Below are 72,089 nucleotides of genomic sequence, written 5' to 3'. Positions count from 1 at the left end.
AATGGCATGACCTTGTAGCAGAATGTACCCCAAGGTGTGACAAAAGTTGTTTTCGCCTTATCCTCCGGAGCCATTTTTATCTGGTTGTATCCTGAAAAACCATCCATAAAGGAATATGTCGAACTACGGGCAGCGTTGTCCACTAAAACATCTATGTGTGGTAGAGGAAAATCATCCTTGGGGCTAGCTTTATTCAAATTCCGAAAATCCACGCACACTCTAATCTTCCCCTCTTTCTTAGGCACCACGACAATGTTAGATACCCATTGTGGATACCTAACTACTTCTAGAAAGCCAGCATCCCATTGCTTCTCGAGTTCTGTCTTGACCTTCATCCAGACATCCGGGTGGGCCCTCCTCAGCTTCTGTTTGACTGGCTTACAACCTTCCTCCAACGGTATCTTGTGTATTACAATATTTGTATCCAAACCAGGCATATCTTCATAGGACCAAGCAAAGACATCTGAATATTCTTGTAATAGGGCGATCATTTTTATCCTTTGTTCAGAAGTAATTAGGGTACCTATTTTTAACTCCTTCTTGAACTGATCACTGCCTACATTGATGGTTTCGAGTTCCTCTGCAGCAGGTTTCCAAGTCTGTTCCTGTTGTTCTACTAGCTTGGTGAATTCACTGATATTGCTTTCATCCAACTCTTCCTCTTCCATAGCTATCACATGTTCGTTCAAGTTTGGCCATTTATTCTTGATGCTAAATGTATGTGATGTTGTAGGAGATCCGCTTTCAGGATTCCTGAAAGCGGGAAGTGTTTGGTGTAAATGCATAAGAAAAGAAGGCAATTTGTGAAAAGTGCATGATCTCATAATTTATTTGAAGAAAAGGTAGGCTCCATGACAAACACGAAATCTAGCTGACAATCGAGCCTTGATTGTCGACTAGAGAAAAAAAAACAAAACAAAGCAATGACAAAAGCATGTTAAGACAACCAAAGTGGGTTTACATTTTAAAAACTACTGGAGCTTCGTGGATCACCCAGTTTTGAAACTTCTCGTCCGGAGCCAACTTGCGCACAAAGGTCTTGGCGGAAACGTCTTCTATGGTGTAGACCGTTAGTTGTGGGAGTGCTTCATCTCCCTTTCTTGCTACTGCCTTCTTGTTATCTCCTTCCACCTTGTTTTCTCCCAAGGTATTTATGCTCATGTTTGACAGCTCTTGATCAAGGCTTTCAGCTTCTCTATCATGTTGCATTATGTATGCAGCTTTTGGGAATGACACGCTAAGAGGAGGGATTTCTAGCTTTTCTTCCTCAGGCTCTCTTCCTTTAATTCTAGCCATCCTTCTTGCCCTTCTTCGACCAGCAGCCCACCGATAATCCTCTTGGCTGGGTTGATACCCTAACCCAAATCTTTGAGCAGTATTTTTCATCATTGTCGGACTAACCCCTTCTGGTATCCCGATAATGAGGTTATACTGAAATGGGATCCCGCGGTCCAAAAAGCATAGACTTGCCATCCTTGCTGCTTCTGAGATCCTTGGCCTTCTTAGCACTGTGTTCTCCGGCACCCAGTCAGTGTTCACAATCTCAAAGGCATGGATATTGTTATCCTTGCAATCATCTGCTTCGATAAAAGGCACAGCCACATTCTTTATCATGGATACTGTCTCCTCGGCCTTGACAGTTACCAACATCCCGTTCATGGTATACTTCAGGCATTGGTGCAATGACGAAGCTACTGCCCCTGCTGCGTGAATCCAAGGTCTTCCTAACAACATACTATAGGAAGGGTGGATATCCATAACCTGAAGTGTTACTAGGAACAATTGTGGTCCCACATATAGCTCCACTTCTAAAGTCCCAATTATTGGCCTAGGCGAGCCATCATACGCTCTAGCCATCATAGTACTTGGCTTTATATGGGATTCATCGATCGGCATTTCTTCCAGAATGTGCTTTGGCAACACGTTAAGGGCCGAGCCATTATCAATGAGTACTTTTCCTATGAGGCAGTCCTTGCACCTAACCGTAATGTATAAGGGCTTGTTATGTCCGGTTCCTTCAGCATCAAGTTCATCAGCCGTGAAGTAGAGGTAGTTAGTTGCATGGATCCTCCCTACTAGATGTTCCATGGTTTTATGCTCAATGTCTTGGGGTACATATGCCTCATTCAATACCTTTTGCAAGGCGTTTCGATGCGGCTCAGAGCTGAGTATTAAGGACATCAAGGAGATCCTAGCTGGAGTCTTCTTTAGTTGATCTACGATGCAATATTCGCTGTGCTTGATCAACTTCAGGAATTCATTCGACTCCTCTTCCGTTACCGGCTTATTAACTTCTAGTGTCTTGTCCAGATCTACCACTTCTTTGCCCTTTGCCTTCCTCAAATCTTCAGGCGTAAAGCAACGACCACTCCTGGTCAAACCACTTATCTCAGTCTGGAACAAAGGAAGAGGGGCTCGAACGTTGGAGGTATAACCATAATTATAAGGCATGGCATTGTGATTCCCTTTGGTGTAGGATGGTTTAACCAAGATTAGCCTTGGGGGCCCACTAGCCGTTTGTTGGATCCTGCATACTCTTGTCATCTCATCTTGACCTTCCATCATGCTTACCTCACCCCTACTCTCCATGGGTTCAATTCTCAATTGCCCCATTTTTAACATTTTGGCAATCTTTTCACGAAACTCGATGCAATCTTCAATATGGTGTCCATCTCTTCCATGGAACTCACAATAATCACCTCCTGCCGGATGGCTTCCCACATTCGCCTCTAGAAATCCTGATCGTACTAACATGTCGTACATCTTTTCCATAGACACCTTCAACATCTTGCATTGATTTCCCACCTCTATCATGCCTATTCCACTACTGCTTGAGGCATGTTTAGGCAACGGGTTTGAATTAATATTGGGCTTGTCTTCAAAGGATACCCATCCTATCTTAATAAGCTCCAACAATCTTTTCTTGAAAGCGTAACATGTTTCAATCCCATGCCCGGGATTACCCGCATGATACTCACAAGTCAACTCGGGCTTGTACCAAATTGGGAATGGTGGTTGTAATGGTAGTGTAGGGATAGGAGCGATGTGCCCAATGCTCAATAGTTTGGCGTACATGTCCTTCAAAGGCATGGGTAGTGGTGGTAGTTGTTCTGAAGGGTATCTTATATAGGGTCTTTGGTAGTGATTTTGGTTGTTTGACTGGTTATTTGTTCGATTGGGGGAAAAAGGTTGGTTAAAGTTCATGTGTGAGAATTGAGAGGTAGGTACTTGTGGATTGTGGGAATCTACTTTCTTGCCCCTATACCCGCCTTCCAAGTGGTTAATATCACCTTCCCTCTTTCTTCCAATAAAACCCTTCTTTTCTACTGGCATTGCTATTCGCCCAGCTTTAATCCCTTGTTCTATCCTCTCAGCTATGCGTACCGCATCATAAAAATGTTGAGAGGAGCTACCCATTAGGTGCTCATAATAAGGTGCCTTGAAGGTATTGGCAAACAAGCTCACCATTTCTGTTTCTATCAAAGGGGGTTGGACATGCATGGCCTCATCCCTCCATCTTTGCGCATAAGCCCTTACCGACTCCTGGCTCCTTTTCTCCATTGCCATTAGACTTGTTCGATCAGGAGCGATTTCCATGTTGAACTTGTACTGTTTGAGGAAAGCCTCCACCAAGTCTCTCCAGCTTTTGATCTTGACACTATCCAACCTCATGTACCAACTCAATGCGGACCCTGAGAGACTATCCTGAAAGAAATAGATTAGCAGCTTATCATCGCGGATCACTTCTGCCATTTTATTGCAGTAGGAACGAAGGTGGGTGTTTGGACATTCCAAACCAGTGTACTTAATGAACTCTGGTATCCTGAAATCTTTTGGTACCACGATGTTTGGTACCAGACACACTTCAGCTGCTCGCATAGGGTCAAACCAATCATTACCCTCAACTGCCCTTAATCTTTCTTCCAAAGCAAATAACTTATTCTGGTCCATCAGACTGGGAGACCTATTATCTGGGGTTCCTTCCGCTGTTAAGTCAACAGTGACTTGAGCATGAGTTGGTAGAATAGGAGTAACAGGTACAAACTGCTGCCCATTGGCCGAGTTTGCCCCCTGATTTTGAGATGTTTGAGGAATGTGAACTGCTGGTATTCCTTCAAGCTGTTGTGCTGATGTTCCCTCCCCATTCTTAGCTCTTAGAAGTTGCTCCAGTAAGTTGGTTAGCCGAGAAACTTCATTCTTTACGGACTCCAACTCGGTCTGATAATGTGACTCTAAGTGAGCTCTCTCTTCGTTCTCCATTCTTGCTCGAGACCGGGTGTTGTGGATTTTGGATGTGGGACCTATGTTTCACGGTCTGGAATGTATGGAGAAATGTAAATGAATGTATGATAAAGAAACAATGTATGAATGCATATGAATTTTTTTCAAAAAAACGATCGATGGCCAACATTCCTCTTGTATAATGGGCATGGACTCTTTTTGTCGCATTCCTTATCAGGAGTAATTTCTGCTATAGCTGCTGCTTTGGTAGGCTTATATTTTTTTACAAAAGATGGGTCAAAGCCCCTTTTCATTAATATTGGCTAATACATCTCTTAAAAAGATGGTACAAAATAACAAAGAAAAAAAACATCAATCTTCCTCTTCATTCATATCTCTAGCCAGTGGTAGAAAAGCGAGACCTCGATTCTCAATTTTCTCTAAGAAGGTGTCCGTCTCAGCCAAGCTTCGTCGATAACGAAAAATGTCCCTTCCTACCCTTCGAGCATTGGCTCTAATAATCCGTGCGTGAATGGCAGCTTCATCCATTTGCTCATCTACTTTGGCCATCTTCTCTATAAGCAACATGTTGTTACGATTCAAGGTATGGTTGTTGGTGTCGATCTGTTCTTTATGTTTTTCTGAAACTTCCAACTTTTTGGTCAACTGCTTCACCTTTTCTCGTTCTTTGTCAAACTTCATCTTCAGCGTTCTAATTTCAATTTTCTTAGCTGCCAAATCTGCCTTCAAAACCTCCTCTTCATTCCCCTTTCTTCCGAACTCTTGTAATTCAGCTAGGTGACTCTCTCTCATCACGTATTTCTTGTTTAACTCATCATACTTCTCAATTCGGTCCAACAACTCTGCTTGAACATGCAAGAATTTGTCCTCAACATTCTCTTGATATCCGTTGAAGTCGGCTTTCAATGCTTCCAATTCAGAGCTACTTTGCATCCAATCTAAAATCAGTTTTCCTTTTTCTTTCTCAGATTCTTCTATTACAGCCTTTCTTTTGCTCAATTGCAACTCCAACACCCCTATTTTCGCATCTCTGGATTCGAGCTGTTCGTTTAGAAACACTCTGCTTTTATCTCCTTCCATCATCATCCTTTCTAATGCTGCTTTATCTCCCTTGCTCTTTCCCAATTCTATTTGGAGCCTTTCTAATTGCTCCATAAGGTCTTCCTCATTACTGACCTTTTTTCTTTTCAATGTCCCTTCTTCAATTCGTGAAGACCCATCTTCTGGACATGGCTTTTTCGGGGCGGCAATCGGGGTCAAATTCCTCCACCTTTCATATCCTTCACTTGAGCTCGGGTCTCTCAAACTTTCTGACTCCTTTTGAATCATAGTCAAATGGCACCAATCTTGTTTGATGGTTTCAAGAACTTCTCTCGCGGATTGATCCTTGAAAAACCCACAAAATTCAGCAAGTCCCACAGTTCTTGGGATGTGTTGTATGCCACCTAACTGTCTTATTACCAGAGCCGGAGCGTAGCTGACATAACCTGTGATCCCAATTAAAGGTACCCAACATTTTTGTCCACAACTTACTATGACATCAACTGATTTAACCCAAGGGGCCTTCCAACTAAAGCTGCTACTAGGTAACTCTTGCAGTTTTTTCATCCAACCTTGATCACCCAGGATTCCCCATTCTTCTTCCTCCACTATCTTCAAGGGTTTTTGGTTAAACCACCAAAAATTATTAAAGATCGGCTTCTTGGTTTCAACATGGCTCACCATCCAGATGTATAATAACTGAGTACAACATCTTACTGCGCCTTTCCCTGTCTTTCTAAAATGGTTGAGGGTCAGCAAAGTCTCAGCTAATATGGCAGTTGTAGGGTTGACATGAGTATTTTCATATTCCACGAATGCAGCAGCAGCTTCTAGACTTATAACCCCTTTTAAGCTTGGAAACAACACAAGACCATAGATCCCCAGAGCGATTAACCTGTCTCTTTCCAGCACTGAGTCGTATTGTTCTTTTTTCCTTTCTAATTCAACTTCCAAAAATTTCCACTTTAAACCGCTGCCATTCTTCTCTAAAAATCTGCTCATATGTGGAATCTTCAATAATTTCGACAATTCAGGAATCACCTTGTCATTTCTCAAAGGAAAGTAAACCCGGTGTAGGTGTTTGGGAAACTCCATCAACATTCCATACTCCTCTATAGTGGGACATAAATCCACATTTCCAAAGGAAAAACATCTGTAATCGGGATCCCAAAAATTAATCAAGGCTTTGATTGCTGGGTTCAATACTTCTATCCTTGCAATTTCTAACAATCGCCCATACTTCCCAAAAAATGCTGCCTCATCAATGTTCTGACTATGGCCTAATATTTTCTTCATCTCATATGCTATGCAATTCAGATCTTTGACTACTGGAAGCTTCCTTGCATCATATCTAGAGCAGTTTCCTTCTGATAGTTGTGACAATTCAGAATTCTGCCCATATTCCACAGTAGAAAATTTGGTAATGATGGCCATCTTTTCGTTTCAAAAGACCTGAAAACCAAATGCTTTATGGTTTAGATGGTTTTATGCAAAATGCATTTTGTGGAGCATACACCCTATAGTCAGTTCTAAATTTTTTTTGTGCTTTGACGAGGGTAGGTTGGCTATTCAGTCTCTAAAAAGGGTCTCTTGCTGTCCCAGTGATTGCCCTCGTGGAGGCAATATGGGGGCTTGTAGGCAATGAGATGGCACATGTACCAACCATTACCAGTCTAAGCACTCAGCGAAGAGTTGGGGTTTACACAAACTTAAACCTTGACTAAAAGTCGTAAGGTAAGCTGCTAGTCCCCCACTTAACTTAAAGTTTGTGTGTGCTCTCAATAATCAAAATATGTGATGCATGTGACAGTTCTATACAAATGCATGAAACAGTTCTATACAAATGTATGAACAATATTGCGTAAAAATATTTAAAGCATATAAGCAAATAACCAAAGGAAAGGTAAATTAACAATAACGCATGAAGACACAAATAAATCAGACAAAAAAAAAAAAAAAAAAAAAACAAAGCTTAGTCCACTTTGTCCCCAGTGGAGTCGCCATTCTGTCGCGGGGTGCGCGACGTCGCGGCGATCGTCCACCCTCATGGTGTGTATGGGGGGATATATCTGGTAAATATGGAGAGACAAGGAGTTCTTTGTCTCTTAGCAATAAAAATAGTGTGGGAGTCGCCACCTAGTATTTTGGTCACTAGGAACCCTAACTGGTCTCAGAGATCGGGCACGGGGACTGGTTGCGTAAAGGGAAGGTATTAGCACCCCAAATACGCCCTACCTAAGGTAAGCTGCTTTGTTTGTTTGTCTGATAAAATTAAGGTCTCGTTGTGTTTCCTAGTTGTTGGTCCGTCTATGGTTCAAGAAAAGTCCTCCTTAATAAGGAGGTCCTTATCTTATCGGGTAAAACCTAACCGTTCTAAAAAATCTATGTAAAAACCATATTTTTAATATCAGGAAAAACATTTTATGTATAAATTCGTAATCCCGAATACTAAAGAAAACAAAAAGAATTTTTTAGAATTTTTGAAATATTGGCCTAGTTCTCATGGCTTGAATAAACTGGTTATTAAAGCCAAAATGCATGCTAATACATATATCGTTTTGAAATTTTCTTTGTTGTATAAAAAATATGATGTTGTAATATTTATATATATATATTGGAGAGACTAGGCCGTATTTTAAAACAAAAAAAAAATTAATTATGTATATTTTTTTTGATGTTTTGACGCAAATCGGGTATTTTAATACTGGGTTGGTATTCTTACGGTATAAAAAATATAACCAAATATTAATCCACTTTGATAAAAAAATGCAGAAAAATCAACAATATTTTTAAAAAATATTTAGGAAATTTTTGAAAGCAAAAAAAACATTTTTATTTTGAAAATCTTTGATGTTTTGACGAAAACCGGGTATTTTAAAACCGAATTTGTATTTCTATAACATAAAAATACAAACCAAAATTGATCAAAATACAATAATAAAATTACATAAAAATCACATATTTTCTGAAATAATTTTTGAAGAATTTTGGTAAAAAAATTTTTATATATATATATCTATATATAAATAATCTAAAACAAAATAATATATAATATATATAATATTAAATGGGCTGGGCTGGTCCGGCCCAACCAACTGGGTTGGGCCGGACTCAGCCTTAAAATGGATTGGGCCGATTTCGGCCCAAAATGGATTGGGCCGATCTCGGCCCGCACAATTATCCTCTTCTGGGCCAGGCCCGGCCCAGAAGAGATGGCTGGGCCAGGATCCGCCTGGCCCAGCAGCCTAAACCGGGCGGGGGGAATTAATTTCCCCCCACCCCTGCATGCAGAACGCTATTCGTTCTGCATGCAGAGAAGGAAAAAAAAACTATAGATATAGGGGAAGAAAGGTTACCTGGCGGGGCTGTGGCGGAGCGTTGCTGGTCTGTCGGCTTCGCTGGCGGTGCTGCGGCGGAGGCCGGTGGCGGTGTCGTGGCTCACGGACGGCGGCTCCAGGCAGCAGCGGCGGTGCTCTGTTTTTCGGTATTTTCCAGTGACCCTCCCCGGTTTGGTTTCCCTCAAGTTTTCAACTCTTCCTTTGCTCTTTCAATGTTTCGGTCTTTTTTCTTTCTTCCCTTCCCTCTCTTCTCTCGGTCTGTTTTCTTTTTTTTTTTCTCTCTTTTTTTTTCGCCTCTCTTGGTCCTCTCTCTCGGTCTTCCCTTTCTCTCCTCTGTTTTTTCGTTTTTTCTCCCTCCTTCCTCTCCTCTTCTCCCTCTTTCGGGTCCTTTTTATAGAGCCAAAGCCATGGCCTTTTTTACAGCTCACATGGGGGGGGCAGCCGGCTGGTCGGCCATGGACGCGGCTGCCGAGGTTCGGCGGGTGGTGCGCGGTGGGTGGTCGGCCATTGTGCCCGGTCGGTGGGCTCCAGGCGAGAGAGAGTGGCCGGCAAAATTCAAACAAAAGGCATCCCTTTTTCCTTTTCTTCCCCGCTGCATGTTCGGGGGGGAAAGAAGGAAGATGAACAGTGTCGTTCAAAACGACACCGTTCTGCCCCTTTCCTTTTTTTTTTTTTTTTTTTTTTTTTTTTTTTTTTTTTTTTTTTGAATGGATGAAACGGCGTCGTTTTGGATAAAACGCGCCGTTTCATTTAAAACCTGCAAAACGCCAAAACGCGCCAAAGTCCAAATCAGCCCTCAATCATCTTTTGTCCCTTCAATTGCATCCCTGCCGAATTTCGGTCTTCACCCCCATAGTTGACCGCGTTTTTCACTTTGGTCCTTGGTCTCTGAATTATGCAATTGAGCCCTCAATTGATCAAATAACTTCCAATTTCTTCAATTAGGCCCCTGAATCAATTAATTCCAGCCCCTATACTTACGCGCCTTCTTCAATTTGGTCCCTGGTTTCGGATTTCTTCAATTAAGTCCCTAATTGGCCCTTAAACTTCAATATTTATGCAATTAAGCCCCTGATTTGACTTAATAAATTCCTAAAAAATATATTTTGGCCCCATAACTTAAATTTCTTTCAATTAAAGCCCAAATTGACTTAAAAATCAATTTTTCTTGCAATCAAATCCCCTATAAATTCATTTAAAAATCCAATTAAATCCAAAAACATCCAAATTTGGGCTTTTCTCCTCCAATCCAAATTTTCCTTCTCCACAGGGCTCTCCTCCTTCAATAATATACTGTCAAAAATTCAATCTTCATATTTTTAACCTCATTGAACAATTTTCCGATAATTTTCTGAGCGCTTCTGCCTCCTGTTATTTTTTCTTAACCTCCTTTGGCTATATATATATATATATTTATATATATATATTTTATGGGGGACCCAAAAATGGGTTACAACATCCCATTCGCCTTCTATTCCTGTTATGACTACTGATGACATTCCCATGCTCTTAGTAGGTGTTGGTTCTATTATCATACATCTCTTAGATTGACTCTCCCTAATGTTTTTTTTATTCCAAAACTTAGATTGAATATTGTTTTTGTTAGTCAGTTATGTGATTCTAGTGATTATTTAGTCATTTTTTCCTTTTTTTTGTTATATTCAGGATCTGCAATCTTAAAAGCTGATTGGGACAAGCCGTAGGGAGAAGGGACTATATATTTTGGATGAGTTAAAAGCGTCAGTTGTTGTTGGTGTTGCTGCTACTACTACTACAACTGTTGATTTGTTTTTTCTTTTTTTTCATTTGATTCTATCATTTTCTAGTTTTTATTTATGATATTCTTGTCTAGGTCATATTTTGTCTTTCGTTCAAGATTTTTGGCATCCACATGAGCTTTAGAAAATTTACAAACTTGTGATATTTTTTATTATAATGGATGTAAACTAGCAAAATTTTCTGCTTTACCTTTTAATCGAAATATTTATGTTTCTTTTTTCCTATTTAATTTGATTTATTTTGATATATGGGGACTTTCTCCTATTACCATAAAACAAAGATCTTGATATTATGTCTCATTTATTGATGATCATACTCGTTGTTGTTGGGTTTTTTTAATGAAACATCGATTTGAATTCTTTAAGATATATATAACCTTTCGAGCTTTTGTCAAATCTCAATATTATGTTGTTATCAAATGTTTTAGGTGTGCTTTAGAAGAGGAATACACTTCTAATAAATTTTATGAGTTGCTTGCCTTAGATGGAACCATTCACAAAACTTCATCTATAGATACTCCTAAGAAAAATAGAGTTGCTGAAAGAAAACATAGGCACATTGTCGAAACTGCTCATTCTCTCTTGTTATTTGCTTTTTTTCCTAGTGAGTCTTGGGGCGGAGCTGTTCTTAATGTTATAAGTTTGATTAATACAATTGTATCTTTTTATATTTCAAGTTTTTCTCCTTTCAAAAAGTTGTATAGGCATGCCTTGATTATTCCTCCTTTAGAGTCTTTGGTTGTATTGTTTCGTTCTTTGTCCATAAATAGAACACAATAAGTTGTGCTCTTGATCTGCTATTTTTGTATTTTTTGGTTATGATGAAGGTAAAAAAGGGTATTGTTTTTTTAATCCAATATCTCAGAAACTTTATGTGTCTTGTCATGTTGTCTTTCTCGAGCATATACCTTTCTTTTTTATTTCATCCACTACTAATAGCTTGACTAGATATGATCTTATTCATATAGATTTTTTTCCAAGGATTTTGGTAGTTTATCATCTCAGGTTCCTAGTACCTCAAATATTCCTCCTCATGTTCGACCAATTCATATTGATCATTCTGTAGGTATATATACTTTATTCTCCGACACACCTTAAGCTCTATTCTCCTCTAATGTCCCTCAAGATTTGTCTAAGATTGTGGATCCACCTCTAAGTCAATCCATATGTATTTGTACGTCTACAAAGTTACAAGATTTTTTTTATTCTTGTTATTCTTCATCATTTACTTCTTTTTTAGCTTTTATTCATTGTCTCCCTGAGCTCTCTTTTTATAAAGAGGCAATTCTTGATTCTCTTTGACATCAAGCTATGAATGAGGAACTTTCTGCTTTGTATAAGATAGATACTTGAGATTTAGTTCCTCTACGTCCTGGTAAGAGTGTTGTTGGTTGGCGTTGGGTGTATAAGATCAAGACTAATTCTGATGGGTCTATTAAGAGATACAAAGCTAGGTTAGTTGTAAAAGGATTCTCTCAATAGTATGGTATAGATTATGAGGAGACATTTGCTCTTGTTGCAAAAATGACTACTGTTTCAGTTCATTAGTGGTATATCTCTCAACTTGATGTTAAAAATATCTTTTTGAATGGAGATATTTAAGAAGAAGTTTATATGACACCCTCTTCTAGGGTTTCACATAACTTTGAGTATGTTTGTAAGCTCATGAAAGCGTTATATGGTCTCAAACAAGCACCTCGTGCTTGGTTTGAGAAATTTTCTGTTATGATCTCTTCTCTTGGATTTGTTTCTAATAGTCATGATTCTGCTCTCTTTGTTAAGTGCACTAATACAAGTCGTATCATTCTATCTCTATATATTGATTACATGACTAGTGATGATTTGATGATATTTCAGTTTTGAGGACAACATTAGCTAGATAGTTTGAAATAAAGGATTTTGGTTATCTACGATATTTTCTGGGTATTGAGGTAGCCTACTTACCTAAATGTTACCTTCTTTCTCAGTTGAAATATGTTGCAGATATTCTTGAGCGCGCTAGACTTACTGATAATAAGATTGTAGATATTTTTATTGAGATTAACGCGAGGTATTCTTCTTCTAATGATTTATCTTTGTCATATCCTACTTTATACCATACTATTGATTAGAGTTTGATACATTTCACTATTACTCATCCAGATATTGCATATGTTGTTCATATTATTAGCCAGTTTGTTGTTTCTTCTACTACTGTTCATTGGGTAGCTATTCTTCGTGTTATATGCTATCTTCGAGTATAGTCTTTTAGAGTCTTTTACTTCCATCCACCTCTTCTTTAAAGCTGCGTGCATACTCTCATGCTGATCATGGTAGTGATCCCACACATTACAAGTCTACTACTGGTTTCTATATCTTTTTAAGTGATTTTGTTATTTATTAGAAGAGCGAGAACCAATTTATTGTTTCTCAATCTTCAACTGAAATAGAATATCGTGCTATGACATCTACTATGAAAGAAATTGTTTGGTTATATTGGTTAATTGCGGATATGAGAGTCTCTCTTTCTCATTTTACTCCTATGTATTATGACAACCAGAGTTCTATTCAAATTGCTCACAACTTACTTTTTTATGAGTGAATTACGCATATTGAGATTGATTTCTATCTTATTCGTCATTATCTCAAGCATGACACCATTACTTTGCCTTTTGTTTCTTCTTCTTTGTAGATTATAGATTTCTTTACCAAGTCGCATTTTATTTCCTGTTTTCATTTTCTAGTTGGCAAACTCTCGATATTTGTAGCTGCCATATTATGAGTTTGAGGGGAGATGTTAAGAAATATATTTTACTTTGTTTTATTTATTAAGGATAAAATAATATTTTTATTTTAGCCTATATATAATCTCTTTGTATTTAAGTTAACATAATTTTTCTTCAGAGTAAGGTGTTCATGCAATATTAATAAAAACCTAGCCTCCTCCTCTTTTATTTTTGTATTTCTCTTTATATTAATTTGGATTGTTTAACAACAAGTATGGAAACCATTTCCATGAATTGTTTGAGGAAGGATGATGCTATAAATAATGTATTTTTTATTTTTATAAAAATACTTCAATAATCTTAAAGGGTTGACTTGGTGATTAAGAGGTTTGCTCAATTTCTTGATCAAATCTTTAAGTAAAAATCTAATTTTTTTTTTCTAAATACATTTAATCATTAGGGCAGTGTGCTTTTAATATCATCCAGATGAGAACTTAGTCTCTAAAAACTCCACTGGATGTCATTATAGTGATGTAAATATATTTAACTTCTTGGATATTATTCCTTATCTTCACTTGGTATTCATAGATGACAATCTATAACCTTTTTCATTTGAGGAAGGAAATCGATTAAACTTGGTTTAGATGGTATGAGCATACAAGTAAGATTCGGGATTAAAATCTCATAGAGTTTGAGAAATAGTGTTATTTTTGTTAAGAAAAAAAAGATTTATATATAAACCTTTCAAATTAATTCTTCATATATACAAATTGAATGTAAATCCATAAATGATAAAATATAAAATATAGGGTTTCTGAATTTTAAATAATTAGCTTTCCATAAAAAAGGGTAATTGCCACATGTGTATGTATACATTTTTTTTGTTAATATAGAATTAACACACACACACACGTTAATCATAATTACTATAAGAAAAACATTAATTTACAATAGATCACGTTTGCTGTTGATTGCTTAAAAAACATTAATGGAGTAATTAAATTATGACATCTATTCAGTTTTGTGATTGATGTAGAAAATCCATCACATATATAAATAAAACAAAATCATTGCAAAGACATTACAAATCCATTATTAATATTTACGTGGTACGTACAACTATATTGTACTACATAAATTACATATGTATAGTATATAATGATTTTTTCCTTTAAATTGCAACTACTGTTTTGACAAACATTTGGACCAGAGATATTTTTTCTATTTGCAGATAAAGTTTCCCTAATATGATTAATTGGTTTTTTTTAAAGAAAAAATAAATTTATACACACATATATTCTTAAATTTAATTGTATATATAATACAATATGGATACTGTAAATATCATATATATTATAGATTTATAATCATGTAAGAGTAAAAATAACCTCTATATAAATCTATTAAATATTTTATATTTTTAAAACTCTAAAATAAAATATTTACCTATAAAAAAGACCTAATGGATCTAAACTATTAAGTGAGAATTAGATATGTGGAAAAATATTTTAGTGAGTTAAGGTTCTTACATGAGATTTGTGGCAATTATTTTAAGGACAAAACATTGTAATTAAATAATCTTTTGAATATTTAATTTACTTAATGAATCTCTAAAATCATAATACAACAACAATCATTTACAACGACAATTAATAAACTGAAATCTAACTTCACCAGTAATTCTTTTGAAAAAGAAATTAACTTATTAACACTTTGATTAGTAATAAATTTTTTGCTATAGAATAATAGTAGATGAGCACTAAATTTAATTAATTCTCCCTTGAAAAATAAATCCCAACAATATAACAATTTCGACAACATTTATCATAAAGACAATAATAATAATAATAATAATAATAATAATAATAATAATAATCACCAAATTCACAACCTTAATACCACAAAATACAATTCACTAACCTTCAATCATGATTTGATTGAAACAAACGAACTATTTAAATTTGCTACAAATTTCTTTCTTTAGATAAATAATAAATTTAATTAATTCACAATAAAACTGTTTCCCTACATACTCCAAACCATATTTATCAAGCTAGAAACTTATATATCAACTCATAATCAAATCAATAATAATATCATAAATTCCCTTACTTTCCATGACGACTACCCGCCTGTCATGCTACTCTTTCGAATTGTTGTTTATTTCCTCTCGTCAAGGAAATTAATTACAAAAGGAATCCTTTTTTTACACAGAAATTTGGCATGTGATCGTGAAAGACGGCTGACTAAACTTGAGAAACTTAACAACAGAATATCTCTTAAATAAAGATTAAGATAATATTTTATTTTTGTACGCAGGTTACAGTTTTTTACATGCAATGATCAAGATAGTGATGATCTTCAGCCCCCCAGCGGGGTAGTTGGAAAAGCGTGTTGCCCCATTCATTATCTGCTGGAAAATGAAAGAGACTATAACTCCTAAGTCTAAAATTGAATTATATTTTAGTTGTTATAGAGAGTAAACAATTATACAAGAGAATTTTACATGGAATATATATATATATATATATATATATATATATAGAGAGAGAGAGAGAGAGAGAGAGAGAGAGAGAGAGATTTTGGTAGCCGTCATTCGTTGCACCATACACTCTACTAGGGGGGAAATTAGAAAAACCAAATGAGCTCTTTCTCTTTCCATGGCAATTACACCTCTCCACCATTAAATGCTATTGCACCCTCTCAATACGCTCTGCAATAACTCCTTGCTGCCACAATTTTCTCTTTCTCTTCGCTTCCATTGCTTTCTTCGTTTCCCAAGTCCCTTTGATTCTTCATCTTCTTCTTGCTTTCTATTTTTTTTTTAATTTTTTTCCCAGTCTTTTTCTTGCCTTGACTCTATCTCCATATCCCACACACCTGCTTCTTACCATAGAAGTTCTTACCAAAATCTACTGAGAAACCACAAAAGCAGACCCAAATACTGCTCTCTTTTCCACAAGATAACCTCAAAACCAGATCCAAAAAAAAAAAAAACAGAAAAGAAAAATCTTCTCAGTCAAGACTTTCATTTTTATTCTTTTGGCAAGTAAATTTCTTGTATTGGTAGGTTTTCTCAGGAGAGTGTCACAGTCTTCTCTGTATTTACTTTTAAAGAATCAGTGGGTTTGCAAAACCACCCATTTTAACATATATCTCTCTCTTGCATATGTAGTTCTCTCATTCTGGTTTTTTTTCCATGGAACAGATAGAGCTAAAGAAGGAAAGGAAACTGGGAAGGCAAATTTGGATTCTCCGTGATCTTAGTTGGGCGTTATGTGGGATTTATGTTTGGATTTTTGGGTTTAGTCAGATTTTTATCTGTCAAAAATTGTTAACTTAAACTTCTTATATATTCTCTCTCTCTTACATGTATGTACGTAAGAACCAGATAAACGTGGAGAGACAGAAACCCATTTCTACGGTAAAAGAGAACCATAGTCAGCCCTGTCTGCTTTTCTAAACTCCGCTATAAAATCCGTGAAAAAAAAATCCATTCCCTCTGATCCAAGAACATATATATGTAGTAGAGTAAGAAAGGAGAGGGAGTTAAGCTATCTATAAGACACACACACTTACATATTTATACATAGTATATACAACTTCATTAGGGTTTGTGGATTGTGAATATGCCAGCGGGAATGATGATTCCGGCAAGAAACATGCCATCAATTATTGGGGTTAATGGAAATGCTGGTGGGTTTGGATCGTCTTCAGGACTTGCTCTTGGTCAGGTCTGCACATGAGTTCTTTTCCATGTCCTTCGTCTCTGCTATTTGTGCCTTTTAAGCTTTATAATCCAATTTTCTTAAATATTTGTTTGGTTATTATACATGATTTTTCATTTCTTAACGACCCCATATTAATTTCCTTACACCCCCTTAACATTTTTCTACACATCAGATCTCCTCCTCCTCTTCTTCTGCTTCTGCTACTGTTCAGGAGTTAAAAAGGTGTATTATGTTTGTTATTTGGCTTTTAGAAGGACAAATTTGTTTTCTTTAAGCAAAATCCTTCTCGATACTTGCAAAACGCGTAAAGGGCTTTGCTCTTTTCTTCACACGGACACAGAGGGAGGGAGAGGGACTTGAGAATCTATTATTTTGACATGGGCCTTCTTGTCCTCTACAGGATCTAACAATTTTCTACTTTTAAGCAGTTTTCAAACGTGGTTTCCCCACAAGTCCTTGACTTTTGAATATTATAAAATACCCTTTTAGCACCTCTCTCTCATACATATATGTAGCTATATGTTGGCATTAGAACATTAGCTTTCTGTGTGTGGAAATTAATTTCCATTATGTTGTTAGATTGAAAAACAATAAGCTTCAGGAATCTTAAAGATCTGTAGATAATGTTCCAGCCAAACATGATGGAAGGTCAGCTTCACCGTCTAGACATGACACAAAACACACCTGAAGGCGACATGGCTCGGATCAGAGATGATGAATTTGATAGTACCAACACTAAATCAGGCAGTGAGAACCAAGATGGTGCATCCGGTGATGATCAAGATCCACGCCCCAAAAAGAAGCGTTATCATCGCCACACTCAGCATCAGATCCAAGAAATGGAAGCGTAAGCTCCACCTTAATCAAATTATATACTTCTTTATATGGTAATGTTCTATTGCCTTGGTGACAAATATAACATGTAATGAACTCTTCTTCGTTTTTGGTCTTAGTTTCTTCAAAGAGTGTCCACACCCAGATGACAAGCAAAGGAAGGAGTTAAGCCGAGAATTAGGGTTAGAGCCATTGCAAGTCAAATTTTGGTTCCAAAATAAGCGCACCCAAATGAAGGTATAACGTTTGTGCATAACCTTAGCCTAGAATTTACTAATTTATACCATAAAATAAAATACCACAAATTTGCCTTCTGTTTTTTTTTTTTTTGTGGGGCTATCTTAATTACATCAAGGGGCGGTTACAATATCTTGGTCTCTTCTTGGAAAGTTTTCTTTACGGGGGTTCGGATATTTCTCAAACCTCCTAATAATTGAATGTTGAGCTGAATTCTTTTTCATTACAGACCCAGCATGAGCGCCATGAAAACACACAGCTTCGAAATGAGAATGAAAAGCTTAGGGCTGACAACATGCGGTACAGAGAAGCTCTTAGCAATGCCTCGTGTCCTAATTGTGGAGGGCCTACTGCCATTGGAGAAATGTCCTTTGATGAACATCATTTGAGACTGGAAAATGCCAGATTAAGAGAAGAGGTCCATTTATTAGGTTTATCTTGTTGTTGGATTTTGTAATAAATCCTGATCATATCTTCAAAATTTAATTTGTTTCCTTTTGTTCGCAGATTGACCGTATTTCGGCAATCGCTGCTAAGTATGTTGGCAAGCCTGTGGTGAACTATCCACTTATATCGGCTCCGATGCCTCCACGTCCACTTGACCTTGGTGTTGGGAATTTTGGTGGACAGCCAGGCATTGGAGGGGAGATTTATGGAGCTGGAGACCTACTTAGGTCGATAACTGCTCCTACTGAGGCTGATAAGCCCATGATAATTGAGCTTGCAGTTGCAGCCATGGAGGAGCTAGTTAGAATGGCCCAAATGGATGAACCCTTATGGATGAGCAGCCTTGATGGAACAAATGCAGTATTAGATGAAGATGAATACGTAAGGATATTTCCTCGTGGTATTGGGCCTAAACCTACTGGTTTTAAATGTGAGGCTTCAAGAGAGTCTGCTGTTGTTATCATGAACCACATCAACCTTGTTGAGTATCTCATGGATGTGGTGAGGTTCCTTTAATTATTTTGCAAAGTATACAACATTTAAGAATATAAATAAATTTTGATTCAATATTAATTTTTGATAATGTCTTGGCTTTCAGAATCAGTGGTCTACATTGTTTTCCGGCATAGTCTCAAGAGCTTTGACTTTGGAAGTGTTATCAACAGGAGTTGCAGGGAACTATAATGGTGCCTTGCAAGTGGTAATATATGTAAATTTTCTTCAATTATCTTCCAAATAGCAACACCTTCGCTAACTTGATTAACGGCGGATATAACCCGATACTTGATTTAAAATATAGTCTATATATTTATTTCACATCCCTGACATTTTAGGTGTGGAGTTCAGAATCATGAAACTACATATGTGAAGGTCATATATGATATCATTCTCTCCAAGAATATATAACTAATTGTTTGAGTTCTATCCAGATGACGGCTGAATTTCAACTTCCAACTCCACTTGTTCCTACCCGAGAAAGTTACTTTGTGAGGTACTGTAAACAACATGCCGATGGTACTTGGGCAGTGGTTGATGTTTCATTGGACAATTTACGCCCTAGTCCGGGAGCTAGGTGTCGAAGGAGGCCATCTGGATGTTTAATTCAAGAAATGCTCAATGGATACTCCAAGGTGAACACTTCATTATTGTTGGAAGTTGTTATACTCTACTTTAGTTAAGCTGCACCATTTCCATAAGCAATGATTTGTTTTTGCTACGTTTGTAATCGAATTTCTTCATACCGTAGGTTACATGGGTTGAACATGTAGAGGTGGATGATAGAGGTGTTCATAATCTATACAAGCAACTTGTTAGCTCAGGACATGCATTCGGGGCAAAACGATGGGTGGCAACCCTAGATCGGCAATGCGAGCGCCTTGCCAGTGCCATGGCAACAAATATTCCTGCTGGCGATGTTGGTGGTAATATATACTTCGTAGTTTTTCATTCTTAATAGGTAACATTGTACTAGTTGATATGCTTGGCCCTGGACTTATAGCCCATTAATTTGTTTATTCACAGTGATTACTAATCAAGAAGGGAGAAAGAGTATGATGAAGCTGGCAGAGAGAATGGTGATAAGCTTCTGTGCTGGAGTGAGCGCCTCTACTGCTCATACTTGGACTACACTATCTGGAACTGGAGCTGATGATGTTAGGGTCATGACAAGGAAGAGTGTAGATGATCCAGGGAGGCCTCCTGGGATTGTGCTTAGTGCTGCAACTTCCTTCTGGCTTCCAGTTCCTCCAAAAAGGGTTTTTGATTTTCTTCGTGACGAGAGCACTCGAAATGAGGTATAATAATCAGGAGTATTGGATCCTCAATTTTCTTGCTTTGAATTTTTCTTTTATTCCTGTGAAGTGAAATTGAAAGAATAAAACTAGTTTCAATTTGTACTACCTAATTAAATTATTGGATCTCATTCTAAGACTTGATTGCTTAAAATACAGTGGGATATTCTATCAAATGGTGGAGTTGTCCAAGAAATGGCACACATTGCTAATGGCCGGGATACAGGCAATTGTGTATCTCTACTTCGAGTTAATGTAAGTATCATACGAAAATCTTTGTTCTTATTATGCAGTTGTCCTTCTATGATCATAATTAGTCTACTGTTGTTACCAATAATTTAATTGATCTAATACATGCATAATTATAGAGCGCGAATTCGAGCCAGAGCAACATGCTGATTTTACAAGAGAGTTGCACTGATCAAACAGCGTCTTTCGTAATCTATGCACCGGTTGATATTGTTGCAATGAACGTCGTACTTAATGGAGGCGATCCAGACTATGTAGCACTTCTTCCTTCAGGGTTTGCTGTTCTTCCCGATGGAACTGGAGCGCATGTAGGAGGCATGGAGGAGGCTGCAGGTGGATCTCTTCTAACTGTTGCATTCCAGATTTTGGTTGATTCAGTTCCTACAGCAAAACTATCTCTCGGCTCAGTGGCAACTGTTAACAACTTGATTGCCTGCACCGTGGAGAGGATTAAGGCTTCTTTATCATGCGAATCTGCATGATCTTTGAAGGTTAATTTAGAGGTAAAGTACTGGACTTGTGCTGCTGTGTCCTACTTCTATTCTCAAATATATAACTGACTGATTCTCTCTGGATTCATGACCAAGGAATGCAACTTTATATTTTCTTGCAGTTCATTAACCAGAGGAGGAAAAAAGAGGGGAAATTTGAGAAAAACACAAAGATGGTGGCCATTTTGGCTTTTATAGAAGAAGATTAACGGGAGAAGTCAAGAGCGCACCTTGCATGCCTCATGGTTTGCGATAAGGGCAAGACTACTAGTTAGCAACCAAAGCATACCATGGGGGATCAGAAAGGACGTTAGAGGTTCGGGAATTGACTTCGCCAAACAAAGTAAAAAGGAAAGACCTTAAAATATTAATCCAAGGTTGAACTACTGCTCCTTTTCCCCTTCTTTAACTTATTAGTTAGGGTTTTGTGCCCCGATAGTACTTCAAGTTTTATCTGCTCTCTAGATCTCTCTTTTTCCCTCCTCTACTTGTTAATTTGTTTGTGTTTTGAAGCTCACACCTCAAGAGCTTTTGGAATAGACTTCCTTTGTTAAGCCTTGTTCTCTCTTTGAATTTGTTATAATTAGTCTCCTTTTGATTTGTCTTGGCTATGTTTAAACTTGGGTTTACTTTCTCAAAATGCTGCAATCTTGAGTGATTATCAATATCAATCCACATCACATACCAAAGAACAAAATTAAACTATTTCAAAGCAATCATCCTCCTCCTTTACACACACACACACACACACACACACACACACACAATATGATAATCTCTATAGACACACACACTTATAAGCAGTAAATTTTTCCTAATAACAATGGCATTTTCACTAGCTTTCCTTTTATTTTTAGTTCGAGTTTCCCTCCACCCTTTTTTTTAATAAACGAGAGGGAGTATTATTAAAAAAGGATAGTAAGCCACATAGATTGTGACTACCTAAGATAAAGTACAAAGCATGAAACTAGAGAGAATTGCAGGTACAGAGGCTGAAAACCAGACAATGGTAAACTGAGTTTCTTAGCAAGGTTAGTCCACCTTCTAATACCTCCTCATCCTCTAGTCAAATTATACCCTGTATATGTGAAACTCCCTTATATGTTGTGAAATTCTAGACATTAACAAGTGAAAAAGAGATGGCCAATTCGATCGGCTGCGCACCATTTAACACTAGATTATTCCCTGCTAATTACCAAATAGTCCACAATGTTGCAAATGAAACTAACTTCCATGCTTTGATTGGAATATTCATGAGCTATAGCTTAGTCAATGACTGTAGAAATCTTCAAGAGATTCCAGAAAAGTGGTTGAAACACCCCACCATTGAATTACTCTATACCAAAAATCATGCCCTCCTCCCATATAGGTTCGAGTAATTCTATGTCAGATTTGTTCCTCAAGTCTAAAAAGGTTGGCTATAAAAAGAAGATTCCCTTGTAGAGATATCGAGCCAACGAGTAATTTTATAGTATCAATGCTAATCTCACAAGGGATAACTGTAGAGATAGGTTTGTTTTCTTTTATCTTTTTTTTTCCCACCCCCATTTAGATATGCATTTCCGATCCTTCATGGACCAAGTATAAAAATATGTGCAATAAATGAACGTGTCGTGTCTTAATGGATATCAGGCAAGAGTAAAAAATTTATATTGTGAAAAATTAAAGTTAGCCACCTAATTACTAGAAAAAATTAAGAATTATAAAAATTAACACTAATTTTAAAAATTCAAGTAAAAAATTAATTTTGTTTAAGAGAAAAATAATATCACCTTTAAACATAAGAATATTCCTAATTAACCAAGCTATCGAGTTTAAGAATAAAGTGCGATTTCTAGGTCGAGTGGATGATGAATCATTGATAAAACAATAAATTTTAGGGAGATTTTTTTTTATTGGCTAGTGAATCATTAATCAAAGAGTGAGCAATTGCTAGATGTGATTAGTGGGATCAATAGATGTAATAATCGGTAAACTGTTTTTTTTCATTTTCTTTTTTCATAAAAATTCAGATAAAATTGAGCTTTGATAGAAATGAACAAGGTTTAGAAAATTAATGAAAATATCAAAGCCTTCTTTTTTAAGAAAATAAAACGAGGTTATTTAGTAGCAATAGCCATCATATGTTTCATTACTTTTCATAAATCCTAAAAATGAAATAAGAGAAGAAAAAAAGATATTGAATGACCGATTCATACGAACCATTAATAACATTGTTGCTATCTAATTTTTTATAAATATTTTAAAGAAACCAAAAATAGCAAAAAAAAACCCCAAAAATATGTTTTTGATATATTTGTATCGTTTGCGGCATCTTTTATAAAGAATTTCAAATAAAAAAAGAGAGAAAGAAAAAATACATTTAATTTGGTTAATGATCTAATTGCAATTGTGGAAGGAAGATGACCAATTTGAAAATTGAAAAACCTCTCATCAAGCAACCCATCTTTTTTTAATCAAATTGTATACAATCAATTCTTTTAATTCAAGGGTTCATTTTTCTTTGCTTTGTTTCCAAGTTATCAAATGAATGATTGAGATTCATTTTTGAAATTCAATGGTTGATTTTGGTTTGCTTTGCCTTCAAGCCAAAAAAACTTATTTACCTATAAATATGTGGTTATACCGCATACAAAATAAAGGAGAAATTTGGGGGGGAATGACCAAAAAATAAAATAAAAAAGTAATTTACACATATTATCTCCCCACACACATACCCACATAACACAAAAAACTCTAAACTCATTATACCCTAAGTCAGCCGCTGCACAAAAAAAGGAGGAGAATTGGACCATCCGTGTGGCCTTCATCTCCCTCATCTCTCCTACACTAACTCGTAGCCACCCAAACCATTTGCCCTTTTCATCTTCTCTTTCCCATCACTACTGCCGCCCTTTTAGACCAAGCAAGCCATCATCTTCACCTCCATTGTTAAGTATGACCTTCACCACTGACGACCCCCTCCTTTTTATGACAACCCATTCCCCATCGTCATCTTCCTTTTCTCATCCATTACTAAGCAACCCCCACTCACAGAAAAAGAAAACCTTGGCCTTCTGACCATCACCACAGCCACAACCTACCCCTCCAAACTACCAGCCACACAACCCAAAATCAATAGTTCCTTTTGTTTTTTTTTTGTTGAAAAAAAAAACCATCACAAGACTCACATAATGCCATCCTCCCCATATTCTCTTTCTTCTCCACCAACCTTTTATTAGCCTTAACCAACAACTAAACCACCCTAGCTCTAGCTCACAACCAAATAACAATCCCCCTTGTGATCTTCATAGTTTCTCTTTCATTCCCAATAGCAACCATCTATATATATAAAAAGAAATTGTTTGAGAAAAAAACAAAAAAAATCTAAAAAGGGAAATGAATCAAACTGTTTGCATTGATTTACTCTTTTGTAGGTAACGGTAGCTCTCACCACCAGCACAAAAAGAAAAAGGAGAATAAGTAGTTCTAAATCCACCCGTTTTTCACTTTGTTAGTGACGACGCATGAGTTCACACACTGCCAGTGGTAATGGTGCGTGAGACCCCTACACCACCACTGTTTCTCCACTTCCTAGAAGCTTCCCAACACTATTCCCAGTATTGTTTCAAAATTTTGGGGGGCACACTTTATAAATTATAAATTTCTTTAATGTGTTGTTTGAACTATTTTAAATTTTGAGTTTGTACTGTTTATAAATATATAATTGTGGGTGTGTGTGAGTAAAACATAGTAAAAAAAAAGAATGACAATTAATAGTTAAATATTTTAGTATACACGATGGACCTATAAGTGAGGTTGATATTTGAATACTAGTAGTTGATTAGACAATTCTCAGAGTTATTATAAATATTTATCAATTTTAATTCGGAATATTTTTCACCGTAATATTCAAATTACAAAAAATATTTTTAATAAAAATTTATTTAAGTACACGAGCCCATAATAAATTATTAACACCAAATTTATTTACACGGATAAATCCCAATCTTAAGCCATAGATAGACTATTGGTTAAGAACCCATCAAAATCTTTAAACTACATTTAAAACCATACAAAGCAACTTATCTTAGGTAGGATGCACTAGGAGCGCTAATACCTTTTCTATCCACAATCAGCCCCTTATCCTTGAATCTCTGATAAAACTAGTACAATCGGATTTCCTAGCAACTCTGAATCAAATAATTAGGTGGTGACTCCATTAAACCTCTCGACACTGCACGTTCATGTGCAACAAACATAAAGTTGAATCCAAAAAAAAAAAGGATGAAGATTATGTTGTGTACTAAAAGTAAAAGCTAAAAAACATTGTGAGTGTGATAAAAAAATAAAATCCTAGTTTAGGGTCAAGAGTTAGACAATCTAGAAACAAAAGAGATAGGTCAAGCAACAAGACTTAAACAATATAAAATTACAACAATCCTTAATATCATATATAAATGAGAATTTTAAGCATAATAAACTTTTAAAGTACCATATTAAAACACAAAACATTTTAATAAAGAAGATCATAGTACATCCAACCTAAAAAGATCCCATTCATTATAAATGACCCATTATATTTTACACTTCTTGTGAGGTTGTTGTCCACACATTGGACACTTCTTTTTGTCACATTATTTTTTTAAATCTTTTTTTATGCTTTTTTTTGTTGTAGTTACCTATCTTAATTTAAAAACTTATGTTATTGGAAGATACTTTAAAAATAATTTTACGTTTAAATAATTTTCTACTACTAAATTTAAAATTTGTACGAATCTATTATTCTTTTATACTATTTTTTTTAATTAGAATATTTTGGATGGTAAAAAACAGTGTAATCACTTTATCATTAATTAAAATTTTAATACTATATATAAAAAAACATATAAATCCAAAAATTCGAAAGATCCAATAGTCACCCAAGGAGATCATCCTTTATAGTACTTAAATCTACCCATTCCTCGTACTCATAACTCTTTATAGTATGAATAGTATGAATGATGAAGACGAGGGGTTGAGTTGGTCTAACATTTACATACTATTTGGAAAAAAATATTTGTAATGAACGTGTTTAGATTTTGCTATGGGAGTGCTCTTCGTCTTCGTATATTCATAACCAATATCATCTCTCAATTCTTATCATACTCTCATACTCGTGCTCATCAATTAAACAATTCACTTCAAAATCATATATTAATTACCCAATTCCTTTATTAGAAAAGAAGCAAAAATAGATTTGCTTTCTATAGCTAGCTAGCAAGACTAGAAGAAGAAGAAGGAGAAGAAGGAGGAGATCCTCTTCCTCTGACAACTCCAGAAATCACTGGGAACAATAATTTCGCAAGCGACCGGTTGACTTCGATTACTTTCATGGGATGCAAGGGTGTTTTATATATATATAAAAGGGGCTTTGCTACGTGCTAAATATAACTTTTAGAAATCAATAATAGGTTCTCCAATGGTGAGATTGCGCTCCAAGGTCCAGGGCAGGTCAAAGAGCTTTGCTGTGATGAATTTGAAAATCTTGTTCACATTGATGTTATAGGTCGCACTTGAAAAGAAGAGAGTTGCATTTAGAACCTTGGCATATGCTCTTGCCTGTCATAAATAAGAATTCAAATTACAAATATGTAAAAAAAAAAAAAAAAAACGAAAAGGCAAAAGGGCCCATTTTATATTTTCCAGTTAAGTTTTTATGGTTTATAAATTTCTATTAAAATATCGATTGATTGATGTTATTTTATCTATTTATCAATCAAGTCCTTGCATCTTAAAACTAAGAATAAGAAATCAATGCTTTCTTCAATGGTGTAAACTTCATCTTCCTCGAGAAACATAAATAATTTATCAAATAATTCTCTTATGAAATCTGAGGTGATTAATCGTTTTAATTTAAATATATATAAAAATAAAAAAGCATTTAAACAGGAGCATGCGATCCAGGATTATTTGACCCTTTTTTATTTTTCTTTCAATTTCCGTTCAGGCTACTTAATTAGATTGTTTATGCCTCCACTAATAACATGAAAAGTTTGAGTAAAATCTTATCAAAACTTTGGAATGTTACCTGGCTTGCAATTGTCCATTGTAGATCTATCGGGAGCTGGATAAAATCATCAAACTTGGTTCCTATTATAACAGGAACTGCGGTCTAAGAAAATTCAAGAAAGCAAACAAATAACAACAAGATGATCAGAATCCTGCAGCAACCAAGAACATATCAAACCAAAGAAAGGTGCGCTAATGCAGATTTATACCTGATTCCATCTCCTTGCTTCTTGGTACCACCTTATAACACTGCAATAATGATGGACTTTTCATAAATAAATTAAACATTCTACTAATCAATCCTTAATGTCCACATGAAGAGGGGGAAAGGTGTATAATAGATAATCAAGAATTTAACTAAAGAAACCTGTTTAAAGTGACCCGACTAGTTAGATCAAACATGATCAAAATAGCCACAGATCCCTTGCAAGCCACCGGAATTTGCTGCTCCAATCCTTCATCGCCTACACCGTGAATAACATTTTTTTTGTACCATTAATTGTATATTTTGATAGGAGAAGGAAGTTTTTTTTTTTTTTTAATGTGATCTTATTCACAAAGTGCTGGGAAGTTAACTTACCGTCTAGTTCCCAGAGACTATAAGAAATACGTGCATCCTTAACCATCAATGTTTTTTTCATCAATTTCAAACCGTTGTTATGCTTCACTCCCTCATCTTTCTCATTTCCCACATACTTTTCCTTCAAAATATTTGAGGGCAGAATAATTATTATAGCCAGCCATCGTATGGCTAAAAAAACCATGTACGTAAATATTCTATAGAAAAATCTACAAAAAATATATATACTAACCAGAAAACTTGTCTTTCCAATCTGACAATCACCTAAGAGGCTAATCTTTAAAGCTACCAAGTCAGAATCATTATCGTGATGGTTATGACATGTCGGTGGTGGTGTTGCGCTCGGCATTGTCTCGTCGGTAGCTAGAGACTGGTGTGACAGCATGCGGCGATAGCGAACAGGCTTCCCTAATGAACAAATGAGAAGGTGATCCCATATACGGAGAATGCATCGTCTAATGATTGAAATGTGGCGTTGAATCTTTCGTCTGGGATTGAATCGAAACATAATTTGGCAAAATTGATTCATATTGGTTTTTGTTTGAGCAAGAGGGATGGCCTTGAGAAGTACTGCATGTGCATATCCCTTCGGCCATGAAAGAAATTGCTAGCTATAGCTTGTAGTATATTACCCATTTTTTCAAAGATCACGGGTATTTTTGGAACATGCTAATTAAATTGTCAGTGACAACTGACAGCACCAAACCTTATTTTATTTTATTTTTTGAACAATTTTTTAATCAATCATGTTTCTACTTTAACGGGACAAGACAAGGTCATATGGTCCATATTGCCAGCTGCTGTGTGTTCTTACGTTTCACATGAAATAAAATGCAATGAAAGGTGTAATTTTATTTATTATTGGGTTGTTGCTAGTCTCCGGTTAATTTCTCCTACAATTTCTAGTAGCCACAGCCTTTCCGTACGTCTAGCCAGCAAGTCCCTCACATTTTTCTACGTATACTGGTCGGTCTTAGCTCTCGTGTGGTGCAAGTGGTGCAACCCTTGCCATCACTAGATCGTAGCTATGAAATTATTGTACAAAAGAACTATTGCAGTAGCATCGGTTGCAGAACGGAGTAAAGAAACATAGGGCATAAAAATCCTCTTGGAGAAACAATTGATTGCTGAGAGCACAACAGATGAGGAAGAATTTGTTGATAAAGTCCCAGTTGAAAGAGTTTGCTAGTTGGAGATTGAAAGTCCCAGCTCATCAATGGCCAGGGTTATTAGCAGCCACGGTCTGCTCTTCTTCGTACAACAATGTGTTGATCTATTTCAGCAAGTAAGATCGATATTGGTATCCAATTTTAGCACAGCATTATCCACAACTCGTTTTCAGGCTTCATTGCAAGAAATAATATATTCTGTTGAAGATAATCCTTCGCGTGGATCGGTAGCAGAATTCGTATTCTGTTTGCTGACTTGCTAGTTACAGATCATTACTCTTAGACTTGTAACTAACATTCCCACCCTAAGAAAGTAGCTCTTTGATCAACTGGGTTCATCAAAATGATTCCAATTTGAACTCGGAGTTAAATTTACTGGAACATCTTTGAAAAGGAAAGGATCAATTTAAGAATGAAGGATGTTAAAGCTGATCAGAAGTTCAATTCCTTGGGTGTGTGTATTTGTATAGAATACATAACATCCTTGTGTGTTACAAAACAATCTATCTCTTAACCAGTTCTAGCTGCCTAACATTTTTGTATCACAGGAAAGGATGGGAAAAATCAGTATTTCCGACACTGTTGATTTTATTGTTTTGCGATAGAGGGAGTGCTAAGAAACTTCAGCAGGAGTCACCCCCCCCCCCCCCCCCCCGTCCCTCTAAGCTGGTGAATTGGCGTGCACATCTGAGCTCGGGCTAGCTTGTCGCTTGATATCAGTACTACTCTTCCGTTTAAGCATCTCCTTAATCTCTGCCTCTTTCCTGTCTACAAAATCAATCAAATCCTTGAAGCTAGTTGAGTGTAAGGAGCGTCTAGGCCTTCCTGGCTGAATCTCATCAACCTCTGCCTCCTCACCACCTTCTGGAGTAAATCTACGGAACTGGAAAATGACCTTACAGCAGAATGTGGTAAGAGCAATGAAGCATGAAATGCCGCAAATAAGAAACAGACCCCAGAAACTCGTCAGGGAGAGACGGCTGTCATCGATTTCATTGATTTGCTCCATGCAATCTCCATGTGTCAGCCATTTGTTGTGGATTTTTTGGAGATCACCATTTTCTGATAGTTGAAGAATGGCAGTTGACAAGTCAACAGCTAGAGGAGAGTCCCTTTGAAACGCCTGCAACAAGAAAGTCTTATTGTAAGAAAATTACTGGAGTTCCCACACGGACATTTCATAACGTAAGCTGGACTTTACTACAAGCATTTCAAATTCCTTCTGAAAACATACCACCAGTCCTCTGGTCCAGGTCTCTCCCTTCATAACGAAGGAGTATCTGTGCTAACTTGCAAATAACTAGTTCAAAATACTGTTCTATATAATTATACATATCCTGCCATTTCCTTTGGTGATTTGGTCTCTGTTGTTATACAGCAGCTATTTAGTGTTACGCTGTAACAGGTGTCAAACTATAATGATTTAATACTTCCTAAATATCATGATTCAAGTAAATATTATTAGTTAGCTAGTATACCAGGTTTGCACCATCCTTTATGCTACTTTCATGTCAATATTCATTTTAGAAATCAAGCTAATCCAAACTGCAAGATTTTCTGCAGTAATGATTTTTTCATTCTTAGACTGAAAAATAATGTAGATAGTACTTACAAATCCCCATCCACTTTTTGTGAACTCTTGGCCCACGGTCCTAAATTTACAATTGGTGGAAGACAGGAAGAGCTCAATATAAGGAAGCTCATCAACAATTGCAGCCACGCCACCATTTTTTGGTCCAAGTTGAAGGGCAGTACTGTATTCCTGCTGGCTTTTCAATATTACGAGTCTAGATCCTGCTATGTTGAGCTCGTCCATCAGGTAGTTCCTTGCAAATGACCCATCTTGAATTCCAATCGGTTCATTACTTGAGACCAAGCTGTCAATCCCTTCGATCCGTGATGTTAACTGCTGCACTGTGAGGATTGATGTCAAACTAGCTGTGTAGCTTGAATTGATAATCAACACTACAAATAGCCATATGATCAGCACAAAACGTCCCAAGGTGCTCACTGTGTTCTCTCCTACACCACATCCAAGCAACTAAGATTATTAGGTGTTTCCCTAGAAAGCTTATGTGAAGGAACAAGTAAAGAAAGAATAGATGAATAGGCGTAGCTCACATACTGTGTGAAAAAAACATTGTTGAGAAACTGAACCTGCAAGATCAGTGCAAATGTCAGTTCGAAACATTCCAATATTTGTGAAGCAAAGTGCATAATAGCAATGTACCTCCTCGGCAGGAGAACGCTTAAAACAAAGGCTTTGAAACAGCTGACTACATCTTGCCTACTACTGCCTAAATATATTTGCTTTGCCTTAATTACTAAAACGTTCCACATTCTATCATGATCTGTTTGACTGCATTCTTTGAAATAATATGCACCAACATCCTGATCTCTCAGCTACATCAATGCTATATACATACTAAAAAAGTGATTTTCATTGCATGTACTTTTATTTCTGTATTAGTTCCCCTGTATCGCCAGGATATTTCAAGGCATCTATGCAACAAGAAGAGATATTTGCCTAATTGAGCTGAAATTGTCAGCCAGAAGGAAATGCAAGTTTAATAAATTCAGGGGCCTACAAAAGATTTCAAAGCATGCTAACCAGAATATTGTCATAATTTGCTGACTAGGAGGACCCCTGAATTCATGATTCATTCGGTGCTCAAGAATCCAGACGACAGCTCCCACGAAAAGAAAGAAAGCACCTGTGACGAGCCACATTTGGATAGTAAATGGCTTGAGGAACGCCCAAGGGCTAGACTTTTGTTCCTTGACTGGAGCAACTACAACCAGCCCTGATTCCATAAAAGGCTGCGTAAAATCTACAATCTTTGTCCTATTTGTGACTATAGTAACATCTCCAACAGCTGCATCATAACGCTGAAGAGGAAGAGATCAAACAGAAAAACTATAGAATGTAATCATCAAAGAAGGTATAGCTCCAAAATAATGAAGTTACCAAGTTACAAATTATAGCCAGATACTCACATCTTGAGCAACCGCTTGGACAATCCCATTGTACTCTGGATTTCGCTTGCCATCTCCATGTAGCATATATGTGCGTGGGACAGGATATGACAGCAAGTTTATTGCAGCTTCGAAGACATCAATGCAGTATCCCCTAACCCCTGGGGGGTTTTTGTCTTTAGCGACAAATTGTTGATAACTTATGCGATTAGGCACAGCAATTCGCAGTGGCTTACCATTTTCAGGGAATACCCATCCTCGAGGTACAAGCGAAGTTTCACCAGGCCATATTACACTGGAAAGATGTTGATTACTGGAAGAATTATTCCGAGGCTTTGTATACAAGACCTCTGGAGAAATTGTTGAAAGACCAGAGTAATTTGACCAATAACCAATCCTTCTAGACCCTGTCCCACCAATGTTAAGAACATCATATGCTGGACGAACCAAGTTCTTATCCAAATCAAATTGAATTTGACCACTTGGACCACTGAAGTTCATCCTGAGAAGTGTCTGGAGAAACTGCTGGCCTCCATCAAAAACACGCAGTGATGCCAAGTTCATTGCGCTTCCTTTTGTGTCGCTCAACTTTGGATCAGTAGAGTGTGATAGATTTCCACCTTCATTGAGAAAAACATCAAGAGCTCGGGCAGCTAACCATACTGTATCATAAGCATAAAGTGCATAAGAATTGAACCCAGAAGCACCGATGCTCTTCTTGTGGTTTAGGTTGCTCCATCTAGACATAAAACTTCGTTTGAGATCAGTTTCTGGATTGTGATGGCGAAGAGAAACAACCCCTTGTAAGAGATTCATTGTGTCAGTGTCATCTGGTTCTAATGAATCTAAAACCGAAGGGAGCCAATCTGTAGCAATCCAAACGTAGCCTTTGGTCATCATATGAAGACTTTTAGCTACAGAAAAAATTGACAAACCGGAATCTGGATTTACATGTACAACATAAACCCGAGATTCCATCTGGTTAACTTCAAGCAACAAGTCAGAGACCTGACTTCTGGGCGCTCCAGGGGTCAAGGCAGCCTTGTAAGTGATCTTGGCACGCTTTTTTGCCAGGGCATCACCCAATATAGATATCCCATTCCTGCCACAATCATCATCCACAAAAATGGCAATTACCTCTCGCCATCTATAATACGTAACCAGATCAGCAATTGCATACATCTGGAAATAGTCATTCTGTGTAGTGCGGAGGAAATATGGGTACTGTAATGCTGAAAGGGTAGGATCTGTTGCTGCAAATGATAAAAGTGGAACATGAAGTTCGTTGACAACATGAGATATTATATGAGCTATTCCAGAAGATTGGGGGCCAATCACAGCAAAAACACTGTTTTCCATCAGCTGCAAAGCTGCATTATGGGCAAGGAAACTTTCATCAAAATTCTTATCATTATGTCCTTACTTAATTACATAGGTGCGGATAGTCACGCCTAGCAGTTAGCTGGCATGAACATCTAAACAAAGTTCAAGCTAGAAATATCTCACCATTCCTAAATTTGGCTTTAATTACCAATGGACATGAACATCGAATTTGTTCTGCATTATAAATTACAACATTTTCATGGCTTTCAAAGTTCAGGAAAAAAAAAAGATTTTTGCTGGTGTGGATAATGAATGCGATCAATACAGCCACACATACAGAACTAGGCAGCATCTTTAGTGCTAGAGACACCATTATTCATGTTTAGTCAAAGGAAACTGTAACTGCAGCTAATAAGAGAAATGGAGATTGTACAGTAAACCATAGCGGGCAATGGAAACAGAGACTGCAATTAAAACAGGAGTGCAGGAATTTAAAAAATGAAAAAGAGGCAAAGAAATCCCAAATTCAAATACAAAAAGAATAGTATCTTGAAAATAATTTTGAGGAAGAAATACCTTCGACAGTTCCAAGAAATCCACTGCAATTAGTGTTGTGAGAAATAAGGTTCAATCTAGTCCCGGGAAGAACGGTTGGATCAGAATTGACGTCGTCAACAGCAGCAGCAATAGCTGGCCCAGCTGCTCTCCCTATCACTGAATCGAAGGTAAACAAACTTCCTATATTTGCAACACTCGGTCTTGGAGAAGAAGAAGAAGAAACACTAGTTCCATTTCCATTTGCAACTGCCTGACCAAAAACAAATTCCATGGGCACACAAATACCAGTAATCAACAGCAGCAGCAGCAACACTCTTTTCATCATCAAAAATACTCTAGTGGCACAAACACCACCAGCAATATTCAAAGACACATCCATGGTAACTAACCAAGCTTGCAATCAAATTAAAAATAAATAAATGATTCTCCACGTCAAGCAACCATTTTGTTTCTTCAATGTAATAAGTACCTGCCAATGATGAAACACAAGCACAGACACATGTTAATGAACATTGAAAGCCGAATTATGAATAGCAACAAAATATAATAAAGTAGAAAAACAAGCTGTGGAGCCCACATGCAAGGGAGGAAAAACAAAGAAGGAAGGATGTTGCGGTGTAGTGGAATATTTTGGTATGGCTTTAAGCTTTAGCTTAGATCAGATTAGATGTTAGCATATATTAGTGATTACCTTGAAGCCCAGATACGGAAACTAGTTTGAACAGTTGAGTGCATCATAATTAAGCTTTGAGGATGTAATGAAAAAACAAGGATCAAGAGAGTGGACAAAAGCTCTAAACAGTCTTGCAAGCTCAAGTAAGGAATGATTCTCTCCTTTTGTGTCTGCTTGTTTTATCATTCTCTGGTGTGTTTAAGCTTTTTGCAAAGGACGATGGCTAGCATTTACTACAATTTAATAATAATAATAATAATAATAAGAGTTAAAGTAACTAATATAATATGTTTGGGATTGCAATCTAAACAAAAATCTTAAAATTAGTTATATATATATATATATATTTGAATTGTTAATATTAAAAATAATTTTAAAAAATAAAAAAATATTATTTTAATATACTTTTATATAAAAAAATATTTTAAAAAATAATTATAACCACACTTTCAAATACCTCTATAACCTTATTACGAATTAAATTTACTATTATATATTTCTTTTTGAAGTTCGAAATCTATAATTGATCCCTCCAGTTTTAAAAATGAGCTAAATCACCCTCTTTAATTCAACTTATTTTAGGATTTCTTCTCTCTTTTTTGTTATAAAGGAGAGATTCAAACTTAAAGCCTCTTAAAGGAGAGAAGACACTGATACTTAATTGAGTTACAACTCTCCTTTTTTTTAAATAAATAAATTAATATGAGATGTTAACCCTCGTGTTTTGAATTTGCAGTCAAACATGTATGGTCAACCCTGGCGACTACAAACTGAACTGTTGTGCCTAAAATTAAACTGTAATGGTCGATTTAATCGATTTCCAAAATTTGAGGTATCAAGATATGAATTTACTTTTCAGAAAGAAAAAAATATACATGGAATGACCCTTCTTGTTGTAGTTTTGAAACCTGCCCTGGCTCGGCAGGTTGACCCGCGATCTAGCCGATTCAGGGCTAAAACCGAGCTAGGTTAAAAAAAAAACAGAGGAAGAAAAAACCCGATATGACTCGGCTGACCCAGCAGGTTGACCCTGCAACCCGGTCAAGATCTAGTTGCAAACCCGTTGATTTTTGTTTTTTCTTTTACTAAAACGATATCGTTTTGATTTAAAAAAAATTAACCCGGCCAACCCAGTATTCCGATCAAAATCTAAAATTCAAGTTTTGAACCAAATCAGGTTTTAAAACTATGTTTTTTTGACAATAAATTATAATATGGTCATTATATAATATGGGTGGGTCTAACAGCTATGCGTGTGAAACATGTGGGCCTGTGGGCATTGTTTATTTATTTGCTGCGTATCTTAATTATAATTTATAATATTTGACTAATGAAGAAACCCTAAAAAATTGGAATTTTGGCCTTGTTGAGGCTACAAAAGCCATCCATACTCGTAGAAGTTTGGAAGCATTTCCATTTATTGCCAAATAATCATGCCATTCACGTATACTTATCGTGTCTGCTTGTAATGTATATATAATGGTGATGTACCCATGTCACGCTTTTGGTGGAATTCCAAGTTAATTTCAAATGCAAAAGGAGAATATGCATGTACTATATTATAGATGTGTTTTTTAATCTCAAAAAATTTGTTAATTAAGGAAGGAAGGTTTAATACAATGAATTGAAAAAAATATATTAATAGGTAAATAAAAAAATTATGAATGTTAATTAAACATTGGATGTTATTTTTTTAATAAGAAGTAAAATATAGATATAAATACAAACATTTTACCTCGACATCATTTTTATTTTATTTATTTATTTTGAAGCTATGATTGCTAAATACATATGAATTTTAATTTTATAAATACAAAATACAAATATAATTGATCTATCTTAAATCTAACATAAAAAATAAAAAATAAATTACAATAATGTTTTTTTGAGGTATTGAAAAATTATGGACTTCATTACTATTAAAAATAGTCAAACTAAACAACTTTAAAAATGAGAAAGAGAAAATTAATTAAGAATTAAATTAAAAAAATAAAATCAATGAAAAAAAAGAGAGTCAAGGTTACTGGTCCTAGAAGACTAAGCCCACTCACTTAACCTAAAATGCAAAAGCCTATACAGCCCGATTCTCCATTTGTTTTTTTTTAAAAGATGGGTGACATGTTGTCTTTCCAAATATTTTTTTAATTAATCAAACGATATATCTTTTGTCTAGATCGACAACATATCATTCACCATTATTTTTTCTAACACCTTCAATGATTGAAAAATTAGAGTTCGATTTTTTGTACTCACAAAAACAATTTTCAACCTATTTTTATGAAAAACATCCCTAAAATCTTTGAAACTTCCATAAACTCATTCCAACCTCGGAACATCATCTAATCACTATAAAAAATAAAAATCTAATATAAGAATAAAAAAGCTTTACGGACCGTAATCATCCTTTTCTAGCATGTTCAAAGGGTAACACACCACCTTCATTCTATTTAAAACAAACAAATTAACACTAAAATCAGCCTTTTGTGTCCAAAATATGGCTTACCATTCCCTTTCTCTTTCCTTTATCTTTTTCCAACAACTTTATCTCCCCTTCCTCTACATTGAATAACTGAAATGTAAAAGAAAAAAAATTAAAGTTTAAAATTAAAATATAAGAACCTAAAACAACAAAGTTCAAATATGCAAAAAAATTAAAAATAAATAAGGGATTAAAGTGAATTTTTCTGTGTCTTTGGATAGTATAGACGAAGAAAAGGCTTTATTTTTTGTTTATTTTATTTTTGGTAATGATTCTAACTTTTTTTTAACAATAACCTAAAATTCCATTTTGTAAAATTGTTCTTTTATGTAATATCAAAATATTCTTTAACATCTGGCACACACGAAAGCATGTGAATAAAAAAAATATCAAAATATAAAATCATGATAACATAACTTTTGAGGACGAGATTAAAAAGAAAGCCATTAATTATCAAAACAAAATGAACTAAAAACTTGAGGGTCCTAGATTGAAAAATTGTCTAATAAACAAGGAAATGAGTGTTGATAAGAACAATGATTTCCTAGACTATTTTAGTTTATTAAGTAATAATTACACAAATAAGTATTTTGTTTTTTGGGTTACAAGAAATAGGTTTTTTAATACTTAAAATTTATTCAAATATCAAAGATAAGATTTGATAAGATCCATTCCTATATTTGAACAAATTATGTCTCTTTAAATCAAAATTAATTCCTTATGCAATTTCCCACATAACAAATACAAGTTATACAATATATGAACAAGATGAACATAACTTGCTTGGATTAGCTTGATATGAAAGTAGCTTTTGTATTCGTTCAAATTAGATCAGATTGAAGAATTTATTCACTTATTAAGTAATCATTATCCATTCTAATTTGTTTTCTATTTAAAAATGAATAAATATGTTATTTTTAAAAACCATATGAAATCACATAGTTAAAGTATTATAAATAAATATTTATTTATAAATCACATTAAGATAAAATACAATAATAAAAAAATATTAAGCGATAACATATGAAAATCTCCACTCCTCCCTTCACCTAACCTTGTAAAACATGACTAATTAACCAATAGTTATTTAAACCATACAAAAACTAAAACCAGTTATGTCAAATGACATTGGTAACCAATAAGCTAGGTAAAATCAAGTATAATTCAATCCTTCTATTTTAATGAAACTAATTAATTATCATCATGAGTTTAGAAACTATATATTTAATCTTGAAATTTCAAAATATGTTTATGCATTAATAAGATAGACAATCCATAATCTTTTTTTATCTTTCTAAAACTCATAATTACACCTCTAAACACTATAAGAACTAAGGTATTCACTGTTATTAAAGAAAAATAATTTGTATAGTATCCTCCTTATATGTGGGGTAATACATATACATAAAATCCCAACAAGTATTGTTTATTCAACAAGAATATGGGACTTGACACAAAAGATTACAATGCCTTGAAGAAATAGGTAAACATATTAATTTCTAAGAGTTACCTATAACAATTTATATTAAAAAAAATAGATAGGGAATTAGTGTTCATCATTTATCTTTACCTAAACTCCTTTCACAAGCTTATTACCTTTATACCTCATGATGGAGAACAAGTATCATTTCTATATAAGGATGCTTTGGTAATAATCATTGTCCTTTCCAATTATAAAGTATAAAATATGCTCACGATAATAGAAACGTGGTGAATATTCTCTTTAGCAATGTTGTAAATGGAAATTAACCCCTTCAAGTTAATCCCTGTTAAAACGCCTCTAATTGGAATAAAAGAGAAAATTTTTCTAAACAAATGTTTTATTGATAAACTAGTAAACATTGAAACTTATTTCAAAAGTCTTTGAACAAATTTTTATCGTGATCAAAATGGACTTGGCTTATAACTTCATCAATGACAAGCCTCTTTTTCATGGGATTAGAATGACAATCAATATCAAATATCTAGTTATGAAATTTTATATTGAAAAAGGAGTTGTCACAATAAAAAAAATCAATTAATCTTAAAAAAATACTTCTCCATTTGCCTCAAATAAAGCTATGTTTATTGAACAAACAAGGTTTTTTAAAGAGAGGGCAAAGATATGGACTAAAGCCATGAAAAGATAACCAATCGACCTCTATGAAATATGTCTTCATTTACTTTAAAGATAAGAAAACTATGTTTATAAAACAAATAAGGCCTCCAAAAAAGAGACCAAAGATACGAATTGAAGCCATAAAGGGAAAACTAATTAGCCTTTAGGAAATGTGCCTCCACTTTTCTTAAAGGCAAGAAAACTATATTCATGGAACATATAAGGCCTCTAAAAAATAGACTAAAGATATTGACTAAGGCTATAAAAGATGAAAAAGAAGTAAGTCTCTTTGAACATTATACTAGTGTAATAATTAAGATTAGATTTGCATTAGATATCGAGTAGGAGAAAGCTATCATGAAGCTTTTTAAAATCCAAAGGGCTAATTTCACTTTTAATCCCTTAGATATTCTAAGTATAGACTAGGTGTGCCTCCCATGTATCAAACATCAATTTATCTCTCATTTTTACTAGAAAAAAAAAAGGAGTTTTAAGGTGAAAGATAAAAGGTCATAATTGAGGAGGTAGATAAGTTGCTAGAAGCAACTTTCATTTGATAAGTAATGTACTCTGAGTAGCTTGCCAATATGGTTATGGTGAAATAATGGTCTTGAAAGATTATCATGTCTTTTTTCAGTCACTAATCTGCACCCATTGCATCTCCTCCTTTGATGCTATTATAGTATAAGAACAGTTGGCCTGAAAAACTAGTTTTGATGTGGATGTTTTGCTTTATATAGCAGTATGTTCAGTGCTGCAAAATGGTTATTATTTTATCTGGGCAAGAGTACAAGTGATAAGGTATAAAGGGGGTTTTTTTGTCTTATGTAAAGGAGAAATGAGGGAGTTTTAAACCTTGCAGAGAGAGAGATAGAGAGCATAGTTGCCCATTCATTCTGTCTCACGGGAAGTTAAAGACAATCTACAATGTTTCCTAAAATGACTTTGTTTCCTTTTTATATATATATATATATATATATATATATATATATATATATATATATATATATATATCAAAACGATGGTGTTTCATTTAAATGAAACAACATCGTTTTGACGCTTAAGGTTTGAATTAGATTAATTCTTCTTTTTCAATTTCAATCTTTCAATTTATTCAATTAGGTCCTTAATTGAATTTTAGGAATCAATTCAATTTTACCCCTGTATAGTTTCAAAAACATCCCCTGATTTCAGTGTGTTTTTCATCTTAGTCCTTGGTTTTGGATTTATAAAAATTGATCCTCAATTGATCATTTAACCTTTGATTTTCTTTAATTTGGCCCATGATTTCATCGATTTTAGCCCCTGAAGTCTCGTGCCTTTAACAAGTCGGTCCTTGATCTTGAAGTTCTTTGATTTTGCTCTTAATTGATCCTAAAACTTTATTTTTCTTGCAATGTTGTCCTTATTTTCACCCAATTGACTTTGTAGAAATTAAATTTTATCCTCTAAAATTCTAATCTTCTCAATTAAACCCAAATTAGGCTTTCAATCTTAATTTTTCATCAATAAAGTCTCTAGTAAAATTAAATTGATCCATTAAAAGTCTAATTAAATCCTTGCACTTAATTAAATATTTTAATTTGACCCAAATTAATTCTTAAATTTAATTAAATCTTTAATTGGACCCATGATTAAATCAAATTGACCTATCAAAAGTTTATTAAGTTCTCATACTTAATTTTTATGTAAATTCACCTAATAACCATTTAATTTGGCTTTAATTTGTATTGTCTCTCAGTCTTGGATTCAATTGGGCTCCAAATTCTGTTCAAAATCCTAATTTAATTCCTCCATGTGCTTGAAATCCTTCTTAGCCTACTCTTGGTAATATTTTTTTATTTTCATTTTTATTGTTATTTTTTGTTACTTCCTATTTTATTTTATTTTATTGTATTTTGAAAATATTTAGAAACAGAGGGTCAAAATTGGGTTATGAAAGAACCATAGTTTTCTTATTTCTATTTTGTGTATCAGATCTAGAACACCTTCTAAAACTTTTTAACACAAATTATTGAAACAATGCTCAATTACTCTTTGTGACATACCTCAGTTTAATCTCTTCCACTTTCCAATGTCATATCAGAGCTGACTTTTCTAATTACTTGTTTATGGGTATCGTACCATAAATCATGCAACCTGTTATAGAAATTTGTTAAACAAAAAAGAGGCAAGGAAATAAAAGAATACAAGTTTACAATAATATAACATTAGTTTGTTTAAACATACCTAGTTGCACAATGGTTTTCCCACAGTCTCCTAACAAGTGTCTTGTTGCTTTTGTCCCAAAAAAAAAAATTTCTTAATTAATTTCATACATTAATTAGTTTTCAAAATTTTAAAAACTAGTAACTCAAAGTAGATATTATTTAATTATCTAACCTTAAACTTTCTCCATCAAACATTTACCATGTTCATCCATTCAGGATGCTCATAAAACTCACTCTATGAAAACAATGGTTCTTTAAACAACCACTTTATTGTAGAGGTGATCGAATATGCAACTTCAATATTGGTGAACTTGAAAACCATTTCATCAATGTCATTTTCATGTAATATAAAACTTAAAATAACTTAATACAATAAATAACTTCAATATTGAGATAAAATATTAATTATATACAATTGTCGCCTTTCCATTATGCAATAATTTTATCTGAAAAAGGCCCTATCAAAGAAGAGATGCCTACTATGCTGTCCTTATTGGTTAAGCCTTGATCGGTAACTTCTACATGAAGTGGTGTGTCCTTATAATCATCATCTATATTAGCAACACAATCACCGACACTAATACTTGATAAAGTAGTAGCGTTCTTATTAGACTTAAACATATTTCTTCTTGAATATATGGTACCTAAAAAGAAACAATAACATAATGACAACTTATACTCATGGAATTTAAATTCAAACTCATATAAGCCAAATTTTATTTTGCCAAATTTTCTAATAAACATGCTAAGAAAATTAACACACAAAGAGAGAACATATAACAAAAACTAAAATATTCAAATATGACTCTATAACCATATCAAAATAGCATGTCACTTCATCAAAAAACCAATTACTACATTTCCTTTCATAGATAACACATCTAAATTAGTAATAGCGTTCACCTTTTTATTTGTGCTACTCCACAACAAGTACATTTAAGGAATCCAAATCAAGCAAAAAATGATAACATTATCCCTACATAAAAAAAAAACCATAATTTCTCATTTTCCCCATATTTTTTACTTACATAAACAATAAAAAAACTAAACAAACAATCCCCCCCTATATTTGATACTTAAACAAACTCTTTCGCGAAGATCTCCAAAATTCACTAATCTCTTTTTCTTAGTTAGCTAAATACTTAAATTATAAATTATAAATCATTACCCCACTTTTCCACCAACCAACCAAGAACCCAGATCATCAATAAAAATAATCCTCCTATATTACCAACATGCAAAAATTAACAAAACCCATAAAAACCTAAATCACATAAACCAAATAGCAAATAAATTACCTTCAAATCAGGTAAAAACCATAACCCAAACTTAGGATGTAACAATGCCAAGTCCTAAGTTTATTAAATGAAGAAGAAGAAATCAAACCTGAGATGGGTAGAAAAGAGGTATCGTTGACATCGGATGTGTGATGAGTGGGGTAGTGGTAAAATGGTCACTGCTGTTGTTTTGATGATGATGAATAAGAAAAAAGAAGAAGAAGAAATTGGAAGACGAGAGGAACTCTCTAGTTTTAATTCATTTTAAAAACATCAATAAAAATTCCTTCATCAATTTCAAAATATTAAAAATACCAATGTAATTGTTCCATTTTGTTCCTCTCTCTAGGAAGACGAGAGGAACTCTCTAGTTTTTATATTTTATTCCATTTTGTTCCTATGAAAAATTAGTGAAGAAAATCTTTCATCATAATTTCTATCTGTAAATAATTATGAAACATCTTTCGTCATGTTTTTGTTATTATTCTTTAATTTTCTGGTAGTGTATGCCAACATCTATTTGTTTCTGTTACTATTCTCCAATTTTTTAGTGGTGTATGCTTACGCGCGTCTAGGAGCAAGTTGGTTTGTTTTGCAAGTATAAATATTTCATGAAAATGTCCGGCGAGGGAGGACACAAAAAAAGAAATAGATAGACTCCTACAAGGAGAAAACATTCTCATGTGCGGAAAGGTCCAGAATCCATCAAGGTTTTCAGCAAGGAAGGAAGATGATAAAAACTCTTGCTTAAAATGATTCATGCATGCATGCCATATAAAAAAGAGAAAACAAGAGAAAAATCTTTTGAGAGACTACGACCGTCTCTTCAATCTTCATCACAAAATTGGAAATTGATTACCTTCGTCCTTTAAGTTTCTGACTCAAAATAAACTTTATGTATTTTACAATCCATACAAAAATACCAAAATCTATTCAAAAGATACTCCAAAAAAAGAAAAAGAAAAAGAAAAAGAAAACAAAACTGTAGTTAACTGAGGTGGTGGGGCTGTGACCCCAGTACCTGGTCCTTTCTTGTATAGCTGTGTGATATTTGTCAGTGAAGGTAAGGCCCCCATGCACTGGTCCCTTTTTTTTTTGTTTTTTACTCTTTTTTTTTAATTTCCCGACCCCAGTTATATGTGGACTGTTTCATGTTTATTTTATTGGACACATGTAGTATTTATTCAATCTTTGGACATGTTGTTGCCTCTCCTTTCATCATAACCTTTGGGTGTTAATGAGGGTTGCAGCAGCAGATTTAAAATAAAAATAAATAAATTTCATAAACAAAAAAACATGTTGAACCTCATCCACGAATATTAGATATCTCCACGCTGTCAGACAAAATCTCCCATATTAGCTCGATGTGTGAATGCAGATTAGAGATGCATCCCATTATCTATGAAAGCTCTTCAGAATACCTTACTCTAACAATATTAATAATAAAACAACCACATTCCTGTTTGTTTTCGAAATATTTTTAAATAAAAAAATATTTTAAAAAATAATCACTATTCCACTCCAAACACTCCTCTTGAAAATGATACAGAAAGGGACAACATTCCCGCACCCAATTACAGCACAGGAGCAAGCTCTTACTGGTTCCAACTTCCAAGCCTTAACCCCAAGGATGGGTCGACGGTCAGCTTGACTTGCTAGCAATTGAATTTTATGTTTTGAAAAATTGATTTGATGCCTAATAACCAACCAATGGTATGCCCCGCAGTGTTTCTCAGGCTAAGCATATATTTCCACGAAAAAAAATAACCATCACTACGCTCGCAATGATCACCACTTAAAAATGATACAGAAAGGGATAGCTTTCCCGCACCCATTTACAGCACAGGAGCAAGTTCTTACTGGTTCCAAATTCCAAGCCTTAACCCCAGGGATGGGTCGACGGTCAGCTTGACTTGCTAGCAATTGAATACAATGCTTTGAAAAATTGATCAGGTCGTCTGTCCCGCAGGCCGAAATAAATCTGATGCCTTATAACCAACCAATGGTATGCCCCGCAGTGTTTATCGGGCTAAGCATATCTTTCCACGAAAAAACATATCAATGTGCAGTCAATTTAGTAGTATTGGGATGATAAGTGGGCACTCTTCTTGGCAACCAATTCTGTCATCAAGTATTTTGCAATACAAATTAATTATCTGTCCTAAAATAAGAAAATAATGCAAATAGTACTTTAAATTTCAGCAATATTTGACTAATTAATTACCTCGCAAGAGTCCACATTTTCAAGAGATGCAGGGGCTGCCATTGCTGGTATGCTGTGATAGAAGCAATCCTTGCGCAATTTCTTTGGGGGAAATTGCGAGAAGGGAATTAATAATGTTCCTTCTGCTGCCTTCTTTTCGTCCTCTTCTTTCAATCCATCCCCAACTAACCACGTCTACACAACAAAGTTTATTATGAAATTAGAAATGTCAATATATATATATATATATATATATATATATATATATATATATATGGTACTTAAATAATTTAAATTGTAATTTTATTTTATTTTTGACAAAAAAAAAATGATTTCTAATTCCTTGGTAGCTAAAGAAAGCATATATGTAGGTATAGAGTACCTTTATTGAATAACTCTTTGAAAGAATCAGATTGTTCTGATCAGATGTGATGCCGAAGGATTTTTTAAGCTTCTGGTAATCATCCTCACATGGAACAGCTACCTAAAAAATCAGTGAAAATGATTGTAATAAGTAGGAATTAGAAATTAAAACATGGCCATAAATTAAATTTGCCTATACAATCAATTTAAATAAATTACTGTCAAATTGAAGCAAGTGACAACCCGTGCCTATTTGCCTAGTAAACAACAACAATATCTAAATGACTAAATACATATGTAAAGGATGAGACTTGGTTTTGTCATATGAGACTTGGATATATAAACTTTAATAGCTTGAAGATGATAACATAAAAAGAGATGTTGAAGAGATTACTATTTATTATACATCTAAATTAGTTGTGTGAATGATGTTTAGTGGGCAAACAACTTCACAAGATTTTTCTGAAGGACTATATGACATGATCAAAGAGTTGATGTCTTATCCCAAGTGCAGGAGTGTTAAAGTAATAAATAACCCGGCAAGACCGGGGTCGAACCATAGGGAGATGAACTATATAAATTATAAATAATAACAACAACAACAACAACAATGATGATGATGATGGTGGGTTAAAGAAGACTTTGAGATGTAAGATAAATGTGAAGATTAAACAATGATAAAAACAAATGTCATGGTTAGAGAATCCACTAATAGTATTAAAAATAAGTAAAGTATAAACTCTTTATAAATTATCAACATGATCATATTAATCATCCTATTTATGTAACACCATACTTATAAATTTTATCAGGTATTCATGATGCTAACTTATGTTGACAACAAATCAAATTCCTTTCATAACAACAATGTCGGCCGAAGACTATGAAGGATCAAGTATTTGATGTACCAAGTGTTATACAACACAAATCTAGATTAACCATTTAACAAGCAAGGTATTAAGAATTAATAAGATAAAAATGATAAGACATGTTAATATCAAACTTTCTTGCATATAAACATTAAAGTCCATGTTGAGTTTATATTATACATATTATAACACCATTAGTGAAATCTTTTCACCTTGACATAATTAACTTAGCTAGATATTATGAAGAAGAAAAATATAAATAAACAATATAAGAACATAAACATGATATAAGCTAACTAAGTATAGTAAAAGAAATGAAAAGCATAAACAAGAGATTAAGGAAAATATAACATGGAATAAAACTTGAACATTATAAAGAAAGAGAGCAAGAGCAAGATCTTGATCTAAAGAACCAAGATTCCTAAATGAATGACAAATGCCTCATTTTATAGGCTAAAATTCAGAATTATTCATTTGATAATTGATTTTGATGTAGTGGCCAACTATTGATTTAGTGGACTTGGCGGACAACATCACTCAAGCATTTTGGTTGGATGAAATGACATTGACGCAATCAAAATTTGACAAAGTGTTCCTCATGAAAGTTGTTGGAAATCATCTTATCTTTCCACCCATAAAAGTTCAGAGCATTTGGATCATTAGAGCGCGAGATATGGCTAAAATACTGAATAGTGCTGCTGGTGGACGTGGTGGAAGCCCTCAAGCTCTTTTCTGGATGAAATGTTATTGTTACCATCAGAATTTGAGCAGGTCTTCTCATGAAAGTTATTGGAAATTGTCTTTTCCTTTCACCCATCAAATTGCACATCATTTTGCCTTCTAGAACTCCAGATATAGGTAAATTTCTGAGCAGTGTTTGGGCTGGATTGTAGGACAGATTCTGACTTCTCTTTTGTGGCCAAAATTTGAATTTGAAAAGGTAGATTTGGGTCTTAAACTATTCATGAACATTGTAGGCCTATTTCTTAGCTTTCTATCCATATAAATCAAACTGAAATCCAAGATCTACAGCTCCAGATATGACCCAATAACTGAACAGTGTTTCAATTTAAATTGAATCGGCATCTACTTTTTAAGCTTAGCCTTTTCTTTGTCCTTTCACTTTGAATAGTTAATCACATCAATTAATCCTTTGAATTGTGAGATATGCCTGCATTTAAAATGATCATTTACCATAAATTAAAGCTATTTTATATTATCAGACCTGTTATTATAAAACATACTCTAGTTAAGGAGTTATTGATACTTCAAGTGCAAAATGATGATATAAAACCTTGAGAAAAATGCACTTTTAAATACTAATCACACCCCCCAACCAGCTTATTACTAGTCCCTAGTAATCAAAGCGTTAAAATAGAAAAACAATTTGCAAGTTTCACAAAGCAAGACATTCATCATTTAACTTCCATTAATCTATCCAAGTAAACAAACTTTCATTAAATTTATATATATCTCCTCAATATCTCTTAAACAAAATATTAATAAACCTTTTTTTTTAATGTGCTCAAATGTATGAAAACATAGATGATGAGGCTTTTATTGGAAGAAAACAATATTATGTTCTTATGTTTAAGGTTAACTTTATTGAGTTGGGATTATTATCTTCTTTTTTTTCCTTTATATATATATATATATATATATATATATATATATATATATATATAACTTAAAACACAATGCATCTTTAACCCATGTAACGAGCTTTTGGCTAATGACTCCCAGACCAATTGGTCTTAGGGCATTAGGTGTTGAGACACCCCTTTGAGCTTAGTAATTCGGATTGCAGATACTGATATGTAGATAGTACAATGTTTAATTCCCTTAAGCTTTTCTCCTTAACCCATGTAACAAGCGTTGGGCCAATATCTCCCAAGTTAGTTGACTTTAGGGTATTAGGTGTTAAAACACCCCTTCGAGCTTAATTGCTTAGATTAGGGAGGCTACGAAACCAAACTTATCTATGTTTTTATTGTTTTTTATTGTTTTTTTTGTTTTTGTTGTTTTTGCAAATTATATACTATCCCTTTCTCTTAGTTGTTACCTTTAACAAAAGAACATAAATAATGTAATAATCCAATGTGCGACTCACAATCATATGTTAAAGTGTGTGTGTGAAATGAAGGTTTAAGAATACTTGTTAAATTAGTATATAAGTAGAATCAATTGATAATAATGCGAGAGTTTGTAAACCTAAATATTTTAAGAAGTATTATGATAGACATTGTTAAGAATGTTTACTAATATGCGTCTCAAGAGTCACTTTAACAAAAGAACTCCTTGACTCTGTCATCTTAGTAACAATAGTTTTGCAAATAGAAAACACAGTTAGTTAATTTTATTTTTTTTAAGTATCAATCAACTACTACCCTTTCCCACCAACCAAAACGAGATATTGTCCTCAATGTCTTAAGGTAGAAAGATAGAGTATAGAAGACATCACCTGAAACAACGAACACTGACAAACCTGAAACACACTTAAACAAATATAAGAAATAATAATAAAAAAATATGTTATTAATAAAACCAAAAGACACAAGGTTTCACAAACGAAGGCTCAAATCCAATCTAAGCTTTTTACGACTTTTCTTAGTTGACCAATGTATGTGACTCATGGAGGGATCAATGATAGGGATGAAAGATTGTAGTTGGTCAATCAATTGTTCAGCAGTAGCAGCAGAGATTATGATTTGTTGTGCCGAAGATGTTAGAAATTTTTGTTTCATAACTTGATCAAGAAAAGACAATAATTTATCATAAAAACCATTAACATTTAACAAACCTATAGGTTTATGGTGAATATACAGTTGGGCCCAAAAGAAAATATGAAAGATCTCTTCTAATGTGCCCAGACCACCTAGTAAGACAATGAAGGCATCAACGTGTTTAAACATTGTATTCAGTTGATCAGACATTGTAAAGACATGTAGTTCCTCTCCAATTATTTTTCCAAGGAGGTCCTCTTTTGCTAAAGCTTTGGGGACGACCCCCAAAACTTGACTACCTCCTAAAAATACATCTATTGACACACCCCCTATTAACCCAAGGTTGCCTCCGCCATACACTAAATTAATCTTTCTCTCAGCTAATACCTGATCAAGATGATTTGCTGATTCTAAAAACTCATTTTCTTTCCCAAGACTAGATCCACCGAAAACACAAATTTTCTTATTTGAGGACTTGAGGAACCTGCCATTTCTACACACTTTGATATCTATTAAATGTGTGGGTTGAGTAGAAATGAAGGGAAAGAAGAGAAGATGTTATAGATGAGAAATTGAAAATGCAATCATACCACCTATATATAGTCCAGCTGGAGTCTCTCTCTCTTTTTCTCTCTCTTTTTTTTTGTTTTTTTTAAAAACATGTGTATGTACTATCGTACCTTCGCGAGAGCTCGACTTCGAGGCAACCCTTCCTGGTAGCAGGGATTGATGTCGGGATCTTAGTTTTGTGAAAAAAAGGAGTCGCCACCTAGTATTATGGTCACTAGGAAACCTAACTGGTATTTCAGAGATTCTAAGGCAAGGGACTAGTTGCGTAAAGGGAAGGTTTTAGCACCCCTAGTACGCCCTACCTGAGGTAAACTGCTTGCTGTTTGGTTTGCCTATAATTACTATGGTGTTGATGTTCTCTAATCCCATCAGTTTCCTAGGATAGGTCTGCTATAATGTGTGAGCTTGGGTTCAAAGTTCAAGGAAAAGAACCCTTGGCCAATATGGATCATACCTTTAGATATGTCTATAGAGTGCCAAAGAGAAACGGTGCAGATCTCTTGAAGTCTATGCTTGATTTGAAATGAATTCAGAATTTATGAATTTAGAGACAGCTAAGATAGAAATCTAAAGAGATTCAATGTACTTAAGAGCTCATTTTTCCCCTTAGTATTTCAAGTGTTCATGACTCGTAAATCGCAAAGAAGAGAAAAGGAAAAAATTAAGTTAGAAATCTAAGAAAATTCAAGGTGCTTAAAAAACCCATTTTTGCCTTAGTATTTCATCTTTTCATGACTCATAAATTGTGGAATCAAAATTTGAAATGTCCTCAATTATAATTAAGGCTTCTTTCAAGGATACGCAATTAAATTGTTCTAAATAAAATTTTAGGCATAAATCTGCCCTTATGTTAAAAATAAACAAGTTGTATTCCTATTAACAATATTTTGGACATTTATCTTTCATAGGTTTCTTTGCCCTTATATTATTAAGGGATAATGACTTGTTATTCCTAGAAAAATATTTTTGATATTAACCACTTGGAGTTTCTTTATCAAAATATTAATAGTGAACAATGGCGAAGTATTCCCAATAATATTTTGAATATTAACCCCTTTGGGGTTTCTTTATCCAAACATTTGTAGTGAATAATAACAAATTATTCATAATAATATTTTGGATATTAACCCTTTTGGGATTTCTTTATCAAAATATTAATAATGAAGAATAATAAATTATTCCTAATAATATTTTAGATATTTACCCCTTTGGGATTTCTTTATCCAAACATTAATAGTGAATAAAGATGAATTTCCAAAAATAAAATTTTTATATTTTTGGAATATTGGCCAACACCCTTTGGAATATTGGCCATGTTAAGGTATTGGCCGTATGCAATACGAAAAAAAAACAATTTATATTTTGATTAAAAACACTATTTATCACAACAATCAAATACAAACATCACAGTGGAAGCTAGCAAAACATCACAAAAATAAGTTCGTCAGGACCAAAGTCCTGAAGCTAACATCTTGAACTCAAAACACACGGCTAATCGCAACAATTAACACAAGCATCCAATTAAAATTATTAAACCATCACAAGAAATAAACCTGTCACATGAGGCCAAAGTTCTGAAAGCAACATTTTAAACTCCAAATCCTACGCCAGTTTCGGTACCCCATGACCCATCCTCTGCCATCCTTTTTTGATCTTGAAACAAATGCCATGCTTGTTTCACACGGCGGGAAAGAACATATATTAAATGATGAGACTAAAATAAAACAACGTGTGTCGCACGTCAAATCCGCGCGGCGTCAGCTGTCGATTTTTTTCTGTTATGCGTTGCTTGATTTGATCGTTGGAGTCGCCACCTAGTAATTTATTGAAGGCTACTAGGAAACCAGATGTACTAGTCTTGTTAGAGATTCACAGGTAAGGGACTGGTTGTGGTTAGGGAAGGTATTAGCACCCCTAACGCACCCTACCTGAGGTAAGCTGCTTCATGATTTTAACATGTTAAAGAAGTTTTAAAATTTTGTCTTTTCATCGGATATTAGAAATACAACTTACATATAAGTTAATAATTCTGGATCGTGAGCAAATCAAAATATTAAATTCTTCTTTAATCTTTGTTATTTTATCATAAATAAATAAAAAAAACATAACATTCATAAAAAAAATACAAACACACACATAATACACTCACTATTTTTTTTTCTTTTCTTTTTCTTCTTTTTGTTTTTTCATCTACACTTCAAAATACAAATTCAAAACAACTACACAAAAATTACATTACACAATTTTAAATTTACAAAACAGCCCCTTAAAACTCCATAAATTACAGGGAAGGCCTTCTGCACTGCAGCAACAGTGGCGGCGCAAGATAAAAATGGCTTATTCTTTTTTTCATGGTTCTTTGTATCCATTTTAAACTCTAATTTTGAGTATATATTTTGATGGTCTGTGATGAGGTGACATTTTTGTGAATTTCAAAAACAAGATGCTTAGGCTTTATCAAGAAAGGTTGTTTCTTTTCTTAGTATTTATTTTATCAACATGCATAATAACTAGTAGCTTAATTCATGAAGTCACGATCCTTATACAAAAGCTCTTCTAGTTTTGAAAGCGTCATTTATCGATTCAGATTGCTTACTTGATCGAAAAGGGCTTTTAAAAGCACGTAATGTGGTTCATGGCTAAGAAAGAAAGGGAATTCACAGGCTCTAAAGGTGTTTGAGGGTTTTAGGGACCTAGGATCAACATCAACAATTCATCAACTTTTCTTCTCTTGTTGTCTTTGTAGAGGAAATGACATAACTATTTAACTTTAAATATAAGCATTCTTTTACCATAGATCATAATGCAAATCCAACTTTTTCTTTGATGAATAGCCAGTCTAATCATTGATACCAAAAGACAATATTTGTAACTCAGTATTTTTTTCTAGTATTGAACTTTGGCATATGCTGTGTCTTTTCTTAATTGAAATCTCTTTTCCTCTTTCTAGACTTGATAGGCGTTCTCCTTCCTTAATCTTTGACTTGCCTTTAGGTGTTGGCAATTTCCACTCTTTTTCTTTGTTTTTTTGTTTTTGTTTTTTTTTTCATCATCTTCCTCAAAGTTTTATCACATGCCTTAAGTCTATGCATCCTTTCTTTTAGCCCTCTCTTAATTGTTGGACTTTTGTTCTTAGCCTTCCCCTTATCTATTGATTCTAACATTGTCTTCATCTTTACTAACAAAAATCTCTTATTTGCCCCTAGTGTAGGGTGTGATCCCAGTCAAGGTTTCTTTTGAAAAGAAATATTTTATCAGGCTCAAATAGGGATTGCAAGGGATATATATCTTTAGAAAACGAAGGGATGAACAAAGATGGCCTTTTCTCATTTCAAGCAAGGTCAGTTATAACCGATAAATTTTGACCTTATCTAGTGTAATGATTTGGACTTGTAAGAATCATAATTCGCGAGTCCATAACTACCGAATCCACTACATGTCATTATGCATACTGCTAAAATTTAGCTACATTGTGGGTGATTCAATTTCATGTGTGAGCTCAAAATTTATTTGGTCACCTCATATTGTTTATCTTGCCATTTTAACAAATATCAAGTCATTTCTGCAATCAAAATACTTTTAATCTTTTAGGATTGACTAGCCATAATTTTGCATGTTGGAGTTTGATCAAAATATTTTATCAAAATACCATTTGAAAGAAGCATCTCTTAATTTCAAAATAACAGAAAGCCAAAAGAAAGACATGTTTCATTCAAGGATGAGATGTGACCCCAAAACAAAATGCACAATGGCAACAATCCACAACAAAATGATTGACAATTCAGCATAATTCTTGAATCAGCTTTTCTGGCAATATTTGTGCTTTGCCAAGCATTTTCGATTTTTTTGTCAATTTGAGGATGTTCTGGTGACAATGTGGCCGATGACATCATCTTTCACAAACTCAACTCGCTTCTTGCTCACCATCATCCGGTCTCGATTCTTGAAAATTTTGCAACTATTCAAATGAGTGGCCCAAAACCTCACCATAATATTCACATCTCTTGTCTAGATTATACCACCTAGGAAACAATGGTTGCATGGGATTTGACGGGCGATAATTCTAGAGTCTGACAGATGCTGGTAGACAAAGTCGAGTGGCAGAGGTATGTTGATGCTAACAGCAAGCCCTGACTGAATCGCATATCCAAGGTTTCTCACCTTGAGTGTCATCTTTCAATTCATCTCTCATCATTGTTCTAGAATCCATGGCACCAATAAAGGGAGTTCTGCTCTATTACAGTTTCAGTCTTCTTCATGTTTTTCAGTCTAGTCATGTCTCTTCTCTCTAATTCTGCATTTTTCATGCTGACATTGGTAGGAGAAAATTGTAGATGATTTGAAACCATTGCATTCCTTCTTGAATTCCCCATTGGCAAATCCATAAACAGATCTACGTTGAGAGAGCTTAGCTACATTGAAGTTCAATGTAAAGTCATGTTTTTCATACCAACATCCTGTGTTGCTGGACTGGAATGGAGTTCGGTGACTTCAAAACAAATCAGATACAAAAGCTAGCAGCTATTGGGTGCTATTGCAAAATGTGAAGGCGGTGAACAACTAATAGTGCAGTTAAACCAGAAAGGAGATTATCTTTCATTGATGATTGAAGGTATTATTGTTGTTCATAACTAAAATGAAGGAGAGGTGGTGCCACTTCAGTGTTCATGGCCCATACTGGTGGAGTGCTGAGGAGAGAAGCCAATGATGTTTTCCTTATGCAGGACATGGACAGACAGTGCTTCCATAGGAGACTGTGCAAACATTCCCTTTCCACTCTTGAAGTTCGGCACTTATTTAAGCAAATCGAGTTTAGCTACTTCACATTTTGATGCTCTCGATTTCCTTTTGACAAAAAGCCTTGTCGAACCCCATTCTCAACTTTTCTCAGTCTAATGTATAGACCTTGGGTCAAAGAATCTATTTTTCATCCCGGTGCATGCATGACAAATGTATGAAATCTATATGATGAACTCGCCCCTCGAGGGGTGACATATGATCATGATGAAACAAGAATCTTGATTCTTGCCCAAACTCTACAATGAAATTTTTTGGAGTGACGGTCATTCTGTCACCCACAAGTCTTGAGTTCAAGATGCTTCAAGAAGGGTTCGCCCCGATGCAAATAAATGATAGCACATACAACCTAAGGACAAGTTCTATTCATTATGTGAACATGGGTAGGTTTTCTACCTGGTCTCAAAAGGGTCTCATATCTGCCAAGTGACAATCTTCGTAAAGACAGTATAGGGGCGTTGCAAGAAATGGTAAAGGTACGTATACCCACCATTACCAAGCAGACACTCAAATATGAGTTGGGTTTTTTCACGCATCTGAACCCAGACCAATAGTCATAGGGCAGATCGCTAATTCATCACCTAATTTAGAAGCTTGTGTGTGCTTTCAAAAATAAATACAAGTGATGCATGAAACAATTCTAAAAATACATGGATAAAACAAAAATAAAACAAGACAAAAATGCAAAAAACTTAAACACATCAAATACACAAAGCTTAGTCCAATATTGTCAAAAACAGTACCTTCCCCAGCGGAGTCGCCACTCTGTCGCACGTCAAATCCGCGCGGTGTCGGCTGACGATTTTTTTCTGTTATGCGTTGCTTGATTTGATCGTTGGAGTCGCCACCTAGTAATTTATTGAAGGCTATTAGGAAACCGGATGTACTGGTCTTCTTAGAGATTCATGGGTAAGGGACTGGTTGTGGTTAGGGAAGGTATTAGCACCCCTAACGCACCCTACCTGAGGTAAGCTGCTTCATGATTTTAACATGTTAAAGAAGTTTTAAAATTTTATCTTTTTATCGGATATTAGAAATACAACTTACATATAAGTTAATAATTCTGGATCGTGAGCAAATCAAACTATTGAATTCTTCTTTAATCTTTGCAATTTTATCGTAAATAAATAAATAAAACATAACATTCATAAAAAAAATACAAACACACACATAATACACTCACTATTTTTTTTTCTTTTCTTTTTCTTCTTTATGTTTTTTCATCTACACTTCAAAATACAAATTCAAAACAACTAAACAAAAATTACATTACACAATTTTAATTTACAAAATAGCCCCTTAAAACTCCATAAATTGCAGGGAAGGCCTTCTGCACTGCAGCAACAATGGCGGCGCGTTGTTCCACGCGCTGCCGCAAGAAAATCCTAGAAACAGGGGGGGATCTGGATCAACTTCTTCTTCTAGGCCTCCCTACGCCGACGGTAACCTGCAAAACAACCGAAAACACCACAGGCAGTTGATTTTAATTTTGTTCGTTGTTTTCAATCTATTTTTCTTTCTCTTCTTCTCCGTTTTGAGTTTGTTTCCCTCTCTGCAGATCTATTCTTTTCTTTTGCTTTCCCAACATTCTCTGTTCAGGCGGCCGGCTAGCGAATGGGTTTCTGTCGATGGCTGCACAGCTGCTGGTGGTCTTGATGACGGGTGGATCTGCGGCCAACCGGTTGAAAGAGGTGACCGGTCTTGGTTGGTCTATGGCCGTTGCTGTTGAAGAGACCGAAGAATAACAACTCTGGTTTCTGTCCGGCGTGTGGCTGAGCTGGGGTTGTTAGTGAGGGAGGAGCTGGCGCTGGTTTTGTGTTGATGAGAGGGAGAGGGGACAGTGTATGAGCCTCCGGCTGAAGGAAGAAGAAACCAAATCCAAGGGGGGGCGCCGCCGGCTGGTTTGTATCTGTGAATGGGAGTGGGGCAGTTGGTTTCGGAGAAAGAAAATCAAAGCTGGGTGGGGGGCGGCTGTTTGGGTTAGATAGGTTTAGGGTTAGGTTTTCCCCTTTTGTTTTTTGTATTTTTCTTTCAAAATTGTCCCCCCTTGAGTGTGTTGAGGGGACTAGTATTTATAGGAAAAAATGTTGCTAGGTTTTCAAACTTGGTCCCTCAACTTCTTTCTTTTTGTAAATATGATTTTTCTTAATTTTTTTTGTATTTTTTGAAAACGAGCAATATCAATGTCGACTCAATGAGGAAAATCAATAATTTTAAAAAATGACGCGTCAAAAGTTGAATGCGTTCGAAAGACCTTTGAAAATTTAAATTCTTTTTAGATGACGCTGAAAATGCTAAAAACGATGCAAATATATTAGAAGATGTATTTTTTTGGATTTTTGATTTTTTTTGCTATATTTGGATTTTTCTGAAAATTTACTGAAACATGGGTCAAAAATTAGGTAGCAACAATGTGTATGTCATCTCATTTTCACAAACACACAGAGAAAGAAAGCATGAACCCAAAACCTGCCGAAAAAAGAAAAAAAAACAAAGTCCCTTAATTAAACAGACCCTCCCTCATGTTTTTTACTCTTTCTTCTGCACCTTTAAGCCACTTATTCCTATGCCATATTCCATTTGCAAAGTGACGATCAAAGCAATGGAAGGTAGGGATGATGAAAACCTTTACAACCCATGCACGGTTTCTCACAGCAATAGAACAAGAAACTAAACATAGCTTATCAACTCAAAGCCTAAGTACAACATGACCCATCATCTTCGACAGGAGGGATTAAGTCATATACACATAGAAGCTAAACATTTGAAAACCGAACCTAAGACATACCACGTTGCTCGCCTCTCCTTTTTCTAATTTATGATGCTGCCATGGTTGGTTTTATACAAAAATGAAAGCCGAAAGAGCATGCCTTTATATCATGTATATCAAAGACACCGAAGCAAAAGCAACAAATCAAATGGCCAACTATCTCTCTTTCAAAGAAAGTAGGAAGGAAAGCACACTCCAAAGTCAGCCAAAATATCACCTCCTAAGGAGGACTTTCTCTCATTTTTCTCTCTAAAAGAGTCGTCGTATGAGTAACCAGCAGAAGGAAAAACAAACGCAGCTCTAACATGCAAATAATCTAAAGGCATGAGAGGATCAGTAGGCAAGCATACAACTTTGTTGCTAAGATGGAAAACAAACGTTCCAAAACAGAAACAGAAAACAGATTTTGAAAGGAAAAGAAAACCAAACAAACAGCTTTACAGATGTTAAAGAAAAAAAGAAAATCAAGACTCATACCTGCTGATCCTTCACGTTTGAATGCAGAGAAACGAGATGCAACTGGTGGAAAAGCTTCTGCCTTTTTACCAACAATGGCCCGAAGCAAGCCTTCCTCTTTTTCTGCCGTTGGGAGCTTTTCAAAAACCTCTTAGAGTCTTTGCAAACCTCGGTTCGACAAAGTAGGATAGACTCAAGGTAATCTCCTCCCGTTCTCAATGATTTTCGACCTCTCTAACCTCAGCCTTACGTTAACTCTCTCTTTTTTCTTTTCTCCTCCTCCTCTTTTTCCCTCTATATTTAAACTCTCTCTATCTCCCTCCACCTTGTTCTTCTTTTTTTTTCCTTCCTTTCCGTCCTCCTTTCTTCTTCTATTTTCCTCTTTTTTCCGCCCTCCTTTCTTTTTTTTGCTGCTGCACAGCCCCTTGGTTTATATAGCCAAACCAAGCTTGAAGACCACTTTAAAACCCTCTCATCCCAGCCGTCTGTGTTTAGGAAAGCAATCCCAGCCCTTAGATGTTGTGAGGCTCCTCTCCCTTTGTCTTCTTTTACAGCTAGCGTCGTGGACGTACATAACCGTTTCCTCGTGATGTGCAGCTGAAAACTGGGCACAAGGAAGAGAGAATAAAAGGCCAACGAAAACAGCTGCAGAGGAGGGCAGGAAAATGCAGACGGGGTACAGTTGCATCCTAATTAATTCAAAATGGGGCTGTTTTAAAACGGCGCCATATTGTTTCCTCAGCTGAAGAGAGGAAAAACAATGCGCATTAATGTGCAAATGAATGACGACGTTGTTTGTTGCTGAAAAACAATAAGGCAGCAACAACCACGTAATTCATGGTAGCAGATTTTTATTTTCTATTCAACCCCCCGTTTCTTCATATCCTTACGAGAGCAGGTCGAGGCGAAAACATGATATTCAAATGAGAGCAGGATGGCCAATTTCATCTTAAATCCACTCCTTTATTTCAGTCCCTTTTTTTTTCAATTTAGTCTTGCAAACTTGGGGGGCAAAATCCTTGTTGCGGCAAAATTTTTGTGGCAGAATTTTTGCTTTTTCATTAGATATTCAAACGTGAATATCTTGAGCTTTCGATATCAAAATCAAGCGACTCAAAAACCTAAATTCATCTACACATGTAGGACTACAACTTTCATGAGGGATTCAAGGTGAGATAAAATAGTTTTACATAACAGAATCGGGCAGCAATCTAGTTGTTAAAAAAAATGGTCTCCTGATCTAATTCAAAAACTGACGAATGTCGAGCATCCCGATATGACTGAGAGTAGAGCTTAAGAATAAAAACCAGCAAAATCATGATGGAAGCAGAGTTTTTAGTGCAACCCTGGTCAAAATCCTACTCACGGCAGAATTATCATAAGATATTCAAACAGGAATATCTTGAGCTCCTGATATCGAAATCAAGCGATTTGAAAGCCCAAATTCATCTATGCGTCCAGGACTACAACTTTGATGAAGGATTCAAAGTGAGATAAAATTATTTTAAAGAACAGAAACTGGCAGCAATCTGGTTGGTAAAAAGGGGTCTCCTAATCTGATTCAGAAAACTAACAATGCCAAGCATTCCAATTCAACTGAGTCTGCCATAAGAATAGTGAGCCCTAGGACCCAATAAGGGTTTTGGTCAATTCTTCAACATGTCATGAGTGACAGAATATAGCTGGGATGGTCAGATAACACACGAAACCAAGTCAGAATTAGGGCCTAAGTTGGAACAAAAAAATTACGGCAGCAGCAGAACCGGGTTTTCTTAGTGCCACTTCTAAGGGATTTATTCAACCTTAAAGACCATATAAAAAGGAATGAATTTAGCATTTTAAAGACTTCTAATTAGCCTTAGAATCCTGACAATTTCGGCAGCAAAGGGGAAGGATAAGGAGAGCAGATGCCAGCTGAAACATGGTCCGAAAAACATTTCCTTCTCCTTTGTTTTTGTCAATCTCCCAGCAACCTTGAACTAAACTCCTGCCTTCAATTTAAAGGGGATATATACCATCTCCATTACCATGGATGGCTCAAAAAAATGAGTAACAATGTATAAGCAGTTGTGATTGTGGCTCACATCTTCCCTTGGTTTTACGTCCAAGAACGGCTTAAATGCCCTATATGGGTCAGGGATAGGCTTCCCATTCAGTTTTCTTAAAAATAGGCAAATAGGGTCTTCTTTTAGTCAGATTCCCAAGACTATGTCGAGCATGTTCTTTATGAAATTGTGGTCATAAATCATGAATTGCACGATGCACATCTCCACTAGAGTGCGTCTCAAGAGTCAACAGAAGATTATCTAAAGACCCCTTACTCAGGCCATCCTTAATGAATTGTATTTTATCTTCACAGTTTACAGATACCATTCCTAAAGAACGACATTTTGCATTACAAGTCCATCTAGCACATCTGTGACAGACTTTCAGTCGTTTTGCACAACGTTTCTTTGCAAAAGTGTTTTTACCTGTTCCAAGCATGTATGAAATGAAAGAATTGAAGGACTCACCTGATAATCAGACCTTTGCTTCAATTAGCCAGCGAATATCTTCAGGAATTCCATGGTTCATTAACAATCTCAATCTTTCACACCTAGCACGGTAAATTTTTGTAATTGCATTCTGAGGCAGAGCGGGAAAATACTTTTTCAATTTTTCAAGAGTAGTGTCCACTTTTTTTTTTAGATGAGAAGTGGAAAAGATATGCAAAGAAGGAACAAAGAGCAAAGAATTACATAAATATATACACAGATATCAGTTATCATGGGAAACTAAAAGAACCGACTTAAGAGTCACGGAGTACCGTTATCCGCCATTTGACCGGGGTGAGAGAAACTAGCAAAACAAAGGTCACACCAAAAAGAAACACAAAAACAATGTGAGAAAAAGAATCAATCTTTATATAAAGGAGTACCCAATTCAATAAAGTCATTTTCAATTGAAAAATTATCAAAGTAAACTTTCAAACGATGTCCATTTACCTTGAAAACATTACCATTCTTTGAATTCTCGATATCACAGGCCCCATATGGATACACATGTTTCACAATAAAAGGACCGCTCCATCTTGATCTTAGTTTTCCAAGAAATAAATGGAGTCGAGAATTATAAAGCAAGACTTTTTGACCAACATTGAATGTTTTTCTCAATATTTTCTTGTCATGAAACTCTTTGATTCTTGCTTTCTGAATGCTTGAATTTTTATATGCATCATTTCTTATTTCCTCAAGCTCATTTACTTGTAATTTTCGCAGCTGACTAGCATCATTAAGGTTTGAATTGAAAGCTTTAATAGCCCAATAAGCTTTATATTCAAGTTCCACAGGCAAGTGACAAGGTTTTCCATAAATTAGTCTATAAGGTGACACCTAATGATGTTTTATAAGCAGTTCGATAAACCCAAAGTGCATCATTAAGTATTAAAGAACAGTCTTTCCTATTAGGGTTCACTGTTTTCTCCAAGATATGTTTGATCTTCATATTAACAAGTTCTACTTGTCCACTTCTCTGAGGGTGATAAGGGGTGGCAACTTTGTGTGTGATTCCATATTTCTTCATTAAAGAATCAAATGACTTATTACAGAAATGTGTTCCACCATCACTTATCATGGCTCGAGGAATTCCAAATCGACTCAAGATATTTTCTTTCAAAAACTTTATCATTGTTTTGTGATCATTGTTTCGACTTGGAATTGCCTATATCCATTTTGAAACATAATCTACTGCGACTAATATGTACAAGAAACCAAACGATGGAGGAAATGGACCCATGAAATCTATACCCCAACAGTCAAAGATCTCAATGACAAGAATAGGATTTAAAGGCATCATGTGACGTTTTGAAATAGATCCCAACTTTTGACAATTTTTATAAATCTTGCATAATGCATGTGTGTCCTTGAACATGGTGGGCCAATAAAATCCACTTTGTAAGATTTTGTAGTTATCTTTCTTAATGAGAAATGACCCCCACGTGCCTCAAAATGACAAAATTTAATGACACTACTTACCTCATTGTCAGGAATGCATCTTTGAAATATTTGATCAGACAATATTTGAATAAATAAGGGTCATCCCAATAAAAGTTCTTCACTTCATTCAAGAACTTTCTTTTATCTTGGGTGCTCCAATGAGCTGGCAAATGTCCTGAAACAAGAAAATTAACAATATTAGTAAACCAAGGCATTGTAGCAACATAAAGTAAATATTCATCAAGAAAGTAATCATTGATTTGTGTGATGTCAGATATGGAATCTATTGTCAATCTTGACAAATGATCTGCGACAACATTTTAGGTGCCTTTCTTGTCTTTGATTGTGATATCAAATTCTTAAAGTAACAAAATCCATCGTGCCAATCTAGCCTTAGAATCTTTTTTTGAAAGAAGATATTTCAAAGCTGCATGATCACTAAAAACAACAACAGGTGAGCCAATAAGATAAGATTTGAACTTGTCACATGCAAATACTACTGCAAGTAATTCCTTTTCAGTGGTAATGTAATTCATTTAAGCACTATTTAAAGTTTTACTTGGATAGTAAATCACATAGGGTTTCTTATATTTTCTTTATCCTAAGACAGCACCTACGGCATAATCACTAGCATCACACATTATTTCAAAATGTAATGACCAATCAGGAGGTTGAATGACAGGAGCAGAAGTAAGCAAGTTTTTAAGTTTAACAAAGGCTTCTTCACATTGTTTAGTCCATTTAAAAACATTTTCCTTTGTTAGAAGGTTACACAATGGCTTAGATATGACACTAAAATCTTTGATGAACCTTCTATAAAAACCAGCATGTCCTAAGAATGATCTAACATCTGTAATAGATTTTGGTGTTGACAAGTTGTCAATTAACTCGATTTTAGATTTGTCAACCTCAATTCCTTTCGATGAAATAATGTGACCAAGTACAATGCCGTTTGTTATCATAAAATGACATTTTTCCCAATTCAGCACAAGATTCTTCTCTTCACTTCTGCTCAAAACCTTTTCTAAGTTAGTCAAACAATCATCAAATGAATCGCCAAAAACAGAAAAATCATCCATAAAAATTTCAAGAAAATGTTCAACCATATCAATAAATATGTTAAGCATGCATCTTTGAAACGTGGCTGGTGCATTACATAATCCAAAAAGCATCCTTCTATATGCAAAAGTTCCAAATGGACATGTAAAAGTAGTCTTCTCTTGATCTTCCAATGCAATTTCAATTTGGTTGTAACTTGAATAGCCATCTAGGAAACAATAAAATTCATGACCTGCAACTCTTTCTAGGATTTGATCCATGAAAGGTAAAGGGAAATGATCTTTTCTAGTCATTGAATTAAGTTTCCTATAGTCAATGCACATGCGCCAACCAGTAATATTCCTAATTGGAATTAAATCATTTTTCTCATTTGTTATCACTGTGACTCCAGACTTCTTGGATACAACTTGGGTAGGACTTACCAATTTGCTGTCAGAAATAGGATAAATGATTCCATTATCTAAAAGCTTAATGACTTCATTCCTCACTACTTCTTTCATATTAGGATTAAGCCTTCGTTTCATTTCTCTATAGGGTTTAGCATTTTCCTCCAAATAAATCTTGTATGTGCAAATCAAAGGACTAATTCCTTTTATGTCAGCTATGGTCCATCCTAATGCATTTTTGTGTATTTTTAGAGTTTGTAATAACTTACCTTCTTGATGTGCATTAAGTTTGGAAAAGATTATTATCGAAAAATTTTCATTTTCTCCCAAAAATGAGTATTTGAGATTGAATGGTAACGACTTCAAATCAGGTTTTGGTGGTTGAACACTTGAAGGTATAGACTCAATTGATCGTGGTGGCAATTCTTCAATTTGTGGTCTCCAATTACTTGCCTTTGATTCTTCCTGAAAATAAACCATTTGCAAATTCTCATATTCATTAAACTCAATTTCACTGGAAATAGTTTCAAATTGATCATGAACTAATTTTTCTATAAAGTCCACTTCCTGTAAATCATTATTATCTCCAGGTTACTTGCAAATGTTGAAAATATTCATCTCCAATGTCATGTTTCCAAATGATAACTTCATCAGTCCATTCCTACAATTAATCAATACATTAGAAGTTGTAAGAAACGAAGGTCCTAAAATAACAGGAATTGAATTACATGCTTCAATAGGTTGTGTATCCAAGACAATAAAATCCATAGGATAAATGAATTTATCAACTTGTACTAACACATTTTCAATTATTCCTCTAGGCACTTTTACAGATCTATCAGCAAGTAAAAGAGTTACAGAAGTTGGTTTTAACTCACCTAGATTAAGACTCTGAAAGACTGAATATGGAAGTAAATTCACACTAGCTCCAAGATCAAGTAAAGCTCTTTTAATTTTATGTTCTCCAATAAAGCAAGAAATTATAGGACAACCAAGGTCTTTATATTTCAAAGCATTATTGTTCTGAAGAATGGCACTTACTTGTTCGGCTAAAAAGGCTTTCTTTTTCACATTCAGTTTTCTCTTCACAATGCACATATCTTTTAAAAATTTAGCATAAGAAGGTACCTGTTTAATATCGTCTAACAAAGGTATATTGATCCTTACCTGTTTGAAAGTTTCAAAGATTTCAGAGTTGTGATTAACTTTCCTTTTGTTTGGTCATGGCATGAGGAAATGGAAGTGCTGGCGGGGAATCAGTCTTTTCTTTGCAATGTTCAAATTCAACCCCTTCCTTACCCTCGGAGATTAACTCATCATCTTTCTCACAAGGTTCAAGAGTGGGTTTTTCCAATAACCTTACCACTGCGAAGAGTGATGACTGACTTGACTTGATCCATGTGTTGGCTTCCAGAACTACTTGCATTTACATTGTATTGCCCCTTGGGATTTTGATTTAGTTGAGATGGAAACTTACCTTTTTCTTGAAAACTGAGAGCATATGTGAATTTTGCAAGAGCATCTTTTAGATCTGCCATGGTTTGGGCATTTTAAGTGTTGATTGTCTCCTGCTTTTTAATGAATACATGCAATGTTTCCTCAAGATTTCTTTTAAGAGGTGGAGCATAAGGAGGTGTATATCCATGAGAATTTTGGAAATTATGGTGTGCTTGAAACGATGGCTGTGAAGTTTGTGCATTATTATTACCACTCTTCCAACTGAAATTTGGGTGATTTCTCCAACCACGGTTGTATGTTTGTGAGTACGGGTTATGATTGGGCCTTTGGAAACTGTTTAAAGCATGGGCTTGTTCATGGAGGCATTCCTTGAAAGAAGGCAAAGTTGGGCAGTCATTGGATGCATGTTCATTCGTTTCACATATTTGACACACAATATCTTGAACGGATTTTAATTGACCACTCTTTTTAAATTCAAGTGCCTCGACTTTTCTAGCTAAAGAAGCAAATTTAGCTTAGAGGTCATGATCTTCCCTAAGGTTGTATATACCTCCACTAGATGTATGAGGTTGAGTCTTACCTGGTGCCTCATAAGTATCTATAGTGGCCCAATTTTAAGCATTTTCAACTAGCAAGTCTAGGTAATCCATTGCTTTATTAGGGTCTTTATTTTCAAAAGTTTCATTGCACATCAATTCCACCATTTATCTATCTTTAGGTATTAACCCTTCATAAAAATGTGAAACCAATCTCCATGTTTCAAAACCATGATGAAGGCAAGTATGAAGCAAGTCTCTATACATATCCCAACATTGGTAAAATGTTTCTCTTAGTTTTTGAGTGAAAGTGGTGATTTGTCTTTTGAAAGAGTTTGTTCTGTGAGATGGAAAAAACTTCTTTAAAAATTGTTGTGCATTTCATCCCAAGCATGAATGGATCCTGACCTAAGATTTTGTAACCATGTTTTAGCTTTATCTTTTAATGAAAAAGGAAAAAGCTTTAATCTGATGGTGTTCATGCTACAATTTAAGTCATTCTAAGTGTTACAGACTGCTTCAAATTCTCTCAAATGCAAGTATGGATTTTCTAGATCTAAGCCATGAAAAGAAGGTAAAAGTTGAATAATATCTGGCTTAAAATTAAAGTGAGATGCATCAAGAGGGAAAAATATACATGAGGGTGCACTTGTTCTTGTTGGTTTCATGTGGTCTCTTAGTGTTCTAACTCGATTATTCTCATTATTCTCATTATGAAGTGATTGATTATCTTCTTCGGCCATATTTTTTGAAAATGATGAGGAAATCCTACAAATTTTACCACTACGTGATCAAACTCTTATGCACGTGTAAGAAGAGAATAAAAGGAAGAAGAAAACAAAACAAAAGGAAACAAAACAAAAGAAACAAAAGTTAGATACAAGAAAAGTGAAAAGTGAAAATAAAATAAATATTATAATTTATACAAGAATTTACCTCCACGGCAGCGGCGCCAAAAACTTGACACGATCAAAGAGTTGATGTCTTATCCCAAGTGCAGGAGTGTCAAAGTAATAAATAATCCGGCAAGACCAGAGTCGAACCATAGGGAGGTAAACTATAATAATAATAATAATAATAATAATAATAATAATAATAACAACAACAACAACAACAACAACAACAACAATGATGATGATGATGATGATGGTAGTGGGTTAAAGAGGACTTTGAGATGTAAGATAAATGTGAATATTAAACAATGATAAAAACAAATTTCAAGGTTAGAGGATCCACTAATAGTATTAGAAATAAGTAAAGTATAAACTCTTTATAAATTATCAACATGATTATATTAATCATCTTATTTATGTAACACCATACTTATAAATTTTATCAGGTATTCATGATGCTAACTTATGTTCACAACAAATCAAATTCCTTTCATAACAACGATGTCGGCCGAAGACTATGAAGGATCAAGTATTTGATGTACCAAGTGTTATACAACACAAATCTAGATTAACCATTTAACAAGCAAGGTATTAAGAATTAATAAGATAAAAATGATAAGACATGTTAATAGCAAACTTTCTTGGATATAAACATTAAAGTCCATGTTGAGTTTATATTATACATATTCTAACACCATTAGTAAAACCTTTTCACCTTGAGATAATTAACTTAGCTAGACATTATGAAGAAGAAAAATATAAATAAACAATATAAGAACATAAATATGATATAAGCTAACTAAGTATAGTAAAGGAAATGAAAAGCATAAATAAGAGATTAAAGAAAATATAACGTGGAACAAAACTTGAACATTACAGATAAAGAGAGCAAGAGCAAGATCTTGATCTAAAGAACCAAGATTCCTAAATGAATGACAAATGCCTCCTTTTATAGGCTAAAATTCAGAACTATTCATTTGGTAATTGATTATTGATGTAGTGGTCAACTATTGATTTGGTGGACTTGGTAGACAACAACACTCAAGCATTTTGGCTAGATGAAATGACATTGATGCAATCAGAATTTGGCAAAGTATTCCTTATAACAGTTGTTGGCAATCATCTTATCTTTCCACTCATACAATTTCAGAGCATTTGGATCACTAGAGCTCGAGATATGGCTAAAATACTGAGTAGTGCTGCTGGTGGATGTGGTGGATAGCCCTCAAGCTCTTGTCTGGATGAAATGTCACTGTTACCATCAGAATTTGAGCAGGTCTTCTTCATGACAGTTGTTGGAAATTGTCATTTCCTTCCACCCACCAAATTTCATGTCATTTGACCTTCTAGAACTCCAGATATGGGTAAAATCCTAAGTAGTGTTTGGGTTGGATTGCAGGACAGATTCTGACTTCTCTTTTGTGGTCAAACTTTGAATTTAAAAATTGCAGATTTGGGTCTTACACTATTATGAACATTGTAGGTCTATTTCTTAGCTTTCTATCCATATAAATCAAACTGAAATCCAAGATCTATAGCTCCAGATATGACCCAATAACTTAACAGTGTTTCAATTTGAATTGAATCGACATCTCCTTTCCAAGCTTAGCCTTTTCTTTGTCCTTTCACTTTCAATAGTTAATCACATCAATCAATCCTTTAAATTGTGAGATATATCTGCATTTAAAATGAGCATTTACCATAAATTAAAGCTATCTTATATTATCAGACATGTTATTATAAAACATACTTTAGTTAAGGAGTTATTGATACTTCAAATGCAAAATGATAATATAAAACCTTGACAAAAATGCACTTTTAAATACTAATCACTATACATCAAGAGCAAATTAACCCCTATAAAAAATACATTTCGATATTTGTGTTCCTATCAAACCATGTTCTTTCAGTAAAAATCTGTATTTTCTACTTTTTATTGATGATTATAATAGAAAAACTTGAGTAAATTTCTTAAAAGAAAAGTCTAATGTGTTTAGTTGTTTTAAGAAGTTTAAGGCCTTTGTTAAAAAAAAAAAGTGATTATTCTATAAAACCACTTAAGACGGATAGGGGAGTGAATTTTTTCTAATAATTTTAATGAGTTTTGTGAAAATCATAGCATAAAAAGACTCCTAACGATGCTTAGATCCCCACAACAAAATGACATGGTGGAGAAAAAGAATAGAAACATCTTCAACATGGCAAGAAACATGCTCAAAATCAAGAATATGCCTAAATAGTTTTAGGTCAAAGCTATAAATTGTTCTATTTACTTGTCAAATAGGTGTTCCATTAAAAGCTTGAATGACACGACTCCATAAAAAGCATGAAGATGAACAAGTAAGGACCAAGCTAGATGACAAGAGCAAAAAGATTATATTTATGAGCTATGATCAAATACATTACAAAACGCAAAGTTAATAAATTTAGTCATGCTTATGACCTTAGTCATGAGTTGGGCAGGATAACCCAATTAGACCCAAGTCAATTCAAATTGTCATTGTTTCAATATTTGTTTCTAAAAAAAAAACATGTTAAACCGACATCTTTTAAGAAAAAACTTAAATGTCAAACCGAGTTTTAACTAGGTTGATCCAATTATGAGTGCACCTACTAGATCAACCGAGTTACACCAAGTCAACTCTCACATGATTTATATGAAACCCGGTCTGTGCCATTCAATAGAACACTGTTATCATAACCTAATTTTTATCCCCTTAAAAAAATAATTTTCATCATAATATTTAGTAGATAAAATTCAATAGATTTTCAAGAAAAAGACAATTGTTGAAAACTACTCATAATACAAAAAAAATCATAAAAAATGAAAGAAAGAAAAAAGAAAAATACAATTAGAGATAAAATCAAACAAATAATTAATTTTTCAGAAAACAAGGACTGGGCTAAAACAATTATAAAAGGTCAGAGATAATTTTGAGAAATAATGATGGATTTGAATGAAAGAAAATTGAAGAAAAATGTTAAAATTGACCGAGTTTGCATAAATTAAAAGACTAAAGACCAAGATAAAAGATACGGAAAAGTTTGAAAATCTTATTAATTCAAACAATGGCTTAATTGAAGAAATTTTGATATTTAATGTTAATTTAACCAAAAATAAAAGAATTAAAGAATCAAGAACCAAAATGTTTAGGATGCTTTAATAGTAGTTCGAATGCTACAACAACACTCCCAGATGGTAAAATCAATTTTGGTTTTGAAAAAAAAAACCAGCAAAAATCAATCATGAAACATCCTTAGCCATTCTTGTTATGAAAACCATAAAAAAGATGTGTTTAAAGTTTTTTTGTTTGTATTTAACCAAGCTTGGTTATTATGAGTTAATAATGAAGATATTTTTATGTTTTTATTGATGCAAGAATTAATAAATAAAGTGCATTACATTTCATACTAAACTAAATAATTCTTTTGGAAGCAAGTTATGATTTTTAAATGGTGGAAGTTAACCCATTCTAAGCATAAAATAATATTATTGTTTTTATCCATGAGAAAATATAGTATGAAAAGTTTCTTTTCTTTATTGGAACAAGGTTGCATATAAAATATTATGTGTAAGGCTACTTTTTAATCCTAAAAATATCAATTTTCTAGGTTTCCAACCTGTTGTTTAGGTTAGAAAGCATGTGTCATATGATTTGGAGAATATAACAACTTATAGTTATTATAATTTAAGTTTTTTTTATTATTATTCTTTTGATACCATGTTTAACTTGGAATTATATATTTTGAAGATTTATATTTCATCTCCCTAGGGTTTTTTTTTTTTTTATGGTGCATGCTCTCTTTGCTTAACATCCTTGATTATAATAAACATGAAGAATTATGGACTATATACATGTTTGGTTATTTAAATGATACATGAATGAATAATAAGAAGCTTAAAACCTTTTCTTATAGGGTTAGGTTCGTTTATCTAGGGTTTGTTGATTAGGAAAGAATTAACTTGACTAAGATTGTATACATTACGTTAATTTTAAATTAATTTTTTTGTTTTAAAAGAAAAAAAAATCAACAAAATCGTTTATTTTTAAAGATTAATATACGTCAAATTTATCGACGAGTCTCCTATTTATAGGGACTAATATTATTTTTAAAAATAAATCATGAATAAGTTTAGAAATATATCTAGGTAATTAATAACATGTATAGAATAAATTTATAAAAAAAACATATAGTAAAGATAACTTTTTTTTTTCATTTGAAAGGATATGTTATATAACATTATTTTATATAACATTTATGATGGAATCACATACCAGAGCAGGCATAAAAGAAAGTAAAAATAACCATCATAATATTCCATTACTAATTATTTGTCCATTGCATAGAGAAATAACATAATATTAATGGGTAGAGATAACATATATAGTAGTGGATAACATATATATATGTATATATAGTTTGCAATATCATGGAGGTGATATGCAATATCTAAGCCCTTTCAGGCATCTATAATTAAAGCAAGGCTAGCAACATAAGACAGCTAAATATCCATTAGAATTTTAATGGAGTCTTGATGACCAGAGGTTTGAACCCATGTTGGATACTTGCTTGCCAAACTTTGTCAATGTCAGCCATGGTAGAACCGCATTCATGCTCGTCCCATCCTTCCAAGGCATGCACTATTCCAGCCACACGCCATGCGCTCATCACTCTTCTTGGCAGCCAATTCTGTCATCAAGTATTTTGCAATACAAATTAATTATCTGTACTAAAATAAGAAAATAATGCAAATAATACTTTAAATTTCAACAATATTTGACTAATTAATTACCTCGCAAGAGTCCACGTTTTCAAGAGATGCAGGGGCTGCCATTGCTGGTATGCTGTGATAGAAGCAATCCTTGCGCAATTTCTTTGGGGGAAATTGCGAGAAGGGAATAAATAATGTTCCTTCTGCTGCCTTCTTCTGGTCCTCTTCTTTCAATCCATCCCCAACTAACCACGTCTACACAACAAAGTTTATTATGATGTTAGAAATGTCAATATATCTATATATATATATATATATATATATATATATATATATATATATATATATATGCGCGCTACTTGAATAATTAAAGTTGTAATTTTATTTTATTTTTGACAAAAAAAAATGATTTATAATTCCTTGGTAGCTAAAGAAAGCATATCTGTAGGTATAGCGTACCTTTATTGAATAACTCTTTGAAAGAATAAGATTGTTCTGATCAGATGTGATGCCGAAGGATTTTTTAAGCTTCTGGTAATCATCCTCACATGGAACAACTACCTAAAAAATCAGTGAAAATTATCGTAATAATTAGGAATTAGAAATTAAAACATGGCCATAAATTAAATTTGCCTATACAATCAATTTGAATAAATTACTGTCAAATTGAAGCTAGTGACAACCTGTGCCTATTTGCCTAGTAGACAACAACAATACCTGGATTCCCCTCTGGCAGAGATTTAAAGCAACAGCATAGGCAACCTTAGAGAGATTGCCTCTATGAAGCACTTGTGTTGTTCCTTTAGGTATGCTATTCAGCACTGCAGCAACGGCTAGGCTGCTTCCATCCACCACCTTCGTTTTGAGCCTGGGATGCCTTTGCACATAAAGTTCACCATACCTATTAAGCTCCTCTCCCTGCATAATTTATGTTTGAACATGATGAAGATACAAATTAACAAACATTTGATTGTCAAATGTCATTAGTTTTATCTGTTGATCTATGATGTATCGTATCCATGAAATATGGGAAATTGAAAAGAAGAAAAAAAACCTATCAACTCAACTACGTTGCATCTTGTAATGACCGTTCTTAAGTAACCGGCCACCACTGTTTTTTTTTTTTTTTCTAGAATGCATTATATTTTAGCCGTGAAGTGCTTGCCTGATTCAAGAGACCGAGACTTAACACTTTAACACCTTTTTCCTCAGCTTTAAGTACAGCTTCTTCAATCAAGGTATTTATGGATACTTTTTGCCATCGCAAGTTGTACTGCCAAAAATTAGATAAGCAAATTAAGGAGAACATATTAAACTGAACGCCCTTGATTAATCTGAGTTTGTGGCAGATAATGGCAGATAAAATACGATAATGACAAAGAAATGGCCTTCTTAATTACTTGAATATTGTATTTTGGTAAGGTCCATGTCTGTAATCTGAGTTTGTGGAAGCGATTCCTCTCGACAACAAAAGTGCGTCCATAAGTCCAAGTTAACATCATGGTCCACAAGGTCACCGGCCACATTAACCATAGATACCACTTCGATTCTTGAGGGGTGGAAGCCAAGCAGGCAAGTCCAAGCCGTAAATGATAGATGGAATCTGGTGTGGTAAGATGAGTTAGATGCACTACATCAGGGGCTTCCTCGGGTCTCTTGAGCGAATCTTCATAGAGGGTAACAGAAGACGTGTCCATTGTGCCATAGATGTAATCATAGATGGGCATGAATAGTGAGTAATTGGTTCTGAATTGAGTGTGGTGAAGAGAGTGGTACCTGCAGCCATATGATCAAGTGTTAATTAGCCCATCATGGAGGGAGTAACTAGTTCTAAACTGGCTTTCGTGAAGAGAGTTGGAACTGCTTGCGGCTGCATCAAATGATAAATCATGAATTCACGCATATCAGATATTGTTTTGAACACTGATTAATAGACAGCGCAATAGTGGAAAATTAAGGTGAAACGGACGCGTCAAAGCTATTAAAATACAGTATAAAATCACAAAACGATACTATATATGGAATTATATAAGCAGTGTTTTTTCCATAGACGACGGTATAT

The 72,089-nt window shown here is 34.6% G+C and overlaps 4 protein-coding genes and 1 long non-coding RNA gene across 9 annotated transcripts in view; 1 reads left to right on the top strand and 4 right to left on the bottom strand.

Moving 5' to 3' along the window:
* Positions 1 to 15,716: 15,716 nt before the first annotated feature.
* LOC133681693 (homeobox-leucine zipper protein HDG2-like) lies at positions 15,717 to 21,483 on the top strand. 3 transcript variants are annotated; one of them, XM_062104800.1, is made up of 13 exons: positions 15,717 to 16,170; positions 16,313 to 16,838; positions 17,456 to 17,682; positions 17,789 to 17,906; positions 18,136 to 18,324; positions 18,414 to 18,854; positions 18,952 to 19,053; positions 19,283 to 19,483; positions 19,600 to 19,774; positions 19,875 to 20,146; positions 20,303 to 20,398; positions 20,512 to 20,895; positions 21,006 to 21,483. In XM_062104800.1, exons 2-12 carry the CDS (start codon positions 16,734 to 16,736, stop codon positions 20,872 to 20,874), a joined length of 2,289 nt encoding a protein of 762 aa, XP_061960784.1. In that variant the 5' UTR covers positions 15,717 to 16,170; positions 16,313 to 16,733; the 3' UTR covers positions 20,875 to 20,895; positions 21,006 to 21,483. The 3 variants fall into 3 exon arrangements, with proteins under 3 accessions (XP_061960784.1, XP_061960785.1, XP_061960786.1); XM_062104801.1 differs by having other exon boundaries at positions 15,718 to 16,170; positions 17,468 to 17,682; XM_062104802.1 differs by having other exon boundaries at positions 15,719 to 16,170; positions 17,415 to 17,682.
* A 4,815-nt stretch (positions 21,484 to 26,298) lies between these two features.
* LOC133682958 (septum-promoting GTP-binding protein 1-like) lies at positions 26,299 to 28,022 on the bottom strand. Its single transcript, XM_062106487.1, has 6 exons — positions 27,726 to 28,022; positions 27,494 to 27,614; positions 27,281 to 27,377; positions 27,123 to 27,162; positions 26,933 to 27,016; positions 26,299 to 26,463 (listed from the first exon to the last, which is right to left on the bottom strand). Exons 1-6 carry the CDS (start codon positions 28,020 to 28,022, stop codon positions 26,299 to 26,301), a joined length of 804 nt encoding a protein of 267 aa, XP_061962471.1.
* Positions 28,023 to 29,082: 1,060 nt separating this feature from the next.
* Positions 29,083 to 34,413, bottom strand: LOC133682665 (glutamate receptor 3.4-like). 3 transcript variants are annotated; one of them, XM_062106128.1, is made up of 7 exons: positions 34,211 to 34,413; positions 33,538 to 33,988; positions 31,660 to 32,891; positions 31,274 to 31,551; positions 30,788 to 30,819; positions 30,275 to 30,684; positions 29,083 to 29,785 (listed from the first exon to the last, which is right to left on the bottom strand). In XM_062106128.1, exons 2-7 carry the CDS (start codon positions 33,896 to 33,898, stop codon positions 29,324 to 29,326), a joined length of 2,775 nt encoding a protein of 924 aa, XP_061962112.1. In that variant the 5' UTR covers positions 33,899 to 33,988; positions 34,211 to 34,413; the 3' UTR covers positions 29,083 to 29,323. The 3 variants fall into 3 exon arrangements, with proteins under 3 accessions (XP_061962112.1, XP_061962110.1, XP_061962111.1); XM_062106126.1 differs by having other exon boundaries at positions 31,660 to 33,008; positions 34,211 to 34,412; XM_062106127.1 differs by lacking the exon at positions 34,211 to 34,413 and adding an exon at positions 34,097 to 34,171 and having other exon boundaries at positions 31,660 to 33,008.
* Positions 34,414 to 43,657: 9,244 nt separating this feature from the next.
* Positions 43,658 to 44,955, bottom strand: LOC133681665 (uncharacterized). Its single transcript, XR_009836545.1, has 3 exons — positions 44,842 to 44,955; positions 44,481 to 44,654; positions 43,658 to 44,377 (listed from the first exon to the last, which is right to left on the bottom strand). It is a non-coding gene; the product is annotated as an uncharacterized LOC133681665 (long non-coding RNA).
* A 24,656-nt stretch (positions 44,956 to 69,611) lies between these two features.
* Positions 69,612 to 72,089, bottom strand: part of LOC133682277 (very-long-chain aldehyde decarbonylase CER1-like) — a 3,780-nt gene continuing 1,302 nt past the window's right edge. The window contains exons 4-9 of the mRNA XM_062105560.1: positions 71,428 to 71,803; positions 71,193 to 71,300; positions 70,745 to 70,945; positions 70,487 to 70,588; positions 70,109 to 70,282; positions 69,612 to 70,005 (exon numbers count right to left, since the gene is read on the bottom strand). Coding sequence (XP_061961544.1) covers positions 69,829 to 70,005; positions 70,109 to 70,282; positions 70,487 to 70,588; positions 70,745 to 70,945; positions 71,193 to 71,300; positions 71,428 to 71,803 — 1,138 coding nt within the window. The 3' untranslated portion in view covers positions 69,612 to 69,828. The remainder of the gene's footprint in view (positions 70,006 to 70,108; positions 70,283 to 70,486; positions 70,589 to 70,744; positions 70,946 to 71,192; positions 71,301 to 71,427; positions 71,804 to 72,089) is intronic.

The sequence above is a fragment of the Populus nigra genome, chromosome 2, assembly GCF_951802175.1.
Source record: "Populus nigra chromosome 2, ddPopNigr1.1, whole genome shotgun sequence".
Classification (NCBI taxonomy): Eukaryota; Viridiplantae; Streptophyta; class Magnoliopsida; order Malpighiales; family Salicaceae; genus Populus; species Populus nigra.
This window is presented reverse-complemented; position numbering and strand designations above follow the sequence as displayed.

What these genes read in the sequence shown, in the direction of transcription:
- LOC133682665 (XM_062106126.1), bottom strand. Translation starts at nt 33,898, where the DNA reads ATGGATGTGTCTTTGAATATTGCTGGTGGTGTTTGTGCCACTAGAGTA. An exon ending in CAAATTATGACAATATTCTG is followed by an intron (nt 30,820 to 31,273) that starts GTTAGCATGCTT and finishes CTGATCTTGCAG; the next exon opens with GTTCAGTTTCTCAACAATGT. An exon ending in CAAAAAGTGGATGGGGATTT is followed by an intron (nt 29,786 to 30,274) that starts GTAAGTACTATC and finishes TTCTTGTTGCAG; the next exon opens with GCGTTTCAAAGGGACTCTCC.
- LOC133682958 (XM_062106487.1), bottom strand. Translation starts at nt 28,022, where the DNA reads ATGAATCAATTTTGCCAAATTATGTTTCGATTCAATCCCAGACGAAAG. An exon ending in TTGGAAAGACAAGTTTTCTG is followed by an intron (nt 27,615 to 27,725) that starts GTTAGTATATAT and finishes AATATTTTGAAG; the next exon opens with GAAAAGTATGTGGGAAATGA. An exon ending in TAGTCTCTGGGAACTAGACG is followed by an intron (nt 27,378 to 27,493) that starts GTAAGTTAACTT and finishes TTCACGGTGTAG; the next exon opens with GCGATGAAGGATTGGAGCAG.
- LOC133681693 (XM_062104800.1), top strand. Translation starts at nt 16,734, where the DNA reads ATGCCAGCGGGAATGATGATTCCGGCAAGAAACATGCCATCAATTATT. An exon ending in ATGCCAGATTAAGAGAAGAG is followed by an intron (nt 18,325 to 18,413) that starts GTCCATTTATTA and finishes TTTTGTTCGCAG; the next exon opens with ATTGACCGTATTTCGGCAAT. An exon ending in TCCTGCTGGCGATGTTGGTG is followed by an intron (nt 19,775 to 19,874) that starts GTAATATATACT and finishes GTTTATTCACAG; the next exon opens with TGATTACTAATCAAGAAGGG.